A 72,089-nucleotide genomic window follows, 5' to 3' on the forward strand; every position below is an offset into this window, starting at 1 on the left:
TTCCTCAAGAAATCGCAGATGGAGTTCTTGAACAAATTCGGGAGGAATCCTTACAAGAGTTTCTGAAGAAACTCCAGAAGGAAATCCGGTAGAAATTTCAAGAGGAATTACTAAGGGAATCCCTAAGCAGTTCCTGGAGAAAGTACTGAATCAATTCCTAGAAAAGCTCCTTAAAACAATGATGTATTGCTGGAGAAACACTAAAAATAGTGCGTGGGAGAATCTTTGGAGGATGTTTAAAATAAGTTGTTTCAGAAAGAATCACAGAAGGAAGTCCCGAGTTAAGTCCTGCAGAAATTCTTGGAGGAATCCCTGGGGGATATCCTAGAAGAATACCCGTAGAGATTAACGGAAGAATCTCTAGAAATACTCCTGGAGGAATCTCTATAAGAATTCCTGTAGGAATTTCTGGAGAAATATCTATACGCATCTCAATTCCCAGAGGATCCCTGGAATAATTCTTAGAGGAATCTCTGAAGAAATTTCATCGAGAATTCCCAGTAAAAATTTCTGAAGAAATTGCAGATGGAATCCTTGGAGAAATCCTGAAGGAATACTAATAAGAGTTCGTGGAAGAACGTCTTGGGGAATCCCTGTAGCAGTTCCTGAAGAAACCCCAGGAGAAATCCTGGAGAATTCCTAAATAGCTCCTGGAGTAAGTATTGGATTATTTTTTGAAGAACTTCTGAAGGAATTCTAAAAAGTGTTCCTGGGGGAACCCTTGGAGGATTTTTTCAAATAATTCCTGGAGTTGTTTCTGAAATAAACACAGAAGATATTCCCGGTCGAATTCTTGGAGGAATGCTTGAAGGAAAATCTGGAGGAATCCCGGTAGCAATCCCATGATGAATTCCTTAGGAAATCCCAGGAAAGCTTTCTTAACAAATTCCTGGAAGAATTTCTGTAGAAAAAAAAAATGAAGGCATCGATGTCTGCAATATTTTTTGGACGAATTATTGTTGGAATTTTTGGATGGAGAATGTTTTGTACCATGATTTAAGGAACTCCTGGAAATTTCTGGAGGAATTATCGAAAAAAGCACTGGAACAATTCCCGGAGGAATGCCTGGTGAAACCCATACAGGATTTCTTGGAAAACTCTCTGGAGCAACCCATGCTAGAATCACTGAAGGAAGCTAGGGAAAATTCCTGAAGGAATTCATCGATGTATCCTTGCAGAAGTATTTGTAAAAAACTGATGGAATCGTGGGGGAATTCTTAAAGCATTTCTTGGAACAAACCCTAAAAAAACTATCTGAAGATGTCTGCAAGATGTCCATGGAAGAATTCACGAAAGAGAAACTCCTTGATATGTTCCTTGAGGAATTTCTGAAAGAATCCTTGGAAAAGCTCCTGAATAACTGCCTAAAGGAATTTCTGGAGATGTCCTTGAAAGAATTTGTAAAGAAATCCCAGGTATTATTATCTTAGCATGGCGTTTGTTTGAAATGAATACAAGTGAAAATTCGTGTAGCAATAGCATATAACTGTACTCTATAGCAGCATATAATTCTACAAAGTCCTTGTTTTTCCTTACCGAAAACTTGCCATGCTGTTTTTGTGTTCCATGAATAAACATCACAAAATTTAACCATTCATCCAAGCTTGTTATTTGGTTAAATTCTATGATAAGATTGAAGTAGATCTCTTGGAGAAATACTTGGCGAAATTTCCTGTGATTCTCAAAAAAAAAGGTTGGATAATTGTGGATAAAAACCTCAACTATTAGAATAGTCTAGAGAATAGTTTTTTTTTTCATATAATTTCTGGAACACTTGAATTATAATTCAAGTGTTCCAGAAATTATATGAAAAAAACTAAAAATAAAAAATTATTGACAATCTTTGAGTCGGCTTGAATTTTAAAAAAATCTGTCGGCCAGGGAGGGGGGCACGGCCCCCCGCCCCCCTCTGGCTACGCCCTTGCCCACTAGTGCGCTTGTTAACGAATCCAGCATAGACGAGAACTGGTCACCTGGGAGGAGCTTGATCCAGCATTCATGATTTTTAATGTACATAACCTACCAAGTGACTGGTTATATGGTGAATGTATACCGCAAGACGAGTTGGTGTACCAGCTGCTTCTATAAATTCGCTATTACTTGGAATTGACACCTCTCCGGAACTTGTAAATCATCGGTTAAGCGATTGCACCAAATGGTGCCAACTTACGGAGCAATAAGTAGGATCGTGAAAATAAAAAAAAAAAGCACAGCTTAATTCTTCGGAAGGGGATGCAACAGAACTGCATTTGTTGAACGAGAACGATTCAATTTCCAGAACGCTCACTAAAATTTATAGATTTCACAGTCTAGCGCGTTTGCATAACAGCAGCAGCCAGCCTGCAACCGGCATGGCACAGTAACCATTCAGAATAGTAGCGGTAGGTGTTCTCACACAGAATGTCGTCGTCATCGCCTCGTCGGTCGTCGTTTGGGGTAATAGGTACCTCGGTACCTCTGCTCTGCAAGTGTTGAATTGCGGTTGAGTGCAAGTGAAACATGATCGCAGTGAAAAGAGCCAAAGAGGCGAAAAAAGAATGAGAGCTTTTCTGAAACAGAAAGCACAGTGGTAAAGGGATTCACCACGATGACGACGATGCTACTGCTGCAGAGTGGGAGGGCATTTTATCGATACGATTTATTTCCCAAACGGAAAGGCGTGGAAGTATAATAGAGCCAAACGAATGAATAAAAGAGGATCACTTTTTCTGAAAGCTCTTCTCGTTTCTGATAGAGATATGAGAACCGAGCGGAAAATAAATTATCACCTACCGGAAACACTAACGGCCGCTGCAAGAGCCCCGTTCAGTACAGTGTGGTAGAAGATTTAGCAGGGGGTTAATGTAATGGTGGCAGAGTTGCTTTTCGTTAGGATTTTTTTTCCTTCAGCAATATGCAAATAAGTCAGTAAATTGGAGAAAAATTTTCTGACTCAATTAAGTTCTCCTCGCAAATACAGTTATTCTACTTAGCTATAACACAAAAGCTAAAGTTAGTGTGGAGTTATCAAATTGGCTTCGTCGACGGCCGCTTGACAACGAACCATATCTGCACTGCGGCAAATCCTCCAAAAATGTCGCGAATCCTAGGTCCCATCCCAACGCACCACCTATTAATCGACTTCAAGGCGACGTACGACAGTATCGACCGCAGAGCCATAATTGGAAATATCATGGATAAGAACTGTTTCTCCGGGAACTCGTTATACACACCTCCAGTACATGGGGTCAAATATTTGACAAGGAATGAACTAAAGACAAAACATCTGTTTGACACTGATGCAGTGTTGCCACATTCAAATCTGTATTTTGCCTTCCAAAAATCTTTATAATCTGTATCACCATGTTTTGCCAAAAATCTGTATGAAATCTGTAAGATTTCGCGGAAAATCTGTTTGAAATTCTGTAAATTTCAGAAAAATCTGTATAATCTGTATGATTTCCAAAAATCTGTAATTATTGGTATACAGAATTCTGTATGAAAAGCTGCGAGAAAATCTGCATGGTTACAGAAAAATCTGTATATGTGGCATCCCTGCACTGATGAGAATTCGATCGAGTCAATCAAGATGTTTTAGCATTGCTTTCTTTTTGATCAAATATTTGATCCGGTGTACTGGCATCTTGGTTTTGCTTTCAATAGGCTAGCTAATAGACTATATCGCAGAGAAACTGAACCGATTCTCAAAACACTTCCCAAGTAACACACTTGTCACCGAAGAGTCACGGCGGCGCAGGTTTTTGTTGCGCAGAAGTCACTGTGATTTACTTCTAACAAATAAACACTTACTTGCTAGAAGTAAGTCACAGTGACTTCTGCGCAACAAAAACCTGCGCCGCCGTGACTCTTCGGTGACAAGTGTGTTACTTGGGTTTGAATAATGTTCTCCGATTCATCAAGTTATCGTCTTCTTAAGCAGCAGATAAGGATGGTATCGCAGCTGAACTCATCAAGATGGGCCCAGAAAATTGGCCACCTGTCTGCATCGGCTGATAGTCAGGATCTGGGAAACCGAACAGCTACCGGAGAAATGAAAGGAAGGGGTAATCTGTCCCCATTCACAAGAAAGGGACCATTTGGAATGTGAGAACTTCAGGGCGATTACTATTTTGAATGCTGCCTATAAAGTGCTATCCCAGATCATCTTCCGTCGACTGTCACCTAAAACGAATGAGTTCGTGGGAAGTTATCAAGCCGGCTTCTTCGACGGCCGGTCGACAACGGACCAGATCTTTACCGTACGGCAAATCCTCCAGAAATTCCGTGAATACCAGGTCCCAATGCATCACCTGTTAATCGACTTCAAAGCGGCATACGACAGTATCGACCGCGCAGAGCTATGAAAAATCATGGACGAAAACGGCTTTCCTGGGAAGCTGACTAGACTGATCAAAGTAACGATGGATGGTGTGCAAAACTGCGTAAAGATTTCGGGTGAACTATCCAGTTCATTCGAATCTCACCGGGGACTGCGACAATGTGATGGACTCTCATGTCTACTTTTCAACATCGCTCTGAAAGGTGTGACGCGACGAGCCGGGCTCAACAGCCGGGGAACGATTTTCACAAAATCCGGCCAATTTGTGTGCTTTGCGGACGACATGGACATTATTGCCAGAACATTTGAAACGGTGGCAGAGCTGTACACCGCCTGAAACAACGCGAAGCAGCAAAGGTCGGACTGCCTCAAAAACTAACTACAAGCTGGTAGGCGGAACCGAAAACGACCGGATCCGTCTGGGCAGTAGTGTTCAGTACCTCAACTCCTCAAGTGGATGGGAAAGGGAGAAATTAAACTGAAAAACTATTCCTCTGGATCCTTTTATTTCTCTATACTCTATACTCTCTATACTCTATACTCTAGCGATGGGCTTACCAGGAAACCGATGGCCCCTTCCTGGTTGTCTGCTGAATATGGCTTTAGCTTGTCGTTCTTCCAGCATACGAGCTACCTACCCAGCCCACCGCAGCCTGCCGTATTTTATTCGCTTCACTATATGCATCGCTTTATATATTTGGTACACGTCGGAGCTCAAGGGACGCCGACAGATGCTGTCTTCCAGTTTACCACTGAGTGTTGTTCGCAACACTTTACGTTCGAAGACTCCAAAGACTCTCCGATCAATTTCTCTCAACGTCCACTGTTCATTTCATTTTTAGACTTTTTTTTATATGGATAAGAAATTGAAATACATACATATATTATAAATTTTTAATGTTGTTTTATTCACTACTCGTTGACAATACATAAACATCTAAAACATTTGTGGACAGAAACGGCACAACTTCTCGCTTGCCAAAAAAGCATTGCTCAGGCAGCACTGCCATAATCGCCACACGCTGCTCTTCGTAAGTATTCTTGAGAATCATATTTTAAGAGAAGCACCGCCATAGTCACACGATAAGAGCAAGATGGTTTTGAACGATAATAAAATGCTAATTTTATGACTTACTGCTTCTCACCACTAGTATACATACTGGACAACGCAACGCTGCTGAGAAAATGGGTCCTTATGCATTGGCATCGACAGCAGTGATTTAGAGGTACGAGTGCCTGGATACTAACCGAGGATTTGAGGAATAAATCAATTTAGTCAGTTTTGGAGAATGAATTCGCATGTAGAATGCACATTAATATGCATTTTCAAAACAAAGAAATTATTTCCAAGCAGCATATACTGGGATTTATTAACCCTAAAAGGGATACCTTCATGGCCTCAGTTTCGTCACCTCGCTGAGTGTGTTCCATCAAACACGAGCTCTGAAAGGCGCCTGGGGTCCAATGGACCCCAGGTATCCCTTTTAGGGTTAAATTATTAACCAACAGAGCCATTACAGGAAACGATAACAATTACGTTTAGGTAACCTAATTTATAGTTATTATTATCATTAGCTACATTCTAATCCATTTTTTCAGACATTTTCTACTATATTTTATCGTACTCGTTGGCCATCCATGACAATTGAAGGTGTTTGAAATTAACTGAAAACAAATATTACTAAGTCAATGATGTTCTATCTAAAAATGCGGCAATTAAAATGCTTTTCGAACGAAACTTCTATCGCATCAACCTAATGATTACAGAAAGCACAGCCAATTCAAAATCCAGAGCGAAATTACGTTTTCCACGCGGTGCACATTGCATGGATCATCAACGTCGAGTTCAGAGCTTCAATAAGGTAAATTGGATTGGCTTCAACTTTTTCGCCACTCGGAAAACAGTTGGCAAAATTCGAATTTTCATAGCTTTCTGCTCCATATGCTGGGGTTCGTGGTTTTTTGCCCTGCAGCTGCAGTAGCAGCAGCAGTAATAGCAGCTTGGCAACTGTTGATCTTTCCTGTACCCGCTCCATCAAGTTGAGGGCATTTCAGGAATTGAAGAGAGAGAAAATTTTTAATAATGCTTTAATTTTCGTAATGGATTTTCAGGTCAGTCAGGAGCCAGACGGCCAGACTTTGAGTGAAGAAACATGGTGATGCCGGCTTCTGCATTTTGATGATTTAATAATTAGGTGAGGTGATTGATTATAAATTGACAAACTCCCTTTTTAATATTCATTTTTCAATGTTTGATATATAAAAGTTGAGCCTCACGTACGTAATGTGATCCAATGGAAGAATGATTCCACACTTTGATTGGTTTTGGGTTTGGTGTTACTTACCGATCAGGCTAAGGCCGGGGTGGCCTCTGCTGTACATAGTAGCCGTCTCCATTCGGTCCATGGCTGTTTGCCTCCAGTTCCGCACTCTGCGTAGGGTCCGCAGATCGTCCTCCACTTGGTCGACCCACCTAGCTCGCTGCGCTCCACGTCTTCTTGTACCGGTCGGATGACTCTCGAGAACCATTTTAGTCAGGTTGCTATCCGACATCCTGATGACGTGACCCGCCCACCGTAGCCTCCCGATTTTCGCGGTATGGACGATGGTTGGTTCTCTCAGCAGTTGATGCAGCTCGTGGTTTATTCGCCTTATCCAAGTCCCGTCTTGCATCTGCACTCCGCCGTAGATGGTACGCAACACCTTCCGTTCGAAAACTCCAAGGGTGCGTAGGGTCCATGTTTCATGTCCATAGAGGGCGACCGGTCTAATCAGCGTTTTGTAGATAGTCAACTTCGTGTTACGGCGAACTTTATCCGATCGTAGAGTTCTGCGGAGACCAAAGTAAGCACGATTTCCTGCTACAATGCGCCTCTGAATATGTCTGCTGGTGTCGTTGGCAGCGGTCACCAGTGAGCCCAAGTACACGAATTCTTTAACCGCCATGATTTCATCACCGTCGATATAAATTGGGGGTGGCGGTCGCGGTGATTCCTCCCTGGAGCCCTTTGCCGTCATGTACTTTGTCTTCGACACATTAATGACTAATCTGACTCGCCTGGCTTCACTTTTTAGTCGGATGTACGTTTCCGCCATCGCCTCAAATTTACGAGCAGTAATATCAATATCATCAGCGAAACCAAGCAGCTGAACGCACTTCGTGAAAATCGTTCCACTCGTGTTTATTCCCGCTATCCTAATTACACCCTCTAAAGCAATGTTGTACATCATGCACGAAAGACCATCACCTTGCCGTAAGATTCGAAGGGACTCGAGAGTGTCCCTGATACTCGAACTACGCACTTCCCTCGATCCATCGTCGTCTTGATCAATCATATCAGTTTATCCGGGAATTTGTATTCGTGCATAATCTGCCATAGCTGTTCTCGATCGATTGTATCATACGTCGATTTGAAATCGATGAACACGTGATGTGTGGGCACGTTGTATTCGCGGCATTTCTGCAACACTTGGCGAATGGCGAACATCTGGTCCGTTGTAGCGCGTTAACCCATAAATCCAGCCTGATATTGCCCCACGAACTCTCTTGCAATCGGTGATAGACGGCGGCATAAAATTGGAGAGAGTATCTTGTAGGCAGCGCTCAGTAGTGTAATCGCGCGGTTGTTCCCGCAATCCAAGAACACAAAGCCTCTGCGCGAGCGGATCAGCTTCTCGTAGAACTTTCGTGTGTCCTTAGCGTGGTACAGCTCTTCAATCGCTTCGCGATCTCGTTCTTCCTGCTGGCACTTCTTCGTCTGGAAGACTGAGTTCTGCCTGTTTCACGGCTGTCTGTAACGTGCCTCATTCGCTCTCGTACGGTATTGCAGCATTCTAGAACATGCTGCATTTTTCTCGTTTTTCAACTGTTCACATTCGCCGTCGTACCAGTCGTTTCTGTGGTTCGGAGTCGCGAAGCCTGGTGCTGTAGTCGAGGTACATCCTATGGCGGATCGGATATCCATCCATCCATCTTCAAGTGTAGCTGCGCCAAGCTGCTCTTCCGTTGGTAGGGTCATTGCTAACTGCTGCGCGTAGTCTTGAGCGACTTCTACGTTACGCAGCTGCTCGATGTTGAGCCGCGGCGTTCGACTTCGACGCGTGGTGATAACTGTCGAAAGTTTTAAGCGCATGTATACAGCGACTAAGTAGTGATCCGAATCTATATTCGCATTGCGGTATGTGTGGACATTGGTTATATCCGAGAAGAATTTACCGTCGATTAGAACGTGGTCGATTTGATTTTCTGTTTGATGGTCGGGTGATCTCCAGGTGGCTTTGCGGATATCTTTGCGGGGGAAGAAGGTGCTTCGGACTACCATACCACGGGAAGCTGCTAAGTTTACGCATCGCTGGCCGTTAACATACGATACGGCGTGCAGGCTGTTTCGCCAGATTACCGGTTTGTACATTTCCTTCCTTCCTACCTGCGCGTTCATGTCGCCGACAACGATTTTCACGTCACGCGGCGAGCAACCATCGTATGTTTGCTCTAACTGCGCGTAGAACGCTTCTTTCTCGTCATCAGGTCTCCCTTCGTGTGGGCAGTGGACGTTGATGATGCTGTAGTTGAAGAAACGGCCCTTAACTCTCAACATGCACATCCTTGCGTTGATCGGCTGCCACTCGGTCATACGTTGTCGCATCTTGCCCAATACTATAAATCCTGTACCCAGTTCATTGGTGGTGCACAGCTTTGGTAGAAGGTAGCCGCTCGACGCCCGCTTTTGCATACTGCAACGCCCCGATTTCGAAGTTGCGGGGATGTAGTTCGTCGTAGATTATCCTATCACATCTTAAAAAAAAAAAAAGACAGTACACCGTCTTCAGCCAGAGGCTGCACAGACTGAACATTACATACACGAGACAACGGACAACACACATAACACCCAGTGGCCCAGTGGCGAATTTTCCGTTTGACGAAAAGTTTTCCCCGACTGGAGCGGGAATCGAACCCGCACTCCGAGGCTTACGTAACGCCTAGACGACTGACGCCGCTAACCGCACGGCCACGAAGCCCACATCTTGCGAAACCTAGTCCTTATTTCGTCGCGTGGGTATTTGGCGATTGTATCGAGTCGTATTTTCTCCTATGTTATTCGCAATGGGGATTTTTACGGGTGGCTTATTGGGCCTACGCCAACACTCCTGTTTTGCCGGAGGGCCATCGTGTCAGATCTGTTTATCGTCCCATCCAACACTGGGACGACCACGCTGATGAGGCTACCACCTTGGATCTAGCTGGGCGTGGTGCAGCGTTTCTTACGCAGCCGCTGGATGCCAGATGAGACGCTGTTTGAGCAACACCTCCTTGGTGAACAGACGCTCAATCTAGCTGAAATCAGAAGGACAACAGTGCTCAGGCTGCACTACCAGCTAAGCACACAACTCTTAGCTGGCGGTCTATTATCATCGCTTGACCCGTGGAAGCGTGAGGTAGGAACTTGTGAGGACCAGAGCTATGTTGGACGCTCTCCTTATCGACTCACCGGTTGCGGCTTGGGGTTTGTACACTTCTATTATGCTTCTAGAGCTCAGCTTGCGACGTGTCAAATTTAATGATTTTGAAAAAAAAAATAGTCCAAAAATGACTTTTGAGGCTTTCCGGCCACGTCAGACATGTCTTATCATTTTTACATCGATTCAATCTAGTTCAAAACACGGCATGACAAATTTCATTCAATTATTCAAGGCATTCCTTCTGAGATATTTTTAGTGCCCATGTAGGAGAAGCTGTAAACGTAAGGGTGTTCATGTTCAGTAAGGTCATGCAGCGGGTTCGATTCCCGATCGACCCAGGAGCTTTTCGTGATACAAATTTTCTTGGCTTTCTTGGACATAGAATATCTTTGTGTCTGCTACGCGATATAAAACAGCAAAATGGCCAGTGCAAGAAGCTTTCAGTTACAAGTATGGAAGTGCTCATGAAACACTAAGTTGACAAGTATGCTTTGTTCCCGTCAGAACGTTGCGCCAGAAAGAAGAAGATCCGTAAGAAAGTTATTCTGGGATTCCTGTAGGACATTTTTCTATGGACATTTTGTAGAACAGGTGTACCTTCTGTGAATCCTGCAGGTATCCTTTCTGGGATTTCCAGAGAAATTTCTTCCATGATACCAGATTTTCTTTGATGTTGTAGCAATTTTATCTGGGATTTCTTCATAGGTTTCTTCAGTGTTTTTTTTAGAATCTCTACCGAAGTTTTCCCGGAAATCTATTTCTAATTCAACCAGGAATTATTTCAAGGATCCTATCAGCCATATCTTCTTGAGCCTGGATTCCAAATTTGGAAATTCCTTCTGGAGTTTCTGAGAGAGGAAATACATAAAGATTATCTCAAAGGAACCCCTGGAGGAATACACGAAGGATGTTCTGGATAAATTTTTGAAAGTACTTCTGGAAGAATTTCCGAACTTCTGGTGTAATTTGCGATGGAACTCATGAAATAATGTCTAAAAAGAATTTCTGGAGAGCTTTTTAATTTAACTCATATAGGAATTTTAAAGAATTGTATATATTCCTTGAATAAAACTCAAGAAAATTACATGAGCAATTTCCTACTTAGCTCCTGGAGATACTCCCGAAGGAACTTCTGTTAGAACTCTCCTAAGAACTTTTGAGGGAGTTCTTGTAGCATTTTCTAACTAATTTTATTTAGGACCTACTTCATACATTTCTGAAGAAGCTCGTGGAGAAATTTCTGGAAAAAAAAAACTCTTGGAGGAATTCTCAAAGCAACTAGAGCTTCGCGGAGAATTCCCAAATGGGCTTCTGCAGGAGCTGTAGAAAGAACTTTTATAAGAACTTTAGAAGAAGTACATGAAAGATTTACTTGGTGATGAATAATTAACTCAGGGATCAATTTCGGAACCCCTCGATAAACAACCGTTTAAACTTAGAGAACATTTCCAGTATATCTCTTGCATACATTTTCGAATTTACTCCTGTAGGGATTTTAAAAGAATAGCAATCTTAAATGCACTTTTGCGGGAATCGTGGAATAGTTGCTGGAGCAATTTCCTAATCAATTCGAGTATAATTTCCCGAAGGAGCTCCTCGAGCACAACCTTTGAAGAAACAGAACTGTCCTGAAGATTTTTTTTGGGTAAATCTGTTTCAGAAATTACCAAAGAAACTCGTCGTAAAACGTCTCTGGAGGAACTTTTGAAAAAAAAAAATCCAGTAGAAACTTTTAAAGGATTTCAAAAAAAAGTTCCAGAGAAATTTTGAAAAAAAAAATCCAAAAGTAAACCAAATGGTATTCTTGGAGGAATCAAAGAAAAAAATGCTTATTTCCATGAACCCTGGTAGAGCCGCCAAAGCAACTATTGGAGAAATTTCCTTAGGAACTGCTTGTGGAATCCTAGCAATAGCACCTGAAAGATTCTTCGAAGGAATTGATGGAGAAATTACCAAAGCACATCCTGGAGGAAATTTAAAGGGAATAGGTAATTTTGATGGAGCTCCTGGAATCCTATAAGAATTTCCTGAAGGCATCCAAGAAATTAAATCAAGAGGAATAAATCCCTGTGAGAGTTTCCAGAGCCAGAGGAACTGCCAAAACATTACCTGAAGTATTATTTTGCAGTTACTTGAGAAATTTGTGAAGAAAATTTTGGAGAAATTTCATAAGGAACAGCTGGAGGAAAACCCAATGGAATTCTGGGAGTAAGAACAAGATGAATTCCGCAAGTCGTAGGAAGTCATGGAAAAGTTTCCAAAAGAACTAATCGAGGAATTCCTAAATGAACTTGATCAAACTGTGGGAGGGGTTATCGAATAAAATTCAGGAAGAATTGTTGTAGGCACTTCTTGAAGAATTCCAATTAAACCAAATTAAGATTTACGAAGGAATTTCTGAAGGATTCGAGGAAGAATTCCTGCAAAACGCGGCCGAATTGTCCTTCTATAGGCAAGCTTTGTATATGAAATATTCACTATATTTATATATAGTGCTATTATTAAGAGACGAACCTGCCAATGGCTGAAAGTCTCTATAATAAAGATAAATCAATCAATCGAATAATCAATCAATCAATGTAGTTTCAGCTTAAAAGTTGATCACAGTTTATTAAGGCAAATGATAGTTGTTGCATCTGATTTTACACATGCTTTTCAATGAATATAGGTGTTTATTTATTTATTTATTTATTTCCACCGTCTTTGGCTATATGCCACACAGACTGTAAACTTAATATTAAAAACAGAGATAACAACAATAACTTGATCTACCACAAATAACAATATCTATAAGCAACACTGTATACTACTTAAACCATAACAGCTTTCTTACAAAATCGATTTCAATCGCACATACAAAAAAACAGTTATACAATGAACAAGAAAAAAAGATCAATCACACGAAAAAGTTAGCATTAATTCACATGAATGATTTGTTCCATAGGGCTCCATGTATTCCGTCGGTTTATGAACTCCCTAAACTTCACTCCCTTTGGCCAGGTAGATGCAGTCATCGCAATTGGTTTCAGGCTTCGTTCCAACACAACCTTGAATGAGGCGTAGTCGATCGTACTGACATTCTTCCATTTGGGCATGAGGCTCATGACGTCCAAGCATTTCGATAAAGGCACACCGAGCTGTCGAGATACCATCAAGCCGATGTCGTTTATTGTAGCGCATTTGTCTATATTGGTCAAATATAACGAGAATACATCGCTATCCGGAGAATCAGTGGATACTTCGAAACTCTCGCTTTGCGTTGTGTTGCTGCAGTGTATTCCATTAGTCCCATCGAAGAGCTTGAGTGGTGATATAGGTGTTGAACAACGATGTGTAGCAGTAAATTCAGGCTTTTCAACGAGTTTTGAAAGCGTGCATGCAATGTTTGCAACGGTGGTTTTCAGCTCGTTAATTTCATCTGTCATGGATTTTGGCTCATCGGCTGCTGCATTGGTGTTGGTTGCGGTATTGACAAAACTTTTTCCTCGCTTTTGGCAATATTCCTTCATGCATGGGTTGCACAACCAAATAATATTGCATGACAGTACACACACGTCTGATTCGGTTAAACCAACACATTCTGCGTGAAACGATTTTGCACATCTTCCTTCGCACACTGTGAAAAGTTCTGCACGAACGTCGATGGTAAGGGAGCACTTCTCGCAGAAAGAATCCATTATGGAAAGACGAAATATTATTTCTTGAAATAACAACCGTAGGCGCAAAGAATCCTTTGAACTCTTTCAACGTCGATTTGTGCCACAGGTAATTTGAAGTTTTTACAGTTATTTTCTGTATTTCGAGTTTTTAACTTACGATATTATGCAATTGAAGATACGTGATTAAAGACGGAAGACTTAACAAGCAAGCGCACACAAACCTTCATTATTCGATACACAATAGTGTAAATAATAGTGATAGCATAGTTACGATATGCTCTATAGATTGGATACTAGCGATTTGATGCAAGTTTCTATTGGTTGTTTTGCCACTTTTTGCCTAGACTACTCTTAGGAACATTCTTTCCTGGACCTCAACACTCTGTGGAGGCCTCAAAGACGACCTAAGAATCAGTAGTTGTATGGGGAGTGCCAGAGGGTAACGGACGAGAAGAATGTTGCCAGAATCCGAGTGCTGATGCCGGGGATCCGGTTGAACGAGGATCAATGTAGGGAAGCAAGGGTAGTCGAAATTCGGAACCACTGCAAAAATAAAACGGGGAGTATGGAACTGTCAAGAAATATCAACAAACAATATATATAGGGTGCGGGCACCGGTTTTGGCCAGTCTAAGAGAAATCATTTTTATAAAAATAACCAATAATCCTATGGAAACAACCAATGCGTCAAATGAAAGGTTTATATCTATACTTTATAAGAAAAATGCAGAAATCAAGCTAATACTTGATTTTTGTAATAAAAGTGGCCAAAATAGAAGCATTGCCGCAGTTTTGGCCATATTCTCAACTTTGGTTTCTATTTTGGCCAATCACGTGTAATTCTTATGGGAGTGGCCAAATTAGAAGCACCCTGGCCAAAATAGACATAAGGGAGCTGATTTATTAAGGAAAATTATTTTTTTCTTTTAGTTTTTAATCAAAATGTATGGTTTTCACAGCTTTAATCATCATATTACATTAGAATCTACTAATAAAAAATAAATTTATGCCGATTTAGATCGTAAGAGGCTGAATACCGCACTAGTCTAGTCTAGTCTAGTCTAGTCTACACATACACAGCCATTCATTGAAGGAATCCTGGAAAATGATAGAATTGACTACTTCTACCATTTTTCTTGTCATTATTAATGCTTGCAGTACATCGAAAATGTATTACAAGTATTAAAGCGGCCAGGCCTACTGTGCAGCGTTATTGATTATACAATAAAACCATTAAACGGGGACATCTCGTACCAACCGCTCAGTTTTGTATAGAAAGCTAACTACATGAAAAATCGGTGGGGGTGACGTTGCTAAGAAGGTTAATGTCACCCCTTGGTCCTTGGAGTCCTGGGATGAAACACAGGTATTTGGTCCGTGTCCTGGCCCTAATGCCTAGGCTTAAGCGCCTAAACTCGCTCTCTGAAACGAAAAACACTACTGATCTCTCCCAATTGCATGGGCAAGTCTAACAAACAAAATATTATAAGTTCTTCAATAAAAAAATCAGAAAGATCTCACCCGATTCAGCCGTTGATTATCCAACATTCTTGAAGCATTCTCAAAAATTCATCCTTCAATCCCAGCTCGAAACAAACCCAACGTGGTACTGTCATGCATTTGCTTTCACCTCCGTCGCGCATCATCACTGAACATCGCTAGAAATGCACTTTATTACTATTATTTGTTCTTCACAAAACTCCGTTTTCCGTTGTGATCTTCTTTGAACTAGTCTTTTTGCACCCATGTGCATACTTTTAACACATTTTTCATTATAACTCCACGGTAACTGTGATGTAATAGGACTCCCGATTGCGACGGCATTCTACATAGTTGCACTCCAAACTCATCTCTTTGACCACCGATATCCGAGGGTGGAAGAGAATGTTATCACTGGATAATGCCCATTTTCTTGTCAATTTCAAATATTATTTTATCATCACACGCGCACAGATCCCACCAAAACTACGGCAAACATACTCAAATCTATGCCGGAAGGCGCAGCACCAACAGCGGAATCAAATTTTCATCCGCCGATTCAAGCGCAAAAAAAACACGCGGACGTAACGCCTCTGTCAAACCACGCGACCGTTCGCAGCCACGGCTTGCTGCGATCCATCGTAAGAGGCTGAATACCGCACTATGGCCAAAACTCTGGGCTGGCCAAAACTGATGCTTCTACCCTACTAGTTAACGGTGATTAAACCCAAGTTGTGCCTCTTACTTGTGTTGTCCAAGACTTTTGATCGGAGCAGTTGATCGGAGAGCCTTTGGAGTATAGACTGTTTCAGAAATTATAAATACACTAACGATAACCTGCCATTTCAATTTGAGCACATTATCCAAAAAAGTTTCTTCTAGCTCTAATAGTAAACATACTAACGAAGCAAATAATACCAATTTTGTTGATGTTTCTGGTAAATGTTGAAAAATAGGGCTTTGTAAACAAGTTGATCAAAATTTGAAGTTGCACAAAGTGGTCAAAAAATGTAGCATAGTAGATAAGGAAAAAATCTCACAGATAAAATATTTAATTTCCAAACACTATAGAAATTGCTGTATCGATAATAAAAGATATTTCTCGATTGGTAAGAGTAATTTTTACTGGAATATTTGATCAAGAACCACCATTACGGGCCTTCTCAAAACAAAATTTTTTGTTTCAAATTTCTCAACAACACCAGTAGCAACAAACGTTAAGCAAACGAATGTCTTAATTACTGCTTACTGCATTCGTTTTTATGGTATGACAAGCTTTGCCATCTGAAGGATCGAATGAGCTGAAAAAATAAGTTTGTTTTGATTAAATGCGTTCAGGAAAGCTAAGAAACTGTGTGGTAGTTCTTATGTTCCGTAGAAAACCTTAAAAAATGAGAAACTTGATCTCCGAAAAAATGTTGTGGAAATGCCTTTATCGATTTTTCCCAAATTTTGATCAAGGCATTCCTTAGACAACTTGTTGAGAAAGCGAATGTGATAAAAATTTAGATAATTTTTGGTATTTAGTGATAAATAATGTTAAAATAATTAAAAAACACCTTTGTGCAAATGCAAATTTGAAAAATTATGTTATTTGTTAGAGAACTCGACTGTTCTTTAAAATATCATGACAATTGAAAGGAAATATAAAAATATGGAGTACAATATGCTATACTCTGAAAGAAGTAGGTAAAAATCATTATAACAGTTCATTTAATTTACTAAACAAAGTGTATTTATAATTTCTGAAACAGTCTATATTCAAATGTAAAGTGCAACGAACAATACTCGACGGTATACCGGAGGACGGTTGTTCGGGTCCGTATGAAGTTGATCATCAATATTAACCTTCACATACCCGCACCTCGTCATCTCATTTTCAAAATGCTGGCATTTCGTCAATTTTCAGCCGATTTTTTAGAAGTCGCCCTCAAGCGATCATAATTTGGTGCTAGTCTATTATACTCAAGTGGCCATGCAAAATCTGGAACCATTCCGGAGATATTCCGGATTGTACTGGGGTCAGTGGGGGTGCTAAAATGGCAAAAAGTGATTATTTCGTGGGTTATTGTATTCGAATCATCAATTTTCAGTGTAACTTTTGTTGCGAGCAATGAAACACAACTGCAATAACCTGATTTGTATAAGTTGACCGATCCGGACCACCGTGACAGGTTCCGCGGGGGCCTCATTGGGGACACATTTGGTTTTCAACCAAAACATGTCATGCGACGTATCAAACTCCATGATTTCGAGAGAATGAGACAGAAAAGGTACACTGAAGAATGTATCAACTGATATGGCCGCTCCGGAACACCTGGAACAGGTTCCGCGGGGGCCTCATTGGGGACACTTCTGTTTTTCAACCAAAACAAGTCGTGCGACGTATCAAACTCCATGATTTCGAGAGAATGAGACAGAAAAAGTACACTGAAGTATGTATCAACTGATATGACCGCTCCGGAACACCTGGAACAGGTTCCGCGGGGGCGTCATTGGAGACACTTCTGTTTTTCAACCAAAACATGTCATGCGACGTATCAAACTCCATGATTTCGAGAGAATGAGACAGAAAAGGTACACTGAAGTATGTATCAACTGATATGACCGCTCCGGAACACCTGGAACAGGTTCCGCGGGGGCGTCATTGGGGACACTTCTGTTTTTTCAACCATAACAAGTCATGCGACGTATCAAACTTCATGATTTCGGGAGAATAAGACAGAAAAGGTAGACTGTAGTACGTATCAACTGATATGGCCGCTCCGGAACACCTGGAACAGATTCCGCTGGGGCGTCATTGGGGACACTTCTATTTTTTTCAACCAAAACAAGTCGTCCGACTTGTATCAAACTTCCTGATTTCGAGAGAATGAGAGAGAAAAAGTAGACTGAAGTATGTATCAACTGATATGGCCAATCTGGAACACCTGGAACAGGTTCCGCGGGGGCCTCATTGGGGACACTTCTGGTTTTCAACCAAAACATACCATGCGTCGTATCAAACTTCATGATTTCGAATGAATAAAACACTTTGACGGAGTGGAAGGTACAAAATGATGAGAAGACCTCTGGTCTTCCTAGGTTATGCTTCAAGAAATCCTGTACGCATGTGGAATGTCCACGTTACGCGTAATACGAACGATGATCGTCAGCAAGAGATGAACCACGCTTTCCCCTATAGCGAAACAAATATGCATAAAGTTGTAAGAAACGTACAGTTATACCACGATTATGGTCACCCTCAATAATGGGTCATTTCCATTTCAATAGCGTAGTGAACTAACTAACTAATAATTGTGATAGAGGGGACATAATTGTGCAATGACATTACGGTAGAAAGAATATATTTTAGGAACATTGAAGAATAATCTCGTGCAGATTGTGTTGGCAACGAATTGGGATTGAACAACAAGTATATTGTAGTATTTCATGTGTCATTTATCTGCTGTATATTATTTTTTATTTTAATTTTAAACTTGCATGCTGCTACCAAGGTAGGAAGAAATAACAGGAGGATATAAAATTTTGCAATTAAAATTGAATACAGTCATGGAGCTATTTGTAATCCTATACACCCATATTTATTCTATTTCGGAACAATGCGATTACATTGCTATAAAGGTAGTAAAGTCTTCGAAACTGTTGTTTGCACAAATTGCAAATCAAAAGCCTAAAGATGGCTACTTCGATTGTTATCTGTTGTGTGTTGTTATTTAGATATAGAAGAAGTAAAAAACATATTATAAGTATAAAAAGTATTTTTGAAAATAAACATCTCACCTTTTATTTTTTCAAACATATGCCGATTTTTCAGAAAATATACAGCTTGTGTACGTTTTGTGGATTGCTTAATCTAAATTTAAAAGGAATCTTTGGGAAGTTTTCTAGAGCGCCCTTTCAAGTCGATACCGAGTCGAGTCCTCGAGTCTACTTAGTTTTATCTTATGTCTGGCTTATTCATTCGAAATCATGAAGTTTGATATGTATCACGGCAGGTTTTGATTGTAAACCAGAAGTGTCATCAATGACGCCACCGCGGAACCTGTGCTAGATATGCCGAGGTGGCCATATTAGTTGACACAGACTTAAGTCTATCATTTTTGGCTCATTCATTCTAAATCATGAAGTTTGGTACGGCGCACGACATGTTTTAATTAAAAACAAGAAGTGTCTCCAATGTGGCCCCCGCAGAACCTGTGCAAGATGTTCCGGGTGGTCATATTAGGTGATACAGGCTTAAATCTATCATTTCTGGCTTATTCATTTGAAAACATGAGGTTTGATACGTCGCACGACATGGTTTGGTTGAAAACCAGAAGTGTCCCTAATGAGGCCCCCACGGAACCTGCTCCAGTTGTTCCGGAGCAGCCATATCAGTTGATACATACTTCAGTCTACCTTTTCTGTCTCATTCTCTCGCAATCATGAAGTTTGATACGTCGTACGACTTGTTTTGGCTGAAAAACATAAGTGTCCCCAATGAGGCCCCCGCGGAACCTGTTCCAGGTGTTCCGGAGCGGCCATATCAGTTGATACATACTTCAGTCTACCTTTTCTGCCTCATTCTCTCGAAATCAGGAAGTTTGATACGTCGCACGACTTGTTTTGGTTGAAAAACAGAAGTGTCCCCAATGAGGCCCCCGCGGAACCTATTCCAGGTGTTCCGGAGTGGCCATATCAGTTGATACATACTTCAGTCTAGCTTTTCTGTCTCATTCTCTCGCAATCATGAAGTTTGATACGTCGTACGACTTGTTTTGACTGAAAAACATAAGTGTCTCCAATGAGGCCCCCGCGGAACCTGTTTCAGGTGTTCCGGAGCGGCCATATGAGTTGATACATACTTCAGTCTACTTTTTCTGTCTCATTCTCTCGCAATCATGAAGTTTGATACGTCGTACGACTTGTTTTGGCTGAAAAACATAAGTGTCTCCAATGAGGCCCCCGCGGAACCTGTTCCAGGTGTTCCGGAGCGGCCATATGAGTTGATACATACTTCAGTCTACTTTTTCTGTCTCATTCTCTCGCAATCATGAAGTTTGATACGTCGTACGACTTGTTTTGGCTGAAAAACATAAGTGTCCCCAATGAGGCCCCCGCGGAACCTGTTCCAGGTGTTCCGGAGCGGCCATATGAGTTGATACATACTTCAGTCTACTTTTTCTGTCTCATTCTCTCGAAATCAGGAAGTTTGATACGTCGTACGACTTGTTTTGGCTGAAAAACATAAGTGTCTCCAATGAGGCCCCCGCGGAACCTGTTCCAGGTGTTCCGGAGCGGCCATATGAGTTGATACATACTTCAGTCTACTTTTTCTGTCTCATTCTCTCGCAATCATGAAGTTTGATACGTCGTACGACTTGTTTTAGCTGAAAAACATAAGTGTCTCCAATGAGGCCCCCGCGGAACCTGTTTCAGGTGTTCCGGAGCGGCCATATGAGTTGATACATACTTCAGTCTACCTTTTCTGCCTCATTCTCTCGAAATCAGGAAGTTTGATACGTCGCACGACTTGTTTTGGCTGAAAAACATAAGTGTCTCCAATGAGGCCCCCGCGGAACCTGTTCCAGGTGTTCCGGAGCGGCCATATGAGTTGATACATACTTCAGTCTACTTTTTCTGTCTCATTCTCTCGAAATCAGGAAGGATTATCAGTATGTTGTTTATTAGTTTTAATTATCACCTATATGGCTCTTCGCATTATGCGTTAAACAGTGTTCTCTGTTTTTCTTCACCTCTGGTGTTCTTCAACCGATACCGAATTGGTTTTTATCGCTGCTCTTTTTTGCCTTTCTCGTACAACAAAGTTGTACCGAAAGGCTATCATTTCACTAGAAAAATCAATTTTTGATAGAAAGCTCAGATTATCAAGTCTTATATATCAATCGACACAGCTCGACGAACTGAGCAAATGTCCGTCCGTATGTGTGTGTGTATGTGTGTGTGTATGTGTGTGTGTATGTGTGTGCTAATAATAGATCAAAGAAATGAGCTTAAGTTTTTCCTAGTAAATGTCAATTGATTGTGCCGCAACAAGTTTCATTTGATAGGGAATAGGTTGTAGTTGAACGCTATTGAATTTGGTTTGGTTATTTCAAGCCATTTCAGAGATATTTGAAAAACTTTGCGAACTTCCACAAATAAATATTTTTAATTCCCACGTTCCCATTTTCCAAGCCTAGACACGAACGCTTCTTGGACACCCTAAAATAATTTACCTGCGTTGTGAATTTAACTCTTATTTTTTTAGATTGACAAAGTTGTAACAAAAACCATTTTCTGCTATAGCCCAACAGTAGATGTAGTAAATTTAAGTTGCATATTCAACGGAGTGGTTTTGAAGTTATATTTCAAGCTCGAAAAGTAGTGAATTGTACACCTTTTGATGTAGCATTTTTTAAGCGTGTGCGTTGTAGCACGTAAGGGGCGACCATAAATTACGTCACATTTTGAGGGATATCTGCAAAATGTGATAATTCCGACACATGTTTTAGAGAAACAATGCAAAAAGTTTGACTGCAAGAAAAAAGGGGGTTGAAAATAGACAATTTTTAGTAACGTAATTTGAGCACGTCCCAAACATATTAGTATATTTCGTGGGTCGTGTGCTGCATACATCTCGGCGATTAACTTACCGCTTACCGAGTTCTATTTAGTACACGTTACACACGAATAAACAAATTACCAAAAAAAATATGCCAAAAACTCAAAAACAAACAACCAAGACTTAGGGAACGTTCAAAAATTACGTCCAACATTTGGGGGAGGGGGGGGGTCTACAAAAGTGTGACACTACGTGTATTAGGTACAGGGTCGCCAAGTCAATTTTTGATAAATCTGGATGATTTAGGAAGTTTTGTCTGGAAAAGTCTGGATTGTGTGTGAAAACCCTACAAATTCCGGGCAAAACCTTACAAATTCCGAATAAAACCTTACAAATCCCGAAAAGAAATGTCTGGATCTTCCAGATTTTTGCAAAATTAGACCTCAAAAATCTGGATAAATCCAGATAAATCTGGAAGGTTGGCAACGCTGATTAGGTATAGGGAAAATGCGTGACAGAGGGGGAGGGGGGGTCTAGAAATCCCAAAAATTGATGGACGTAATATTTGAATCTTCCCTTAGTAAAGTATGAAAACCCTACACGCTAAGAAAATGTTACTCTAAAATGAGTAAGATTCACACAAAACAGTTTCAGTTACTGAGCTAAACTGGAACAGCTCAAAAAATGAGTAAATTGCATTTCCAGCGATAGCGCTGGCCCAAGTGTAAAAATCCAACCAATTTAGGCCGTATAATATTCTTCAGGGCCCATATAGCCGAGGCGGTAAACGCACGGGTATTCAGCATGACCATGCTGAGGGTGACGGGTTCGATTCCCGGTCGGTCCAGGATCTTTTCGTAAAGGAAATTTCCTTGACTTCCTTGGGCATAGAGTATCTTCGTGCCTGCCACACGATATACACATGCAAAATGGTCATTGGCAGAGGAAGCTCTCAGTTAATAACTGTGGAAGTGCTCATAGAACACTAAGCTGAGAAGCAGGCTTTGTCCCAATGAGGACGTTACGCCAAGAAGAGAGAGAGAAATATTCTTCACATCAGCAAGAATATTATACGACTTTAACTGTCGAGATTTTCGCACTTGGGCCAGCGCTATCGCTGGAAAAAAATTTACTCATTTTTGAGTTGTCCCACTTTAGCTCCAAAATGAGTGAATTTTCTGACCGTGTACTTGCTTTTGCGTTTTTTGGCATTTCTGCCTTTCTCGTACAACAAAGTTGTACCGAAAGGTTATCATATCATTCCAAAAATCATTTTTTGATAGAAAGCTCAGATTATCACGTCTCATATATCAATCGACACAGCTCGACGAACTGAGCAAATGTCCGTCCGTATGTGTGTGTGTATGTGTGTGTGTATGTGTGTGCTAATAATAGATCAAAGAAATGAGCTTAAGTTTTCCCTAGTAAATGTCAATCGACTGAGCCGCAACATGTTTTGTTTGATAGGGAATAGGTTGTAGTTGAACTCTATTGAATTTGGTTTGGATATTTCAAGCCATTTCAGAGATATTTTAAAAAGTTTGCGAGCTACCACAAAATTAACACTTCTCATTCCCACGTTCCCATTTTCCAAGTCTGGACACGAACGCTTATCGGGGACCCTAAAAAAATTCACCTGAGCTGAGAATTTAACTCGCATTGGTTTAGATTGACAAAGTTGTAGCGAAAACTATTTTCTATTAGCCCAACAGTACATGTAGTAAATTTAAGTTGCATATTCAACGGAGTGGTTTTGATCTATTTTAAGCTCGAAAAGTAGTGAATAATAATTCATTATTATTATTGTACACCTCTTGATGTTGCATTTTTTAAGCGTGTGCGTTGTATCAGGTAAGGGAGCGATCATAAATCACGTCAAATTTTGAGGTATATCTGCATAATGTGATAATCCCGATACATGTTATGGAGATACAATTCTTTATTACACCAACGATCCTAACCTCAAAATGACTGACAATTCTCAGGTCATTTTGACAGATGTAACATGAGCATGAAAAGGATGGCAACAAGATCGATAAAGTAAAATATATGATCCATCTTTTTCGTTCATGTGTGTGGTCTGTCAAAATGACCTGAGAATTGTCAAACATTTTCATGGCTAGCTTTGTTGGTGTAATGAAGAATGCAAAAAGTTTGATTGCAAGGGAAAAAGGGGTTGAAAAATGACATTTTTTATGTAACGTAATTTGAGAACATCCCAAACACATTAGTACATTTTATGGGTAGTGTGCTGCATACATCTCGGCGATTAACTTACCGATTACCTGGTTCTAATTAGTACACCAAGAAAAAATTCTACTCAGTGGCTGAGATAATCTTACTCAGAAATCGAAAAATCGATTATTTTTCTTACTCGTTTTAGCTAAAAGTGGGACAACCCGTTGCCAATGAGTTGTCCCACCATTAATGGAAACTGAGCAAGAAAACAAAGGATTTTTCGATTTCTGAGTGAGACCAACTCAGAAACCGAGTAATTTTTTTTGCAGGTGTACACGTTACGTATAGTACACATATTAATGTAACATTTTTAAGCGTGTGCTTCGCTCAGGCAAGGGAGCAATCGTGAATCACGACACGCTTTAAGAGGTACTCACAAAGTGTAATAATCCATGCACACATTTTGAAGATGAAAATGTTAAAATGTTGACGTAGAGGGAGAAAAGTTATTTAGAATGGAAAATTTTAAGTGACGTAATCTATGAACGTCTCGAAGATATTAATATAGTGTGTTGCATACATCTTGGCGATTAACTAACCTACCACTTAACGAATAAATGTACATTTGTCAGGTTCTAATTATCACCTACCGAGGAAAATTTCTACTCAGTCACTGGGTTGATCTTACTCAAAACTAGGGGTGGGTAATGTCTGAGACATAACCGCAAGCTTGACGTAGGACAACTTTTAGCGTGTAATAAACTTTTTTGAAGCTTCTACCCTATCTGGTGAATGCGCAGCTATCTAGCAACAGCAAGGGTGTCTGGACGTCATTTCCGTTACGGTCGAGGATCTTGACTTCCGTGTTTGTGCGTACGAACATTGCAGATTTGAAAGAAAATTCTCAGTTGTTAATAGTTGTTTAAGTGATGATTAAACGCTGAGCTGAGAGACAGGCTCCGTTTCAGTTTGGATTTCTGCCAAGAAGAACAAAAAGAAGTAGAAAAAGAAGTAGAGAAGAAATAGAAGAAGTGTCAAGAACAGAAATGAAAATATTTGGATCTGGAATTCTCCAATAACTCTTGTGGACTATTTTTGGTGGTCCTGAAAAGGACCGTTTGGTGTTTGGTGGTTCTGATGTTCCTGGGAAGGTTCTTGTGCTACCGATGATTGTTAGCGACCAGGTGTTGTTTGTGGTGAGCATTTGCTGTGTATCGTATCGAATAACGTTGCATTCCGGGCTCCGGTTTCTTGAGCGTAGCGATGTATTTCCTGTAGATTAGATGTTTGATGGTTCGGGCACTTCTACTGCGAGCACAGATAAAATTGGACGGTGATAAGAAAAATAAGAGCAATAGCGTCTACACTCTGCGCTAATATTTTTAATAAAGGTTAAATCAATACACGAACCACCTAGTGTGGTTGCTTCGTTATGAGGATTAGCTAATGTTAAATTTAAATGCTTCTTCATGAAGTTAAGGAAATCAAAATTTTCTTGTTTGGAAACGTCAATATTAAAGTCTCCAGTGACAACCATTGGTGTGTCCAGTCTAACATATCTGAACAATTTCCGCGTCATGAACAACTTCGTATTTCTTATGGTTGTTCCTGGTGAAATGTAAACCGACATCAGAAGTACTTCGGTTCCCATAACATTAACCTTTGCTGCACATATGTCTCCATAGTTGATCACTTCGGCAAACGTCTCGTCTCGATCCTCACCGAGTTGCTTGATGGGATGCGGAACAGCCACGGTTGATGCCGTTTCTTTCTGATAGATCGCGACTCCAGCCGCTCTCATACCCATTCGCTTGCACTGGGTGATGCGCTTATATCCATCAATCTCTATTAGAGAGGTAGCATCCATCCAGGTTTCATTCAGAGCGAGAAATTCTACGCTTGAAAGGATTCGATCAGTCGCTATGTCCTGCGCGTGAGCGTTCAAACTCTGTACATTGAGGCTCATCAATGTGCATGCAGAGCCGCTGTTTTCAACTACTTCACTCAGTTCATCTCCTAGTGTACGCAGTCGGTGATTACTCAAACGCAACAACTCGTTCCTTAAATCCACCATCTTTGGTGAGTTGCTACCCTTAGCATGATGAAATTTAAACGAGTTTGCGGTGTTCGTCAAGTAAAGGCCTTGAAGCGTCGTAACACGTGACAAGCCAACGTACACCAATTGCTGATCTTGACTCTTGTCATAATCATACACGACCTCGGAGAAAGTGCCACCTTGCGACTTATGAACTGTTAACGCACAGGCACTAACCACCGGAAACTGTATGCGTTTGCATTTAATGATGCTGCTTAGCTTTATGTTACCTGAACGCTTTGCAATAGGAGTCCAATCGGGTTGCAGAATTCCTGGTCTTGAATAGACAGTTGGTCGCGATTTGATCCTCAACGCAGCACCTATCGTCTCGTTGTCGTACTTGAACCATAGTTTCACAACTGAGCCGTCTTCATCCTTTTCAATATATTTCAGCTCACCTATCGCACCATTCACTACGCCATCTTCTACATCGACGTTGGTTGTAATCATGTATGGCATACCAACGGAAAGGCGTAGCAAATACGGTAACCCACCGGTTTCCACGACGCTCATCTTGTAGAGCTTGATGCGAGAGCTTGCCAGTTGACCAGCGTCCTTGTATCCCGCGAAAACGTCATCCGCTATACAGTCCAGAGCATCCTGATTATGCAGTACTTCGTTGTTGTATGCTTCAACATCCGCATTCCGATGATAAAGCCTTATTGCTCCTGGTGCGTTTTGTTTACACCACTCTACAGTACGGAACCGACTTTCAATCAGTTTGGTCTCCTCAGCAGTCATTTGCTGGCCATTACCAATCTTAGTGAGTATACTGGAGAACTCTACATCTGTCTGCCGCATCACCTTAACAAGCGGTAAGAAATCCAATGCTTGCCAAAGAACAGCACCGTGAAAGGAATTACCTGTAGGCTTGTAAACAGGCCTTGCATTGACGGGTGGCAATTGTCGCAAGTCTCCACAGAATACGATGTTAATTCCGCCAAATGGATCATCATAATTGCCACTAATGTCCTGAAGACGCGCATGAATGGTGTTGAGAATATCCGCACCAATCATACTAACTTCATCGATTATGACCGCCTTAATGTTTGCAAAAGCATTGCGGTACAACTGCAGCATCTCAAAGCTGAGTTTCGAATTGGCTCGCCTTGACATAGTGATCCGAAACGCTGAATGAACGGTTGTTCCTCCTATAGCAACGGCTGCTTTTCCGGTGGAAGCACACGCCACATAGGCGTTCTTCTGCGCGTTGTGGGCTTGACTGTAGCGATTTATCGTCTCCATTAAAATGCGCAGAGTGAATGTTTTACCGCACCCAGCAGGTCCAGTAAAGAAAATCTGCATCGGCTTGCTGCTTTCATCGTAACTGTGCAAACTGTGGATCATTTGCAGGATGAGGTCGCGCTGCTCAGCATTGGTTGTCCGCACCATTGCACAGTAATCTTCTTTCGACATGACATTAGTACGTTGCCTGATGACAGCATTCAGTGCTCCTGTGGGCAAATGTTCAATATCGTCGTTGTTGGGCTCCATGATGATCGTTCGCACAAATTCATCATTCTTCTCTGTAGCGGCATTCTCCTGCTCACCAACCTCTTCGTTCTCACAAGTACGAAGGTATTCCTCTACAGTCTGTTCCAAGTTCAGCTCGCAGTCATATTCCCTTCGTTTTCTCAAGAGATCTGCCTCGTTCATATCATAAAGCTGAAGAAACTTGTTGCCATCCAGAATGTCGCAGACTTCGCTTCTGAATGGCCAAAACAAAAGTACCGATTCACGCTTGTACTCAGCCAACTCGTTCATGCTGTAGCCACGCCATCTCAATATTCGTGGAACATTCCGGATAGTGTAGGTGTTAGTACCTCTTCTTTGAGTGTACCGTGCTGCGAAATCAGCTAAACACACATCTTCTAAGCCATCGCGCTCTTCGTATTTCTGGATAATGTTCTTGGTCCACACATCAGTCGAATCCTCATCGATTTCCTCTTCATCCATCTGCCTGTACTGTTTCCTAGATCTTATCCTTTCATGAGGCCACATCGTTGGTAAGAATTGAACTTTCCTGCTGGCTTCAGACATAGGCAATCGCAGAAGTACCCATGCAGCTTCCTGGGCACACATCTCCACAGAGTTCAGCATTTTCAAACTAACCTTGTTCAGCAAAGCCGTGTAATCTTGGTCCGGATACTGCTCTTGCAGAGCGATAAGCTCTCGATGCAATCCACTTATACCGCGGTTGGACTTGTTGACATAGTCAACCAAGTAACACGCACATGAGTACACGTCGAGGATGAACTGCAAATCCATGTTAGAACGAAGCTTTTGAGCAATCCATGGGTTGAAAGGATTCGTCCATAGCTCATTCATCACTCGCTTCAGGAAGATCGTTGGTCGCTTAATCGAAGAACGCAGAACATCAAGGTAGTACTCGTATGTACATTTACAGTCGTCTAGAAACTCCTCTAACGTGTCAAATGCCTTGGTTTCCAAAATTTGTCTCATTTCCGAGGCACGCTTCCTCAATTGATCACGGCGACTATCATCAGCGGTGAGAGGAATCAGTGTTCGCTCTTCGTCCATTGGCCAGTACGGTATGTTAAACCTGCAACGCTTTTCATTACGTTTGTAGCAAGTACGCGTGTGGTCATGAATCTGCTTCTTGATCGTTTCTGGCAAATGCACAGCGCTGATGGAACTAACTTTCCTAATAAGTTCCATTGTAGCAGGCATATCTTCAGAAACAGTTTCGTTAGGATCGTTTGCGAGCCAAAGCATGATATGTGCATGTGGGCTGCCGCGATGCTGAAACTCGATGCGCTTGAAGGAGTCCACGACGTAATGCTTTCCCAACGGGCTGAACCTTGGTGAAGAAAGGATCGTCATGAGAACATCGACAAGCTTGTTGAAGTACAAGCAGCACGTGACGGCATCGTCATTGACCAGCGTTGCTCGCTGTAGAGCACTCAGCTCCTGCAGCGGGTCCGTTAAAGCAATGCCGTTATACTCACTGGAGAGTTTGTGTAGCTGCTTCAACAAAAGAGGCCATTGAGTTTCACTGGCGCTCAGAGTCAGGAACATTGTTGGCTTCCCCAACTGTCGTATCATGGCGAAAAGGTCCTGTTTCCTTTGATACCAATATTGCACTGAATTTGGTATCGACTTCATAAACGACAGGTTCCGTTCCATAAGACCTTCCACGAAAGCTCGGTCGTTGAGCTGTCCTCGCGTTATGTTCGCGGTTCCCATGCTTTTGAAGACATGCTGTAACCCTTCGGTAACTCGAAGACGCAGAATCTTCATAGCCATGTACAGCAAATGGTTGGGCTTGGCTCCTCGCCTATCACTCCGTCTCAGCTCACTAGTAGCCTTCATGAAAGGCGTGAAGTGAATCCCAGCCTTGAATTTTCTGGGGTGTCCAAGATAAATATCCGGAAAGGAAAGCTCCTCGGCATCATCATCGTAAACGATGGATACTGGTCTCCTGTTTTGTGCTGGGGCGATTTCCAAGCACTTATCCTCATTCCACATAAGTGTCTGTTGTTGGCCAGCAAACATCTCCACATCATTGGCTTCCTCGATAACATCCAGCTGGATTGCGTCTCCATCCCGCGATGAACCAGGTTGAGGCTCAGAAGCAATAGCGTTCAATCGTTCTTGGTTAAAACTTACCCCCTCCCGTCTATACAAAGGAGTGGTAACGAGATATTCCAACCAAGCTTTCACCACAGACTTTTTGACGAATACAGACAAGTAATTTGATTTATGAATAAGGTGCTTTTTAATGCACACGTTAAAAGCATAATCATCTTCAAGCTCGCGTGGAAGTGCCCTAACCATCTCATCTACATCTACTGGAACATTGATCACCTGACCAATGATCGTGTAACTGCCTAAAATTTCGGATAACATTTTATATAATCGAATAAAATGAGAAAATGTATATGTCAATCATACCTTGCGCTTGGCGCAGGCGACGAATCTGCATAAATGGCAGTCGTGGTGAAATAAGCCTTTCACTAATTGGGTCCAGCGGTGGAAGACCCAAAGGATAAGGTGGATATTTGAACCCATTCGATGTTGACAAATTGGGTACAGCACCACGTTGCAAACTGCTGCGACAAGTCTGGCATACTTTGAATTCATTGACCGATTCAAAATGATTTCCCTCTATCAACACTCTCCCTGCAGCTTCGGTGATCGACTTTAGATCATTGATGAACCACAGCCTATCACATACGCTGCACGGTATACCAAATTCATTTTCAGTGAACCGTTTGTGGAACTCTCGATCAGCTTTATCGAATTTTGGTTCTTCTTGAATTGGTATAGATATGTCAATTCCTGTAAACATTAATTGATTCATTATGCGCACCATTTAGTAATGATAATACCAATAGTTTACTCACCCTGACCAAAGTGATCAGGAATTAGAACAGACTCGTTCTGCTCAGAACGAAATGGAACAAGTTCTGTAAAATGAGATTGAAAATAATGATTGAATGTTTGCCAAATCATTAATGCTTTTGGTAAAATGTGTCTGGCTTGGTGTCTGGCATAAATTATTTGAAATATTCTTGAGAAGAAAAATACACAAAATATTGTATACGTCAAAAAATGCTTTCTGTTGACAAATATGATCTTAGTTTTATAGGGGTATTCCTAAAGTAGTGTATATTAAGTATCGTCAATCAATAAACATAGGTTTCGTTGTGGAATTAATGTGGTGACAGGTAAACTTGAAAATCTTCACAACAATAATATGCATACAACAGTCAATATGCACTTACCTTGGGATCGAAATTGTTCAACATGGGCTTCCCCATCTACATGAATAGATGGAGCGATTCCTAGGAAAAATGAGGAAAATCTTTAACTTACTATACACTTGCCATTGAATAATGTTTGGATTACAAAGATTATACAACGTTCACATTTAGAGCTCAACGTGTTAACGTCAACCGTCGAGTCCCCCATGAGTGCTACAGATTTTCAATTTACGAATTTGTCGCTAAACTCTACCACATTAAGCACAAAAGTAAAAAGTAGTGGAATTGGAGTGCTTTAATCATTAGCATAAACATCAATACGTGAAAGCTTTCCCACGATAAGCTATTCAAATCGATATATTTCATATCAAACCCTGTACATTGTACCGAATCGTAAAAAGTCAGCAAGTAAAAAAACTAGGGGTGGGTAATGTCTGAGACATAACCGCAAGCTTGACGTAGGACAACTTTTAGCGTGTAATAAACTTTTTTGAAGCTTCTACCCTATCTGGTGAATGCGCAGCTATCTAGCAACAGCAAGGGTGTCTGGACGTCATTTCCGTTACGGTCGAGGATCTTGACTTCCGTGTTTGTGCGTACGAACATTGCAGATTTGAAAGAAAATTCTCAGTTGTTAATAGTTGTTTAAGTGATGATTAAACGCTGAGCTGAGAGACAGGCTCCGTTTCAGTTTGGATTTCTGCCAAGAAGAACAAAAAGAAGTAGAAAAAGAAGTAGAGAAGAAATAGAAGAAGTGTCAAGAACAGAAATGAAAATATTTGGATCTGGAATTCTCCAATAACTCTTGTGGACTATTTTTGGTGGTCCTGAAAAGGACCGTTTGGTGTTTGGTGGTTCTGATGTTCCTGGGAAGGTTCTTGTGCTACCGATGATTGTTAGCGACCAGGTGTTGTTTGTGGTGAGCATTTGCTGTGTATCGTATCGAATAACGTTGCATTCCGGGCTCCGGTTTCTTGAGCGTAGCGATGTATTTCCTGTAGATTAGATGTTTGATGGTTCGGGCACTTCTACTGCGAGCACAGATAAAATTGGACGGTGATAAGAAAAATAAGAGCAATAGCGTCTACACTCTGCGCTAATATTTTTAATAAAGGTTAAATCAATACACGAACCACCTAGTGTGGTTGCTTCGTTATGAGGATTAGCTAATGTTAAATTTAAATGCTTCTTCATGAAGTTAAGGAAATCAAAATTTTCTTGTTTGGAAACGTCAATATTAAAGTCTCCAGTGACAACCATTGGTGTGTCCAGTCTAACATATCTGAACAATTTCCGCGTCATGAACAACTTCGTATTTCTTATGGTTGTTCCTGGTGAAATGTAAACCGACATCAGAAGTACTTCGGTTCCCATAACATTAACCTTTGCTGCACATATGTCTCCATAGTTGATCACTTCGGCAAACGTCTCGTCTCGATCCTCACCGAGTTGCTTGATGGGATGCGGAACAGCCACGGTTGATGCCGTTTCTTTCTGATAGATCGCGACTCCAGCCGCTCTCATACCCATTCGCTTGCACTGGGTGATGCGCTTATATCCATCAATCTCTATTAGAGAGGTAGCATCCATCCAGGTTTCATTCAGAGCGAGAAATTCTACGCTTGAAAGGATTCGATCAGTCGCTATGTCCTGCGCGTGAGCGTTCAAACTCTGTACATTGAGGCTCATCAATGTGCATGCAGAGCCGCTGTTTTCAACTACTTCACTCAGTTCATCTCCTAGTGTACGCAGTCGGTGATTACTCAAACGCAACAACTCGTTCCTTAAATCCACCATCTTTGGTGAGTTGCTACCCTTAGCATGATGAAATTTAAACGAGTTTGCGGTGTTCGTCAAGTAAAGGCCTTGAAGCGTCGTAACACGTGACAAGCCAACGTACACCAATTGCTGATCTTGACTCTTGTCATAATCATACACGACCTCGGAGAAAGTGCCACCTTGCGACTTATGAACTGTTAACGCACAGGCACTAACCACCGGAAACTGTATGCGTTTGCATTTAATGATGCTGCTTAGCTTTATGTTACCTGAACGCTTTGCAATAGGAGTCCAATCGGGTTGCAGAATTCCTGGTCTTGAATAGACAGTTGGTCGCGATTTGATCCTCAACGCAGCACCTATCGTCTCGTTGTCGTACTTGAACCATAGTTTCACAACTGAGCCGTCTTCATCCTTTTCAATATATTTCAGCTCACCTATCGCACCATTCACTACGCCATCTTCTACATCGACGTTGGTTGTAATCATGTATGGCATACCAACGGAAAGGCGTAGCAAATACGGTAACCCACCGGTTTCCACGACGCTCATCTTGTAGAGCTTGATGCGAGAGCTTGCCAGTTGACCAGCGTCCTTGTATCCCGCGAAAACGTCATCCGCTATACAGTCCAGAGCATCCTGATTATGCAGTACTTCGTTGTTGTATGCTTCAACATCCGCATTCCGATGATAAAGCCTTATTGCTCCTGGTGCGTTTTGTTTACACCACTCTACAGTACGGAACCGACTTTCAATCAGTTTGGTCTCCTCAGCAGTCATTTGCTGGCCATTACCAATCTTAGTGAGTATACTGGAGAACTCTACATCTGTCTGCCGCATCACCTTAACAAGCGGTAAGAAATCCAATGCTTGCCAAAGAACAGCACCGTGAAAGGAATTACCTGTAGGCTTGTAAACAGGCCTTGCATTGACGGGTGGCAATTGTCGCAAGTCTCCACAGAATACGATGTTAATTCCGCCAAATGGATCATCATAATTGCCACTAATGTCCTGAAGACGCGCATGAATGGTGTTGAGAATATCCGCACCAATCATACTAACTTCATCGATTATGACCGCCTTAATGTTTGCAAAAGCATTGCGGTACAACTGCAGCATCTCAAAGCTGAGTTTCGAATTGGCTCGCCTTGACATAGTGATCCGAAACGCTGAATGAACGGTTGTTCCTCCTATAGCAACGGCTGCTTTTCCGGTGGAAGCACACGCCACATAGGCGTTCTTCTGCGCGTTGTGGGCTTGACTGTAGCGATTTATCGTCTCCATTAAAATGCGCAGAGTGAATGTTTTACCGCACCCAGCAGGTCCAGTAAAGAAAATCTGCATCGGCTTGCTGCTTTCATCGTAACTGTGCAAACTGTGGATCATTTGCAGGATGAGGTCGCGCTGCTCAGCATTGGTTGTCCGCACCATTGCACAGTAATCTTCTTTCGACATGACATTAGTACGTTGCCTGATGACAGCATTCAGTGCTCCTGTGGGCAAATGTTCAATATCGTCGTTGTTGGGCTCCATGATGATCGTTCGCACAAATTCATCATTCTTCTCTGTAGCGGCATTCTCCTGCTCACCAACCTCTTCGTTCTCACAAGTACGAAGGTATTCCTCTACAGTCTGTTCCAAGTTCAGCTCGCAGTCATATTCCCTTCGTTTTCTCAAGAGATCTGCCTCGTTCATATCATAAAGCTGAAGAAACTTGTTGCCATCCAGAATGTCGCAGACTTCGCTTCTGAATGGCCAAAACAAAAGTACCGATTCACGCTTGTACTCAGCCAACTCGTTCATGCTGTAGCCACGCCATCTCAATATTCGTGGAACATTCCGGATAGTGTAGGTGTTAGTACCTCTTCTTTGAGTGTACCGTGCTGCGAAATCAGCTAAACACACATCTTCTAAGCCATCGCGCTCTTCGTATTTCTGGATAATGTTCTTGGTCCACACATCAGTCGAATCCTCATCGATTTCCTCTTCATCCATCTGCCTGTACTGTTTCCTAGATCTTATCCTTTCATGAGGCCACATCGTTGGTAAGAATTGAACTTTCCTGCTGGCTTCAGACATAGGCAATCGCAGAAGTACCCATGCAGCTTCCTGGGCACACATCTCCACAGAGTTCAGCATTTTCAAACTAACCTTCTTCAGCAAAGCCGTGTAATCTTGGTCCGGATACTGCTCTTGCAGAGCGATAAGCTCTCGATGCAATCCACTTATACCGCGGTTGGACTTGTTGACATAGTCAACCAAGTAACACGCACATGAGTACACGTCGAGGATGAACTGCAAATCCATGTTAGAACGAAGCTTTTGAGCAATCCATGGGTTGAAAGGATTCGTCCATAGCTCATTCATCACTCGCTTCAGGAAGATCGTTGGTCGCTTAATCGAAGAACGCAGAACATCAAGGTAGTACTCGTATGTACATTTACAGTCGTCTAGAAACTCCTCTAACGTGTCAAATGCCTTGGTTTCCAAAATTTGTCTCATTTCCGAGGCACGCTTCCTCAATTGATCACGGCGACTATCATCAGCGGTGAGAGGAATCAGTGTTCGCTCTTCGTCCATTGGCCAGTACGGTATGTTAAACCTGCAACGCTTTTCATTACGTTTGTAGCAAGTACGCGTGTGGTCATGAATCTGCTTCTTGATCGTTTCTGGCAAATGCACAGCGCTGATGGAACTAACTTTCCTAATAAGTTCCATTGTAGCAGGCATATCTTCAGAAACAGTTTCGTTAGGATCGTTTGCGAGCCAAAGCATGATATGTGCATGTGGGCTGCCGCGATGCTGAAACTCGATGCGCTTGAAGGAGTCCACGACGTAATGCTTTCCCAACGGGCTGAACCTTGGTGAAGAAAGGATCGTCATGAGAACATCGACAAGCTTGTTGAAGTACAAGCAGCACGTGACGGCATCGTCATTGACCAGCGTTGCTCGCTGTAGAGCACTCAGCTCCTGCAGCGGGTCCGTTAAAGCAATGCCGTTATACTCACTGGAGAGTTTGTGTAGCTGCTTCAACAAAAGAGGCCATTGAGTTTCACTGGCGCTCAGAGTCAGGAACATTGTTGGCTTCCCCAACTGTCGTATCATGGCGAAAAGGTCCTGTTTCCTTTGATACCAATATTGCACTGAATTTGGTATCGACTTCATAAACGACAGGTTCCGTTCCATAAGACCTTCCACGAAAGCTCGGTCGTTGAGCTGTCCTCGCGTTATGTTCGCGGTTCCCATGCTTTTGAAGACATGCTGTAACCCTTCGGTAACTCGAAGACGCAGAATCTTCATAGCCATGTACAGCAAATGGTTGGGCTTGGCTCCTCGCCTATCACTCCGTCTCAGCTCACTAGTAGCCTTCATGAAAGGCGTGACGTGAATCCCAGCCTTGAATTTTCTGGGGTGTCCAAGATAAATATCCGGAAAGGAAAGCTCCTCGGCATCATCATCGTAAACGATGGATACTGGTCTCCTGTTTTGTGCTGGGGCGATTTCCAAGCACTTATCCTCATTCCACATAAGTGTCTGTTGTTGGCCAGCAAACATCTCCACATCATTGGCTTCCTCGATAACATCCAGCTGGATTGCGTCTCCATCCCGCGATGAACCAGGTTGAGGCTCAGAAGCAATAGCGTTCAATCGTTCTTGGTTAAAACTTACCCCCTCCCGTCTATACAAAGGAGTGGTAACGAGATATTCCAACCAAGCTTTCACCACAGACTTTTTGACGAATACAGACAAGTAATTTGATTTATGAATAAGGTGCTTTTTAATGCACACGTTAAAAGCATAATCATCTTCAAGCTCGCGTGGAAGTGCCCTAACCATCTCATCTACATCTACTGGAACATTGATCACCTGACCAATGATCGTGTAACTGCCTAAAATTTCGGATAACATTTTATATAATCGAATAAAATGAGAAAATGTATATGTCAATCATACCTTGCGCTTGGCGCAGGCGACGAATCTGCATAAATGGCAGTCGTGGTGAAATAAGCCTTTCACTAATTGGGTCCAGCGGTGGAAGACCCAAAGGATAAGGTGGATATTTGAACCCATTCGATGTTGACAAATTGGGTACAGCACCACGTTGCAAACTGCTGCGACAAGTCTGGCATACTTTGAATTCATTGACCGATTCAAAATGATTTCCCTCTATCAACACTCTCCCTGCAGCTTCGGTGATCGACTTTAGATCATTGATGAACCACAGCCTATCACATACGCTGCACGGTATACCAAATTCATTTTCAGTGAACCGTTTGTGGAACTCTCGATCAGCTTTATCGAATTTTGGTTCTTCTTGAATTGGTATAGATATGTCAATTCCTGTAAACATTAATTGATTCATTATGCGCACCATTTAGTAATGATAATACCAATAGTTTACTCACCCTGACCAAAGTGATCAGGAATTAGAACAGACTCGTTCTGCTCAGAACGAAATGGAACAAGTTCTGTAAAATGAGATTGAAAATAATGATTGAATGTTTGCCAAATCATTAATGCTTTTGGTAAAATGTGTCTGGCTTGGTGTCTGGCATAAATTATTTGAAATATTCTTGAGAAGAAAAATACACAAAATATTGTATACGTCAAAAAATGCTTTCTGTTGACAAATATGATCTTAGTTTTATAGGGGTATTCCTAAAGTAGTGTATATTAAGTATCGTCAATCAATAAACATAGGTTTCGTTGTGGAATTAATGTGGTGACAGGTAAACTTGAAAATCTTCACAACAATAATATGCATACAACAGTCAATATGCACTTACCTTGGGATCGAAATTGTTCAACATGGGCTTCCCCATCTACATGAATAGATGGAGCGATTCCTAGGAAAAATGAGGAAAATCTTTAACTTACTATACACTTGCCATTGAATAATGTTTGGATTACAAAGATTATACAACGTTCACATTTAGAGCTCAACGTGTTAACGTCAACCGTCGAGTCCCCCATGAGTGCTACAGATTTTCAATTTACGAATTTGTCGCTAAACTCTACCACATTAAGCACAAAAGTAAAAAGTAGTGGAATTGGAGTGCTTTAATCATTAGCATAAACATCAATACGTGAAAGCTTTCCCACGATAAGCTATTCAAATCGATATATTTCATATCAAACCCTGTACATTGTACCGAATCGTAAAAAGTCAGCAAGTAAAAAAAAAGCACGTAACCGAAGAAACAAGCCGAGTTTCAATGGAAAAATAAAACCAACTAAGTATTATGAATTGAAGAATGGTATTATTTAACAACACTTGCTCACTTAAAAAGATTAGATACATGCACTTTTAATGCTTTCAGTCAGCTATCTGCTATTTTTGAAAATACGACACTAGATGACAAACTAGCTTGCAGCAGTAATGCACAGCAGAAAACTTTTCCTGACAGCTGCACCGGGATCATACTATGCTAACGACTTAATGCTTGCGTGATACAAGTTGCATGACCGCGAATGCACTTTGAAAATGATAATTTTACTCACCGCTATATGAAACCGCACCATTTGGCAAGGTACCGTTGACTGGGACTGCTACAAATCTCACCGGATCATTGCTCCTGCCCGGAAGAGGTTCCAGCACAAAATTGAGCACCGGCTCAAGATTGGCAGCCGCAGTCGTACCGGCATTGACACCGGGCCGGACACCAACGCCGATAGTTTCCCGCGCATTTTTCCTCCGCTGCCTGTACTGCCTCATGCGTTCCGCATTCGTCACAGCAGGCCTCGGCGAGACTCCTTCGATTTCCTGCTCTTCACGCTTCCGCTTGCGGAAGTTCGCAAGATATTTTGCTTCCAAACGGCGCGGCATCCTTTCAGCAACGAACGGAATGTACTCACTATCACCTGTCACACAACAACCGGCACAACGAAACACTTCCTCGGAAGAACCACCTTCGGCGACTGAAGAGTCAAAATGGACAAAAGTCCATGCGAGATTCCGACTTTTATATCCTCAACATACATAACCACGATACGTTGGCAAATTTGGAATGGGCGGAGCTATGCATGGAGTAAAGTTGTAATGTAAACCATTTCGCTGAGCGTATTCATAAGTTATTCTAGTCAAAGTCGCAAGCTACCATGATTTCTAAATCGATGAAGGAAAATTATCCGATTCGCAACTCTTGAGGAATTAGATTCGGTGGTCCTGAAAAGGACCGTTTAATGGACGATTTTAGGAAGGAAACGACATGAATTCACCATGCCGTGTTGGTTCTCCCCGCCGTCGGAAACTGATTGCTGCCGTAGATTTACTTCTTGCCTGGTGAGATTCCTGGCCGAGCAGAGATTTGTCGCTGTGTTAGTGTGTGCTACTGCCGGGCTGGAGGCGCCACGAACCTCCTTGTCTGATCCAACGAAAATGACGAAAGAATGTTAGAATTACAACCATGTTTTACACAAAACGGTCTAGATATGATAATGTATCGATGAATTCCTTATACCATTAGCGGCCAGCTTGATCACTGTGTCAGAGCCATTTCACCACGCATATTTTCAGCTTTCGATTGCACCACGTTTTTGCCGATCTATGGAATGAAACCTTTGAGGAATCAGGATGATTTAAGAAAGGAAATTACATGAATTCACAATTTTGCACAATGCATGTTGGTTTTCTCCGCGTCAAATGCTGGGCCACCGAAGACTGATCCACTGTTTGCTGCCGTGAATAAAATTAATAGCCGACCTCACTCTTGCTGAGAAACGACGATGTCTTTTACTTTTTGGGTGCAACACTATTCTCGATCGAATCCAATTCTCTTTTGGAAAGATTTTCGGTGGTCCTGAAAAGGACCGTTTATATTATGGACGATTTTGATGAATTCACCACGCCACGCAATGCGTGTTGGTTTTCTCCATGCTGAATGCTGGAAGCCGTCGTAAACTGGCCCGCCGCTTGCTGCCTTGGATGAAATGTCCAGCCGAGCCGAGCCGTCGCTGGGTTGGTCTGTGCTGCTGTCGTACTGGAGGCGCCACCAACCTCTTTGACTGATCCAACGAAAATGACGAAAGAAAACCGAGGACAAAGCTTTTATACCCCTAGATTAGCAGGCGAAGCTCCTCCCATTTGGGTGGCTTTACAGTTTATTTCGTTTGCATGCCCCGCCCGCTTGTACCCAGACGCTTCAAACCATTAAGCAACCGAGAAATGAGTAAATTTCCATTGAAAGGATTAAATTATCGAAATATTAAATGGTTTGGATCATTTAAATTCGAAAAATGTTAGAATTAAACCATGCTTCACACAAAACGGTCCGGATAGGATAATGCGTTGATGAACTCTGTATACCATTAGCAGCCAGCTTCATCACTGGAGCCATTTTGCCATTTCACCAAGCATATTTTCACTTTTCGATTGCACCACGTTTTTGCCGATCTATGGAATGAAACCTTTGAGGAATCAGGATGATTTAAGAAAGAAAATTGAATGAATTAGCAATTTCACACAAAGCATGTTGGTTTTCTCCGCGCTAAATGCTGGGCTACCGAAAACTGATCCACTGTTTGCTGCCGTGAATAAAATTAATAGCCGACCTCACTCTTGCTGAGAAACGACGATGTCTTTTACTTTTTGGGTGCAACACTATTCTCGATCGAATCCAATTCTCTTTTGGAAAGATTTTCGGTGGTCCTGAAAAGGACCGTTTATATTATGGACGATTTTGATGAATTCACCACGCCACGCAATGCGTGTTGGTTTTCTCCATGCTGAATGCTGGAAGCAGTCGTAAACTGGCCCGCCGCTTGCTGCCTTGGATGAAATTTCCAGCCGAGCCGAGCCGTCGCTGGGTTGGTCTGTGCTGCTGTCGTACTGGAGGCGCTATCAACCTCTTTGACTGATCCAACGAAAATGACGAAAGAAAACCGGGGACAAAGCATTTATACCCCTAGATTAGCAGGTCAAGCTCCTCCCATTTGGCTGGCTTTCCAGTTTATTTCGTTTGCATGCCCCGCCCGCTTGCACCCAGACGCTTCAAACCATTAAGCAACCGAGAAATGAGCCAATTTTCGTTGAGCAATGTTTCTAATTTGGAAAATTCGATGTAGAATTCCAGGTGGAATCATTAGTGGCCGGCTTTATCATTGTTGCTGAGCCATCAAGCATTCAATATTTCACTTTTTTGTTGCACAACGCTTTTCGAGATCGATGGGCTTAAACCTTCAAGGAATCTGGACGATTTAAGAAAGAAAATTACATGAATTCACCATTTCACGCATGCGTGTTGGGTTTCTCCGCGGTGAATGCTGGATACCATCGAAAATTGCCTCGTAGCTTGCTTCCGTGGATAAGATTGAGTGACCGTCTCCGCTGTTGCCAAGCAACGAGTATTCACTCTTTTACTGTTTGGTTTCACAACACTTTTCTCGACTGATGGATGAAAATAATCCGATTTCTAACTCTTGATGAATCATTTTCGGTGGCCCTGATAAGGACCGTTTGTTCATGAATTCACCATGTCACGCGATGTGTGTTGGTTTTCTCTGCGCTAAATACTGGACCGCCGAAAACTGACTCACTGCTTGCTGCCGTGGATAAAATTAATGGTGGGCTTCACTTCTTCTGAGAAGCCGAGCTGTCTTTCACTTTGGATTGCACCAAGCTTTTCTCGATCGATGGCGGTCCAACTGTTCAGGGAAGACTTTATGTGGTCCTGAAAAGGACCGTTTATATTATGGACGATTTTGATGAATTCACCATGCCACGTAATACGTGTTGGTTTTCTCCATGCTGAATGCTGGAAGCCGTCGTATAGTGGCCCACCGCTTGCTGCCTTGGTCGAAATTTCCAGCCGAGCCGAGCCGTCGCTGGGTTGGTGTGTGCTGCTGTCGTAGTGGAGGCGCCACTAACCTCCTTGACTGATCCAACGAAAATGACGAAAGAAAACCGAGGACAAAGCTTTTATATCCCTAGATTAGCAGGCGAAGCTCCTCCCATTTGGGTGGCTTTCCAGTTTATTTCATTTGCATGCCCCGCCCGCATGTACCCCAACGCATCAAACGAATAACCAACCCAGAAATGAGTAAATTGTCAATGAACGGATAAAGTAACCAAAATATTGAATTGTGTAGATCATTGTAATTCGAAAAATGTTAGAATTAAACAATGTTTCACACAAAATGGCCTTAATAGGAAAAACGTTGCAAAATTCCAGGTGGAATCATTAGTGACTGGCTTCATCAATGTTGCTGATTAATGGCATTCAATTTTTTTCACTTTTTGGTTGCACTGCAGTTTTCTCGATCGATGAAGAAACATTTTTCGATTCGTAACTCTTGTGGAATTAGTTTCGGTGGTCCTGAAAAGGACCGGGACGAATGTTGGGCAATTGATTCAAATTATTTCTCCACGCAATGCAATGCGAGTGGGTTTTCTCCGCCACCGAAACATTGCCGCTTGCTGCCGTGAACGGATTTGCAATGCCACTCGCCTTTGGCACTGACAGTCCAAAGCCGAGGCACTTGCCAGCTCTTTCTCCGATGCTGGTCGAAATGGAACTGACGAACAGCTATCGCATGATCGCATTCCTTCCTGCACCAAAGTTGCCCATCACGATGCGCACCAATCAGAGAGCGTTGGTGGACTGAACGAGAAATTTTGTCCGCTACCCATATTTATAGATTTCAGCGTTTGCAATGTCAAACTTTAAAACAATTTTTCAACTATTTATCAATGATTTTCAGGTTTACCGAATGTTCCAAATGGAACGCGGGAGTTTCATCTTTCGTATAACGGGATTCTTTTATCATTTCGTTAAGTAGGGACGATACTGTGAGCGTTTGAAATCTTTCACTCAAACGTAACGCTCTCGGTATCATAAATTTTGAAATGACACCAGGTATAGAAAACAGAGACGTAGTCCTACGTCAAAAAAGCACGTAACCGAAGAAACAAGCCGAGTTTCAATGGAAAAATAAAACCAACTAAGTATTATGAATTGAAGAATGGTATTATTTAACAACACTTGCTCACTTAAAAAGATTAGATACATGCACTTTTAATGCTTTCAGTCAGCTATCTGCTATTTTTGAAAATACGACACTAGATGACAAACTAGCTTGCAGCAGTAATGCACAGCAGAAAACTTTTCCTGACAGCTGCACCGGGATCATACTATGCTAACGACTTAATGCTTGCGTGATACAAGTTGCATGACCGCGAATGCACTTTGAAAATGATAATTTTACTCACCGCTATATGAAACCGCACCATTTGGCAAGGTACCGTTGACTGGGACTGCTACAAATCTCACCGGATCATTGCTCCTGCCCGGAAGAGGTTCCAGCACAAAATTGAGCACCGGCTCAAGATTGGCAGCCGCAGTCGTACCGGCATTGACACCGGGCCGGACACCAACGCCGATAGTTTCCCGCGCATTTTTCCTCCGCTGCCTGTACTGCCTCATGCGTTCCGCATTCGTCACAGCAGGCCTCGGCGAGACTCCTTCGATTTCCTGCTCTTCACGCTTCCGCTTGCGGAAGTTCGCAAGATATTTTGCTTCCAAACGGCGCGGCATCCTTTCAGCAACGAACGGAATGTACTCACTATCACCTGTCACACAACAACCGGCACAACGAAACACTTCCTCGGAAGAACCACCTTCGGCGACTGAAGAGTCAAAATGGACAAAAGTCCATGCGAGATTCCGACTTTTATATCCTCAACATACATAACCACGATACGTTGGCAAATTTGGAATGGGCGGAGCTATGCATGGAGTAAAGTTGTAATGTAAACCATTTCGCTGAGCGTATTCATAAGTTATTCTAGTCAAAGTCGCAAGCTACCATGATTTCTAAATCGATGAAGGAAAATTATCCGATTCGCAACTCTTGAGGAATTAGATTCGGTGGTCCTGAAAAGGACCGTTTAATGGACGATTTTAGGAAGGAAACGACATGAATTCACCATGCCGTGTTGGTTCTCCCCGCCGTCGGAAACTGATTGCTGCCGTAGATTTACTTCTTGCCTGGTGAGATTCCTGGCCGAGCAGAGATTTGTCGCTGTGTTAGTGTGTGCTACTGCCGGGCTGGAGGCGCCACGAACCTCCTTGTCTGATCCAACGAAAATGACGAAAGAATGTTAGAATTACAACCATGTTTTACACAAAACGGTCTAGATATGATAATGTATCGATGAATTCCTTATACCATTAGCGGCCAGCTTGATCACTGTGTCAGAGCCATTTCACCACGCATATTTTCAGCTTTCGATTGCACCACGTTTTTGCCGATCTATGGAATGAAACCTTTGAGGAATCAGGATGATTTAAGAAAGGAAATTACATGAATTCACAATTTTGCACAATGCATGTTGGTTTTCTCCGCGTCAAATGCTGGGCCACCGAAGACTGATCCACTGTTTGCTGCCGTGAATAAAATTAATAGCCGACCTCACTCTTGCTGAGAAACGACGATGTCTTTTACTTTTTGGGTGCAACACTATTCTCGATCGAATCCAATTCTCTTTTGGAAAGATTTTCGGTGGTCCTGAAAAGGACCGTTTATATTATGGACGATTTTGATGAATTCACCACGCCACGCAATGCGTGTTGGTTTTCTCCATGCTGAATGCTGGAAGCCGTCGTAAACTGGCCCGCCGCTTGCTGCCTTGGATGAAATGTCCAGCCGAGCCGAGCCGTCGCTGGGTTGGTCTGTGCTGCTGTCGTACTGGAGGCGCCACCAACCTCTTTGACTGATCCAACGAAAATGACGAAAGAAAACCGAGGACAAAGCTTTTATACCCCTAGATTAGCAGGCGAAGCTCCTCCCATTTGGGTGGCTTTACAGTTTATTTCGTTTGCATGCCCCGCCCGCTTGTACCCAGACGCTTCAAACCATTAAGCAACCGAGAAATGAGTAAATTTCCATTGAAAGGATTAAATTATCGAAATATTAAATGGTTTGGATCATTTAAATTCGAAAAATGTTAGAATTAAACCATGCTTCACACAAAACGGTCCGGATAGGATAATGCGTTGATGAACTCTGTATACCATTAGCAGCCAGCTTCATCACTGGAGCCATTTTGCCATTTCACCAAGCATATTTTCACTTTTCGATTGCACCACGTTTTTGCCGATCTATGGAATGAAACCTTTGAGGAATCAGGATGATTTAAGAAAGAAAATTGAATGAATTAGCAATTTCACACAAAGCATGTTGGTTTTCTCCGCGCTAAATGCTGGGCTACCGAAAACTGATCCACTGTTTGCTGCCGTGAATAAAATTAATAGCCGACCTCACTCTTGCTGAGAAACGACGATGTCTTTTACTTTTTGGGTGCAACACTATTCTCGATCGAATCCAATTCTCTTTTGGAAAGATTTTCGGTGGTCGTGAAAAGGACCGTTTATATTATGGACGATTTTGATGAATTCACCACGCCACGCAATGCGTGTTGGTTTTCTCCATGCTGAATGCTGGAAGCAGTCGTAAACTGGCCCGCCGCTTGCTGCCTTGGATGAAATTTCCAGCCGAGCCGAGCCGTCGCTGGGTTGGTCTGTGCTGCTGTCGTACTGGAGGCGCTATCAACCTCTTTGACTGATCCAACGAAAATGACGAAAGAAAACCGGGGCCAAGCATTTATACCCCTAGATTAGCAGGTCAAGCTCCTCCCATTTGGCTGGCTTTCCAGTTTATTTCGTTTGCATGCCCCGCCCGCTTGCACCCAGACGCTTCAAACCATTAAGCAACCGAGAAATGAGCCAATTTTCGTTGAGCAATGTTTCTAATTTGGAAAATTCGATGTAGAATTCCAGGTGGAATCATTAGTGGCCGGCTTTATCATTGTTGCTGAGCCATCAAGCATTCAATATTTCACTTTTTTGTTGCACAACGCTTTTCGAGATCGATGGGCTTAAACCTTCAAGGAATCTGGACGATTTAAGAAAGAAAATTACATGAATTCACCATTTCACGCATGCGTGTTGGGTTTCTCCGCGGTGAATGCTGGATACCATCGAAAATTGCCTCGTAGCTTGCTTCCGTGGATAAGATTGAGTGACCGTCTCCGCTGTTGCCAAGCAACGAGTATTCACTCTTTTACTGTTTGGTTTCACAACACTTTTCTCGACTGATGGATGAAAATAATCCGATTTCTAACTCTTGATGAATCATTTTCGGTGGCCCTGATAAGGACCGTTTGTTCATGAATTCACCATGTCACGCGATGTGTGTTGGTTTTCTCTGCGCTAAATACTGGACCGCCGAAAACTGACTCACTGCTTGCTGCCGTGGATAAAATTAATGGTGGGCTTCACTTCTTCTGAGAAGCCGAGCTGTCTTTCACTTTGGATTGCACCAAGCTTTTCTCGATCGATGGCGGTCCAACTGTTCAGGGAAGACTTTATGTGGTCCTGAAAAGGACCGTTTATATTATGGACGATTTTGATGAATTCACCATGCCACGTAATACGTGTTGGTTTTCTCCATGCTGAATGCTGGAAGCCGTCGTATAGTGGCCCACCGCTTGCTGCCTTGGTCGAAATTTCCAGCCGAGCCGAGCCGTCGCTGGGTTGGTGTGTGCTGCTGTCGTAGTGGAGGCGCCACTAACCTCCTTGACTGATCCAACGAAAATGACGAAAGAAAACCGAGGACAAAGCTTTTATATCCCTAGATTAGCAGGCGAAGCTCCTCCCATTTGGGTGGCTTTCCAGTTTATTTCATTTGCATGCCCCGCCCGCATGTACCCCAACGCATCAAACGAATAACCAACCCAGAAATGAGTAAATTGTCAATGAACGGATAAAGTAACCAAAATATTGAATTGTGTAGATCATTGTAATTCGAAAAATGTTAGAATTAAACAATGTTTCACACAAAATGGCCTTAATAGGAAAAACGTTGCAAAATTCCAGGTGGAATCATTAGTGACTGGCTTCATCAATGTTGCTGATTAATGGCATTCAATTTTTTTCACTTTTTGGTTGCACTGCAGTTTTCTCGATCGATGAAGAAACATTTTTCGATTCGTAACTCTTGTGGAATTAGTTTCGGTGGTCCTGAAAAGGACCGGGACGAATGTTGGGCAATTGATTCAAATTATTTCTCCACGCAATGCAATGCGAGTGGGTTTTCTCCGCCACCGAAACATTGCCGCTTGCTGCCGTGAACGGATTTGCAATGCCACTCGCCTTTGGCACTGACAGTCCAAAGCCGAGGCACTTGCCAGCTCTTTCTCCGATGCTGGTCGAAATGGAACTGACGAACAGCTATCGCATGATCGCATTCCTTCCTGCACCAAAGTTGCCCATCACGATGCGCACCAATCAGAGAGCGTTGGTGGACTGAACGAGAAATTTTGTCCGCTACCCATATTTATAGATTTCAGCGTTTGCAATGTCAAACTTTAAAACAATTTTTCAACTATTTATCAATGATTTTCAGGTTTACCGAATGTTCCAAATGGAACGCGGGAGTTTCATCTTTCGTATAACGGGATTCTTTTATCATTTCGTTAAGTAGGGACGATACTGTGAGCGTTTGAAATCTTTCACTCAAACGTAACGCTCTCGGTATCATAAATTTTGAAATGACACCAGGTATAGAAAACAGAGACGTAGTCCTACGTCAAAAAGTTAGAAATAGTTTTTGTTTTCCTACACTGAATAACGGCTGGTGGTTGAAATTACTATGAGCCATTTTACGAAGTGACAACAATGTTGATGTTGATATCGATTTTCGCGGGTTTGGACGCTATCTCCTGCTAAAATTTCATTCATAATAACGGCTCGTAAAATGGACTATTCTGCAGACTGAGTTTCGCTTCAATTCAACAGATAAATACTGTCAATTTTATAATTGACCCAATTTACAACTAACCCTTTACACTGAAATTAATTTTGTTGTGAAAACTAACTGAAAGAGTGAAAGACGGCTTGCGGTAATGACCAGCATAAAAATGATTTTAAATTTACCATGGCAAAAAAGGTGATCATCGTCCAACAAACGCTTGTTGTCTGCGTTTTGTTCCCACTCATATCAACTCGTTCTATAGCCGAGTGGTAGCATGCGAGCCAGTTGATCTCAAGCTTGTTGGTTTGAACCCAGTTGCCATCAGATTTTTTGATTAGCGGGGTAACAGGCTTGACCGACCTCATGAAATGTTCATGGATCATTTCCAGTATGCTTCATTTTAAGTAATCTACACAATGAATTTTCATGAGGTATTCTTATGGCTTCCATAACATTTAGTTATAGCAAAAGTTCATAAGGTGTTTTGATGAATTTCGTTAGTTTATTCGCTGGGTGTACTAAATCGATATCCCTGATTTCGAATATGCTGTCCAAAGGATCCAAAGTCATACAAATTATGTGTTTTTTTGTCACTGTAGTGTTAAAACCGTCTAAACTAATAACGCCTTAAGGTAGGCAAACTTTTAGGAATTGAAAACCTTCTTTTAATAAATCGTATATTTCATCAACCCGGTTACAGTCGCGTCGTGTACTGAGTACACGCACCATGAAAAAAGCACATTTGTGGTACACAGCGTGAGCGTGGTGTCGCTGAGGGTGGCTGAAGACGCGACTGTTCGAGGGTTAAGAAGGATCACTTTCGTAGTGTGCCGCGCTTGTTGATGAGAGTGAAAATTTTCGCTCCCGTCATTTATTTTTAGTTTCATTTTTCATCAAATTTTCCTTTTTTCTCAATATTGAATGTTTTTGATTCCTGTATAAAAAGGACCAAAAATTTTGTTTTGGGACTGAATCACCTTCCTCAGCGTCATGCTCAAAGTACTATTCTTATATAAGATGATGGCAACGATTTTCGAGCTTTCGGATATGGATGGGATATATCGTTATAACGCTTCGATTGTGAACTTTGACAGATCGTTCTGCACCGAACAAAAGTTTTTGAAAATATGTATGTTATTATTGGAAATACTGTTACATGGGAAAATATTAAGAAAATTTGCTGAAAAACTATGAAAGATACCCCATTTTACTGTATATTTTTGGTTTACCCTTGAAGAATCTAATTGCTATAACTTACAAGTTCAAGCTTCTATGTTGCAGGAGCTAGAGAACGTATTATACGAGAAAGGCACTATCACCGCTAGGTGGATTAATCTGGGTTTTTTCTTACGTTAAGATTGTAAGAGTTTGATCATGCCTAGTTTGGGTAGTAACTATGGTTATGACAGCTCAGATCAATCGTCAGTATAAAAGAAGAGCTATTTTTGAACACGTACTTTTGGATTCCATTTTGGAAGCCGTACGGATACTCTCTATCATGTTTTAGAACCAGTAAAAAAACGTAACTACCAAACAAGAATTGCAAAACTGAATTTAATACCGTTTTATCATGTATGTGATTTGAACATAAAGATTGTTATATTCAGCATATTAGATTGAAAAATTTCATTCCGAAACAATCAGTGTTCTGTTTTCACCATTATGAAATATTAGCCTCTACTCTCGCTTGTTTTTGTTGTTGCTTTGTTTGGAGTACGAAAATCGGCTATAAATTGAAAACTCCATGGGCGATTATTTTTCTCAAATGAGAAGATAATTCAACACTAGGACTCTAGAAATTTTGAAAATTACCGAAGACACTGATCTCAAGCAACTAAATCGAGAGAAAACACTGATGTTTGTGCTACTGTTGATGTTTATAAAACCATTAAACAAAAGATGTTTACAAATTAGAACCAACAGTAGATGGCGTGCAGGTGGGCGTGTTTGGGTGGGCGTAGTGGGTAGGACCTTACTCCCCTGGGATTTTCCGTATTCGCTTTAATGATTTCCAATTGGATTTACCTAATGCTCAAAAACCGACATCAATTCTCGGAATTACGTCAAGCAGCGGTTCGGAAATTGAGTGTTTGTGGATGCCCTATGCGGGAGTCTTGTAGCCACTTTTAAGGAATCTCGTAGCGGAAGCGCAATTGAGATTTATTTATTTATTTATTTATTTCTTTAATTCAACTGACAATAAGTCTTATTGAATATCTTAAAACTAATTTAACAATCTATCCAAATGAACCTCAAACAAACAGCAACAAACATTTTCACAATCAAATCAACACAACAACCATTAAAGCAACATTTATCACTAATTACAGCCTGAACTATTACAACATCAGTTACAAAAAACGTTATTACATATTTTTTTTCTATCAAGGTCGCCAAGTATCATTGTGTGTACTAACAAACTCTCTGAACTTTATATTAACAGGCCATGTGGAAGGATCAAGCGCTCGGGTTTTCAATTTCTTGCTAATAATTAAATACTTTAAATGACACAAAATCCAACATCCTTCGATTGTTCCATTTTTTCGTTAGTTTTACTACATCCAAGCATTCGGGTTCAGGAGTGCCTAGTGAGTTGGATATCATTCGACGAACGTCTCTCTCAGTCACACTTGGATCAATGTTCGAAAGGAATAAAGCAAAATAGTCGTCGATTGTCGTGCCCTCATCTCTCGGTCGGTCACAGCTTTCACAGTTGCTTACACTTGCATCACATCCATGCGTCCCTTCAAAGAGCGCGTGTGATGAGATCGGGGTCGAGGATAGTACATTCGGTGCGCTCGGAAGAGTCGTAGGAACGATGTTTGAAAGAGTTTCCAGAATTCCAGCAACTGAAATCTTTAGCTCCTTTACTTCTCGTTCGATCGTTTTCGTACTCTCGGTGTTGTCCACTGCGCGAGGTTGGAATCGCAATTAAATGCGCGAGCAACTGCGCGAGCAGTGTAAAGCATTGTGCCTACCACCGGGGGTAAACGAGCGTGCCGCTGCATCGCGCGAGCAAAAAAGTTTATTTGCAGCGCAAAATCGTTTTCCACAATTATGTGCCGCTGCTTCGCGCGAGCAAACCGTCAACCAAAATGCGCCTAAAATTTCTGACTCACTCATGGACTGTGAAACAAGCTGTTGAACAATATTCGCTGTAGATACATACAAGAAAATTTTAATGAAATTTTACTCCAAGTCAGAGTTCGAAAAAAAATGTTCGGGGAGCAAAAAAGTAATATCGTCAAACTTTCCAGGATGCTCCTACAGACATATGGGAACGTGACTGCATCTTTGGTTTTGGGTCCTAGGCCGGCAATGTTGCCAAAATCACGTTATTCGCCGTATATGGAAATTCCACTGAAATTTTACTCCAAGTCAGAGTTTGAAAAAAAATGTTCGGGGAGCAAAAAAGTAATATCGTCAAACTTTCCAGGATGCTCCTACAGACATATGGGAACGTGACTGCATCTTTGGTTTTGGGCCCTAGGCCGGCAATGTTGCCAAAATCACGATATTCGCCGTATATGGAAATTCCACTGAAATTTTACTCCAAGTCAGAGTTTGAAAAAAAATGTTCGGGGAGCAAAAAATACAATACAAAGAATATAATTTAGGATTCTCTTTTGAACCAGAACACCAGATCTGTTACACAGAAATTCAGAACATCAACCAGAAGTCGAATTTCAACTTAAAAGTTTTCTTATTCAAAAGAGAATAAAATAAATACTTTGCATTAGATAGACTTGTGGTTTAAACATATGGAGCTATGTTTAATTTAATATCTGTAAAAAACGCCCTGGATAAAATCTTTTGTTTTCTACCGAAGAGAAACACGCAAAATGATGACATGAAGTATTTGTTGTTAGGAACCGTCCATTAAAGACGTAGCATTTTAGAGGAAGTTTATGATATTGCTAGGAGCCTTCTATTAGGTATAGGAGAATATACTTAGGGCCCATATAGTCGAGGCGGTAAACGCACGGGTATTCAGCATGACCATGCTTAGGGTGACGGGTTCGATTCCCGGTCGGTCCAGGATCTTTTCGTAAAGGAAATTTCCTTGACTTCCTTGGGCATAGAGTATCTTCGTGCCTGCCACACGATATACGCATGCAAAATGGTCATTGGCAGAGGAAGCTCTCAGTTAATAATTGTGGAAGTGCTCATAGAACACTAAGCTGAGAAGCAGGCTTTGTCCCAATGAGGACGTTACGCCAAGAAGAGAGAGAGAGAGAATATACTTTAAGAGGGGAGGAGCTGTCAAAAATGTTCTACTAATTCTACCGTGATTTCGAATGCAGCGATATGGTCAAACTCAAACATTACAGAATCCTTGAAAAAGGTCCAATAAGGACCGAAACGTCGGGTTAAGAAAACATATAGTTCTTTTTGATTGACCAAATTAGACTGAATTGCCAATTAAAGATATCATCCAACGTACAGTCGATCACCCAAAGAAAGTCAAACTCAAAGCAATAAACAAGTACGACCACGATTCTCATCAGTCAACGAGATTGAAACTTTTACTACAAATCATTTAGTTGCAATAGGTAAATATCATTTAAAATAAAAAATCAATAATTTTGCTTTCGGGATGAAATTGATCTGTAAATGAAATACCTTTGCATGTGCCAAAAATATGTTTTCCACCTGAATTAACAAGCCCAGAATGCGAAATGCTGCGCAAAAGTTTAACGAGTTTTCTCAATTTTTAATTATTCAAGTTTTAAATTTAATAAATTTCATGAAAACACCTTAAAGTATGCACTTTTCATACTGAAAAAGTGATTACTTCCGAAAAGTGCAATTTTATGTATAAATTTGAATATTTATAAAATTTTTGATTATGAAATCGTGTTTAGCAAATACTTGGCAGCTAAAAGCATCCATTCGAATATTCATTACATGTGCGATACAGCCACGGTAACAAAAGTTTGAAAGGGTATTTGAGGTTCGCCAAACACGCAATTACGGAAAATATTGAATTTAATACAGAAATATGTGACTAATTGACTGTAAAACATGTAACTCATCATTCAATAATCCTTTAGCCGGATGATGGTCATTTTCTACAAATTGTTTTAAGTTTAAAGCAATATTTTTAACAAATAAACATCACCCTCACGCCGATCAATTTCACCCCACTGATCAGTTTCACCCGAAATCACGGTACCTCAGAAATGCTTTTCTTCAAAAGTGCGCATCTTGCGATATATGGCAAAATTTTCAATAATTACAAAAATGTCATGTTTTGCAAATTGAAATAATTTTTCTTATTTGCACTTTTTTTTACTTTTAAAGCGTATTGACATTTTTCAATGTTATGAAAGTTCACATGATTATCTAAAAGTCACCCATACATAACTTTTTTGTAGGTAATGTCATTTTTAAGTTATATTGAGTAAAAAACGGTCAAATACTTTAGACCTTTTCAAATATTAGTCTAGGTAAATAAAAAAAACAACGTATGCAATCTTGCTTTAAAATACGTCTTTAAAGCTAAGAAATTCCATCGGATTCTGAGACAGTTTTGCCAAACCCCTACGGCGAGTTTGCGTGAATTCGTCATACACTCTAAAAAACACACAATCGAAAATGTTCAAAGTGCCATAACTTTTTTGTACATTTTTTTACCATTATGAAATTTCTACAGATGGTAGCTAACAGAATGAACTTTATACTCACAAAATATCACGAAGGTAAAAAAATAACTTTTTGAGATATTTAATTTTTAGTAACAAAATTCAGTTTTTTAGAAGAAAAACTAAATAAATTTTTCAATGTGTATTTTTCTGAGAGCCACCATTTATTAATCTACAACTTTGCCGAAGACAGTTTTCCGATCAAACAAGCAGTTTCAGAGATATGATTTTTCATTTGCATGTGTTCCATTTTTTCATAGGCCCTATTTGAAAGTTAGTCGAGACTCAATAAAAAGTTTTAATATGAAAAAATTGTTATTTATATTGATTAGAACAGCTGTGCAAAATTTTATGCAAATCAAAAATGCAAAATTAAAAAAAATGGATTTTGTTCGTGCTGCTTCGTGTAAAGCCTCAGTTTTCGAACAGTTTATGGTATCATAAAACCCAATGCTTTAAAACAAGTATGACCATGGACTCCAACATCTCAGGGCGACTGGAAGCGATTGGCCCAGGACCAAGACCAGTGCAGGCAATTGCTTCAATCGGCGTAAACTCACCGCTACGAGTTGTAGGCTTTCAAGTATCTATTTGTTTAAATATGCGCATGTTGTTGTCAAAGCATCATAAATGTTTCAGTATCTACATTGCATCCATAATAAGTGCTAAACATAATTGATAATATTCACTATACAAGTTGTTGATTTTCAGGCATCTGAAATCAAATAAATAGATGTCGTAAATATAAATAATGTTAATGTCAATAAATTATCTCAATAAATTATGTTCAATCACGTTTTATGGGGAGATTTTAGTTTTCTCGTTTAGTTTAGTTCTTTTGAGTGTAACTCACATGTTTTAGAACAAAAACATTTTTTTTAATGATTGGAGCATATGCTATATATGGTGTAGGATATGTTAAGCTGAAAAAGTGGATTTCGACCTATGTGGATGCGAATATGGGCAGATAATCTATATATATAAAAATGAGTTCGAAGTCCCTTCGAGGCAACAAAACTTACGAACGGATGAACCAATCAGCATGACTCTTGCACGAACCGATTCGTATTCATGGTGGCTGTGTTTATATGTAGAAATAGTTATGAAAAACAGTTAATAAACATAAAAAAATGTAAAATTACTTATTTTTTTATGAGCGGGGAAGAAATTCAACACAATTGCAAAAAAAAACAATCTAGAGTGCGGTGCTTAAATGAGCTCAAAAGCTGTCAAACCACCACAAGATTGGCAAGACTAAGTTTGCCGAGACAGCTAGTAGAGTATAAATATGGTCTTGCATCTCTTAGCGAAGTGTGTTTTCACAAATTAGGATTCATTTTGTAAATTGGAGCAGCAATCCTTGTACGCAGATAAAACGCCTAAAAGTATGCAACGCCCTTGTAATTTCATGCTGTTGAAGCTGTCGTGTTTAAAAAATTTTTATTTAAATTTCTCAATTAATGAGAGCACACCATGCACGGCATAACAAAAAGGCCTTTAATAATATTCTAAGCCCATTGTAGAACTTTGCGGATCTCTATATTCTTTCGTAGACCACTACAGACCTTCACACTAAATTCCAAGGAGTTTGGAGACCTAAGAAGTATTCATGACATGCTCAACATGTTTTTCATATATTTAAGGCACAAACCCTACGAATAGGGGCAAGACATTATAAAATTGACGCGAAAATATGTTTGGCCACCTGTTTGTATGGAGCCACCCCATAGTGGCGCGGTCAGGATTGGCGCGCATCCTGAAAGGAGCTCTTTCATAAATGAGCAAACTAAAATTGATGATGCTGTATCAGAATAACGTTCAAAAATTCTTTCAACTTTTCTATTTCATATGTAAATAATAAAATAAAGTTCACTATATCACAGAAAAACCCGCATTAAACGCCTGAAAGTAGGCAAACATCCATTTACCTACCACCGGGGGTAAACAAGCGTGCCGCTGCATCGCGCGAGCAATCTTTTCATTTGCAGCGCAAAATCGTGTTCTGAAATTGTGTGCCGCTACATCGCGCGAGCAAACAATCAAAAAACATGCGCTAAAAGTTTTTGTGTAAATTATTATGAACTGTGAACGATATGTAGGTATTCTCTGGAAACCAAATTAAACTGAATTTATGTTTGCCGATTTTTTGACGTTGAATAACGTCATTCGGCAACATATAGGGGTGTAACTTCAGAAAAACCAAAAATCGGCCGCGTCACGAAAAGTGGTCAGCTTTTGAACGCTAATAACTCAGTCATTTATGAACGAATTTTAAAAATTTTAGCACCGATCAGACGCAAATATTTCCAGCAATTATGTCAATTAATAACAACTGTTGATTTTCAACAGCGAACTATTGAAAATTTAGGAAAAGTGAACCCATGTTTTATCCAGCCAATCACGTTCGAGCGCCAGTTTGTGGTTTCCCTCCGAGCACCGAGCAGTATAAAAGCTATTTCTTCTTCCCCTCTTCCTTCATTCGTTCCCGACCCCTCGAAGGGAACGCATCGAAGGAGAGCTAGTCAGTTTGCTCCGTTTGCGTTTTCCTTCAGTATTCGTTAGCCAGCCGTGTGCGATGGTTGTCGGCGGTTCGCGCCGTCGTGCGTGGCGCCGTCGGAGCCGCTAAAGGCTGGCTCGCTCGGGCCTTTTCATCGCAACGCCACCAACACCACCGTTGCAAGTTCCCGGCTCCTACAAACGGACCTTTTCAGGGCCACCGAAATCGTTCCACGGAAGAGTTAACACGAATATTTTAGATTTATATTGTCGGACAGAATTAGCCTCATGTAAACGGCGGTAAATGTAGACGACGGAACAGTCAGCTTTATTACGTCAATGTCAATGTCGGCGTGGAAGTGTGTTTAGATTATGCTAATTTATTACCAATCGAATCCGACCACATCGCGGCCTATCTTGATGCATGCCTGAATCGCTCGAGAAATTCGTTTTCTTTTGATCGCAGTACGCAGTTGCGAGAAATGACAGTTCAAGTGGCACTGTTAGGAAGTTTCTGGCAGGAATCGGTCAAGAAATTTCTTAAGCGATGGGAGGTATGCACTTCAAACGGCTCGGAATCGCTCAAGTAATTTTCGTGCAGTGCAGAAATTTAACACAGCAAGCCCCATTTGATTTGACGTTTCGTTTCAGCTCCGTACCAGGATCCGGAATAAAGCGACGCTTTATTATTTCTTGCCTGAATTTTCCATGCATCGAGATAGGCCAAGAAATTTCTCTCGATCGCCGTACTACCACCCATAATCACGAAACTGGGCTTTAGCAGCCAAACGATACTCAGCAAAACTATCCGACAGAATGTTGTCACGAACTCCTCTATCGAACAATGTGTGGGCTAACTACCCAACCCACAAGAACGAACGAACAAAACATGTCTCGAAACAACTCTCCAGCGGGGCGAATGGGATGTGGTCGTCCTGAAAAGGACGGTTTTGTTTTGGTCGACACGCGAGGACGCGAGCGGAATGCTGCCAGCCTATGCCGTCGTCTTCTTCTCGGTCTTCTTGGGCAGCAGAACGGCCTGAATGTTCGGCAGGACACCGCCCTGGGCGATGGTCACGCCGGACAGCAGTTTGTTCAGCTCTTCGTCGTTGCGGATGGCCAACTGCAGATGACGAGGGATGATTCTGGTTTTCTTGTTGTCACGGGCAGCGTTTCCCGCCAACTCGAGCACCTCCGCAGCCAGGTACTCCATGACGGCTGCCATGTAGACTGGGGCCCCGGCACCGACCCGCTCGGAATAGTTGCCCTTCCGGAGCAGACGGTGGATGCGACCGACCGGGAACTGCAATCCGGCACGACTGGAGCGGGACTTTGCCTTCACTTTCGCTTTGCCTCCTTTGCCGCGGCCAGACATTGTGTGCGTGCGTGTATCGTCCGTCGGGTACTAGTTCTGCCTCTATACTGATGACAGGGCCACGGTGGCAAGCGCTTTTGTACTGGCGTAGCGCTGCGCTGCACCAATACTGGGACGGCACGAACGAGACGGACTGGTACGACGTGCGAGCCAAAGGGGCGGAGCTTCGCTTGCTACTCGATCGGCACAAAAGCGGAGCCCCTGCCGGCTCCGCCTGAAATTCGCCTGATCGAGAGCCGTTTTCGTACAATGGAATGGTGTCAGCAGCATGTACCGCAGGCAATACGGCTATTCCATCGAAACGCCGACGTGGAGCGATACAATACCGTAGCATTGATGGATCGCGACGCAGCTGAAAGTACGGCGGATGATGTGTACTCCGGGTACAAAGACAACTCCCAGCTGGTTGGAGCGCGCACGAAAGTGCACAAGATGGGCGTTGTGGAGGCTGGCGGTCTGCCGTATTTACTACGACTGGTGGTGGGTACCCCGTACATGATCACCACAAACATCGACGTTGAAGATGGTTTGGTGAACGGTGCTATCGGTGAGCTTATGTTCGTCGAGCACAGCGAAGATGATCCGCAGCAGCAAATCGTCAAGCTGTGGTTCAACTTCGAGAACAGCTCTATCGGCAAGGCGTTGCGGGTGAAGGCCCGCCCGCTGGTGTACTCGAAACCAGGAGTTTTGAATCCGAAGTGGACCCCAATCGCCAAGCGCTCCGCGAACATCAACCTCAACGGTGGCGTCAAGTGCAGGAGAATACAGTTTCCGGTGGTGAGCGCATGTGCCCTTACGGTGCACAAGTCTCAGGGCGGCACCTTTTCGGAGGTAGTGTTCAGCTACGAGAGAGGCCAAGAACAGCAGCTGGTGTACGTTGGATTTTCCAGGGTGACTTCACTCGAGGGATTATTCCTCACCAACCCTACCAACAGCTTCCGGTTTCACCACGGCAAAGGCGCAATCACGCCAAGAATCTGCGATCTCCGCACAGAGCTGGAGAGGTTGAACAACCACCGCCTGCGCACCATCGGCGAAGACGTCATGGAGGTGATATCATCGAACCGATCTGCTTGCACGATGATGAGCTTAAATGTGCAAAGTTTAAATGCACACTCATCGGACATTGCAACAGATCGTGTTCTCTGTGCCGTCGACTTGATCGCTCTCAGTGAGACTTGGGTGGACAACAGCTCGCGCGCAACCGTGGCTGGGTTCCACTGTATCGCCCAAGAGAAGCGCACCGGAGCAAGAGCTGGAGGAGTTGCCATCTTGCAGAGCACACAATCATCGACCATGGCTGTTGCTCACGAGATTAACAAGCTTGATGCCAGCTACGATCCGATGATGGCGGTGACGGACGAGTACGGTGACATCTGCGCCATTGAATTGCCGGTTATGGGCACCCGTACGCTCCTGTTTTCGTTGTATCTGTCACCGGGTAGGAAACTAATCTATTTCAAAATTTATATAGTTCTCAATTAATATTTTCATTGTTTATCAGGTACTACGTTGAAGGAGAAGAAGCTCTTCCTGGCCCGCAATCTGATCCACTATTTTAGTGTTGATACGCCCGTCGTTGTAACCGGCGACTTCAATATCGATGTATCGAAACCGGATAATTTCGAGTTCATCGACTTCATGCGGATCTATCTGCGCCTTGAACTAGCTTCGGATCGATCGCTTGCGACCACTCTCGGCGGTTCATGTCTCGACCTGACCTTCATGCGGAACATTCGGGTAGCATGTACGAGGTACTGTGCGTACTTCTCCTACCACAGGCCAATCCTGTCAGTGCTGGAGCTGCCTTGCGGTAAGTTTAATGATATTCAGTGAAGCATTTCTTACCTTGTCTATTTCACATACAGGGGATGGCCAAAATGTTTGGGATAGGCAACTTTTTTTTCTCTCACAAAAAAGTTCAACATGCTATAACTTTTCATAGAGTGCATCAAAAAATCTCAAATTTTGACTGTTTGTCAACCTATTATATGTGCATCATTGATACAAATTTGGGCTCGATTGAATAATTTTTCGCGAAGTTAGAACCATTCGGGTAAAACACTATTTTTTAGACAACTCATTTTTGAGTTGTCATATCTCGGAAACCAGTAAACCGAATTAAATGAAATTTTGAACGTACACTAACAATATGCGTATGCTTCACAAACCATTAAAACATAAATACTTTTTGAACGTTGAAAAAAGTTATCATGGATTGAAACTTTTTGGATTTTTCTCGAAAAAATGTATTTTTTTTACGTCAATGTCAATAAATTTTAGTGTTGATATCCAAAGATTTTCCACTTCTGTTCTCTAGTTATCTCTAATCAGATATATTAGAGCCTATTTAGATTAAAGGTAGGACACATTTAGCAATTTTTGTATGGTATTGTAAATTTGACTTATTTTCCTCTATATGGGTAAAAATTTCAAACCGTTATAACTTAATTCGCCGTAAGAAATTATTATATTTTATAACGTTGTATTAAGTATCAATATATTGTTGATAAACGTTAAAAAATTCATTCAATTCGGTTCACTGGTTTCCGAGATATGACAGCTCAAAAATGAGTTGTCTAAAAAATAGTGTTTTACCCGAACGGTTCTAACTTCGCGAAAAATTATTCAATCGAGCCCAAATTTGTACCAATGATGCATATATAACAGGGTGATAAACAGTCAAAATTTGAGAATTTTTGATGCACTCTACGAAAAGTTACAGCATGTTGAATTTTTTTGTGGGAGAAAAAAAATTGCCTATCCCAAACATTTTGGCCACCCCCTGTATCTCGTTTCAGAAGCACCGATATGTTCCTCCCATGAAGAAAGCTCGTAGATTCCATCCCGCTTATCAACCCCCGACATTGCATCAACCACACCGTACAACATCGCAATCCCGTCGCATATCAACCTCTCGAAATTGCATATCAACCCCCTCCGTTGCATATCAACCCCCTCGACATTGTCTCGACCACGCCGTACACATCGCTATCCTGTCGCACATCAACCCCGCCGACATTGCATCAACCACGCCGTACATTCTCGTTATCTCGCCGCGTATCAACCTCTCGAAATTGCATCAACCACGTCGTACACCATCGCTATCCGGATCGATCATCCGCCCGCGTACCACGAGTTGCGAGAGGCTTCCATCGCGATCATCGTACTCTGAGTACACCGCAAAACTGACTCAACCAATAAGTAAATAAAGCAAATAGAAGTCTCCAACAACAATTCAAATAATATATTTTATTTTCTATATAAATTCTTTGCAGTTCCCGGCTATGAACAAAACGACCAGAAAACCCTGCCGTCAACAGCTTGTCTGTTCGCCCGTCTTGACCTTCACGGTGCGATTACAAGAACGTCCTGGGACCAACGAGATTTCCCGGAAAACAACACTACCATCTTCTTTATTTTCAAAGGCCCTTTTCAGGGCCACCATTGGTTTATTCCACAAAGAGTCGGTTTCGAAGTAATCTTCCATTTTGAATATCACAATCCACACATATCAACCCTGGAGCCAATAGCCACAGCTGTAAAGGCGTGACCTTGCTTAGGGTGACGGGTTCGAATTCTGGTCGGTCCAGGAACTTTTAGTAATGAACATTACCTTGGCTTCTTTGGGCCTAGATTATCTCGTGCCTGCCACACGATAATATACACATGTAAAATGGTCATTGGTAGAGGAAGTTGTCAGATACTAACTGTGGGAGTACTCATAGAAGCTGAGAAGCAGACTTTGTCCCAGTGAGGATGTTACGTCAATAAGAAGAAGAAGAATCAACCCTTTTGAAGAGTTCATATTCCAGGCACCACTTAAACACACAGCGATTGGTCCAAATGCGTTACTTAGAACCACCTGCGTATCATTCTGAAGTTTGGGAATTTACGCTCGGAAATGTTGTATCTGCTCATGCATCCCTAACACAGACATCAAATTAGTATTGCACAAGCATATTATGACGATGTTTCTATCCCGTTTCGTCTATTCCACTGTGTCAGTTGTGTTGTGCTGTGACCATACTGTGTGCTTGTGAAAACTAGTGTAAAGATGAACCCGACGAACAATTTGGATGCAGACGATGAATTTTTCACTCGAGGTATGATCTGCATACATTTGAGTATATTCAATTCTTCCTTCACTTCTAATGTGTTTTAACATTCTATTGAATATTTGTTTGAAAAGGAGTACTAGATGCGGTTGAAGAGATTGAGACTATATTTAGTCGAGGTAGGATATTTATATTTCATAACTGTTTAGTACATTTGATCTGTGTTTATTACACGATTGTATACTATTTCACAAAACATCCCATTATTTTGTTAATAAAGAGGTGCTAGACATGGTTGATGCAGTCGAGACAATTGCCATTGGCGAATCTGCATGCAAATTAATCAACTTGAACGTTCAGAGCTTTTCTGCACACAAATCAGCCATTGAATCCGATGCTGTGCTTAATATGGCTGATGTACTGGCTCTCACTGAGACTTGTGAGGAGGAGGAAGCTACTACGGAAGTACATGATTTCATCTGTATCGCAAAATCCAAACGGCCAAATCTAAGTGCAGGTGGAGTAGCAATTCACCAGAAGAGAACTACAATCATGGCGATTCCGTATTCAGTGCGTAAACTTTGCGCTAGCTATGATCCAGAACTGGATCTTGCAGATGAGTACGGCGACATTTGCGCAGTTGAGATAAATATTCAAGGGAGTCCTGCGTTGCTGATTTGTATTTTCATTTCGAAAGGTATATAGCCAACATGATCATTCCGTTATTTTCCTCATATGTAATACATTTTGCTTCTTTAACTAGAAACCACAATCAAGCAGAAGAAGCTGTTTTTGGCACGAAACTTGATTCTTCTTTTCAATGACGAGGTGCCTATGGTCGTCACCGGTAACTTTGGGATCGACATATCCATGGAGGAAAACTTGGAATTCGTGGATTTCATGAAGAAGTATCTTCGGTTTGATCTGGCGTCAGACCCTGCTCAAGCAACAACTGAAAGGGGATCATGCGAGGATCTGACATTTACGCGAAATGTGAAGTGTGAGACTAAGAGATGCTATTCGTACTTCCTCCACCACCGACCGATGCTGACACTATTTGAGTGTTAAACAGGTAGTTTACCGGATAAACTCTGATTAGCCAGTAATAATGATTTCACATTCCTCCAAACAGCCACACCAACCGACTTCAACCAACTTTCAGAGCATGTTCCATCAACCTTCATCGGCATCAAGATCCATGACATGACGATAAATCATTCTGCATGAACATCAAAATGTATAAATCATCATCTTCAATCCAACAAACGGCCACATCCTTTTCAGGGCCACAGAAAATTCCACTCAAGAGTTGATTTTCGAGTTCGTATGGCATCCTTCACTACACTAACATCAAGGTCTATCAATAAACATCTACAATCAAACCAAAGGACCCCAAACTTCAGAGTCTATATCAACTTCAATACAGCATTCAATAGTCGAAACTAATGCATAAACGGACTTTTTTCAACGTCAGACTTGCGGTCGTATCTAGTATACAACCCCTCCAACTTTTTTTTCAAATTGTGGCTTGGAGTAAAATTTCAGTGAAAATTCTTTATTCCTTTATTTCGTCAATCCAACGTAGACTAGTACATAGACATAAACATATACATAAATTTTATTTTCTATTTCTAATTAATAGGGTACCGTCGATGGGGGTGACAATGGGTCTGGGGGGTGAGATTGGGTCAAAACGGAGAAATATAAAATTTGAAATAGCTTATCAACTATCGCTAATTTATATTGAAAACTTTATATTATTTCTAAGAGGAGATGTTTTTACACGTCATGATGCAGATTAAAATGTTTGGCAATAATCGTTTTTTGTTTAATTTGTGGCTAAACTTATATGATGAAGCTACTAGTAAATCGCTCTGAAAAAATTTCTCCTTCGGAATGTTTAACACAAGTACCTTACCATAAATTTTCTTATAAGTGGTTAGCTGTAGGTATTAGCTGGTTGATGCAATGAAAAAAACGGGCTGTCGTTGCTCTTTTTATTTTAAAAGTCAATACTTTCGACCCTATGTCTAAATATTAAGAATGGGGTTGAGATTGGGTCAAGCAAATTATCGAGTGCACATAAACTTATCTAAAAATTTAACTAGTTTTCCAGTCCCCATTTGACGTTAGAGTGGTGCCATGTTACCGTATCTTCATAAAAGCACTTTTTTTTCGAAAATAGTGTCATATAAGGATCATTCATAAAATGCATAGAAAATACTGAAGAAAGAAGAATAAGTCTATCGTTTTGCTAGGGCTCAAAAAAAAAATATTCAAAAATCTTTTTAAATGTTATTGCGGGAGAGGTTCTAATAATGTGAAATGTTGTGTAACATAATATTTGATCGACCCTCTATCTTGAGATGGAGTGATTTGCTTTGGCTATATAGAGGCCAAAGATCATGTACGTAAGCGTTTATAACGGAGGGTTTGGTTAAACATGTCTTATGCAGTATACTAAAAATATATTTTTTAATCAATCTTTCAATGCGCCCCTCCCTCATTGCAATCCCCCCTCCTCTCATGGAGGTTGAAACTTTAAATGAGGATGATTATGGTGGCTAAAAATGGCGATACAACATGCAAACGTTATTGTATCAAATTTCAACCATTTTTTCGGATGTATTAGCCCTTTTAGGCGGATTAACCATCTTTTAAAATTACCTAAGTCTTAATTCGTAATGATTACATCGTATTTCAAGTAGCTTTACTAGATATGATCAATAAAATTAACTTATATTTTTGAATAGGCGATTTTGAATACTTTGACCCATTCTCACCCCCTCTAAGGGGTGAGATTGGGTCAATTTTCAATCATTTGCAGTTTAGTAAGCAATTCATTTAATATGATACTTTCTTGCTAAACTATCATAACCACATAGAAGAGTATACATACCAAATAAAAAGTTATTCTGACTTCAATTGCATTTGTTATTTAACAAACAATCTTTGAGTATCCTTTTTTGACCCATTCTCACCCCCAACGACGGTACTCACTAAACAGATTAAAATGCTGCGTAAGCCATGATTTTCGGCTTATTTGAAATGTTTCATGATTTTGCGAATGAAATAATCAAAGATTGCCTTGGTGATCGCGACGTTTAATCAGTTTAATCAGTTTACGCTGTTAAGTGAATCCCCCTAATATATTTTGTTATAATTTAGTTAGAAAAAGTAATAAACAAAGGCATATCTCAATTTTTGGTATTTTATTATTTTTTTTTTATAGGGGTCTAAAAAGTAGTTCGTTCAAACTATGCGTGTCTATTTCTGTTTTTATTGAAATATTGTTTCAGCTTATGCCGAGCCATTGTAAAGTCAATCATTTCGCAATGTTCATTATAGATTGGCATTATTTGATAAGTTGGTCCAAATTTAGCGTAATCCGTCCGATTATAACAAGTTTTAAAAGGTGTTCGACTACGAAGACACCGTGAAAGCGCATAGAAATTGAATTTAGATAAAATTTCAGATGAGTTAATTCGTTGCGAAATTCATATGCGGCGAATAAGCTGATTTTGGAAACATTGCCGGCCTAGGGCCCAAAACCAAAGAAGCAGTCACGTTCCCATATGTCTGTAGGAGCATCCTGGAAAGTTTGACGAAATTACTTTTTTGCTCCCCGAACATTTTTTTTCGAATTGTGACTTGGAGTAAAATTTCAATTAAATTTCCATATGCGGCGAATATCATGATTCTGGCAACATTGCCGGCCTAGGGGCCAAAACCAAAAATGCAGTCACGTTCCCATATGTCTGTAGGAGTATCCTGGCAAGTTTGACGATATTACTTTTTTGCTCCCCGAACATTTTTTTTTCGAATTGTGACTTGGAGTAAAATTTCAATTAAATTTCTATATGCGACGAATATCGTGATTCTGGCAACATTGCCGGCCTAGGGGCCAAAACCAAAGATGCAGTCACGTTCCCATATGTCTGTAGGAGCATCCTGGAAAGTTTGACGATATTACTTTTTTGCTCCCCGAACATTTTTTTTTGATTTGTGACTTGGAGTAAAATTTCAATTAAATTTCCATATGCGGCGAATATCATGATTCTGGCAACATTGCCGGCCTAGGGCCCAAAACCAAAGATGCAGTCATGTTCCCATATGTCTGTAGGAGCATCCTGGAAAGTTTGACGATATTACTTTTTTTCTCCCCGAACATTTTTTTTTTCGAATTGTGACTTGGAGTAAAATTTCAATTAAATTTCCATATGCGGCGAATATCATGATTCTGGCAACATTGCAGGCCTAGGGGCCAAAACCAAAGATGCAGTCACGTTCCCATATGTCTGTAGGAGTATCCTGGAAAGTTTGACGATATTACTTTTTTGCTCCCTGAACATTTTTTTTTGATTTGTGACTTGGAGTAAAATTTCAATTAAATTTCCATATGCGGCGAATATCATTATTCTGGCAACATTGCCGGCCTAGGGGCCAAAACCAAAGATGCAGTCATGTTCCCATATGTCTGTAGGAGCATCCTGGAAAGTTTGACGATATTACTTTTTTGCTCCCGAACATTTTTTTTCGAATTTTGACTTGGAGTAAAATTTCAATTAAATTTCCATATGCGGCGAATATCGTGATTCTGGCAACATTGCCGGCCTAGGGTCCAAAACCAAAGATGCAGTCACGTTCCCATATGTCTGTAGGAGCATCCTGGAAAGTTTGACGATATTACTTTTTTGCTCCCCGAACATTTTTTTCGAACTCTGACTTGGAGTAAAATTTCAATTAAATTTCCATATGCGGCGAATATCGTGATTCTGGCAACATTGCCGGCCTAGGGCCCAAAACCAAAGATGCAGTCACGTTCTCATATGTCTGTAGGAGCATCCTGGAAAGTTTGACGATATTACATTTTTGCTCCCCGAACATTTTTTTTTTCGAATTGTGACTTGGAGTAAAATTTCAATTAAATTTCTATATGCGACGAATATCGTGATTCTGGCAACATTGCCGGCCTAGGGCCCAAAACCAAAGATGCAGTCACGTTCCCATATGTCTGTAGGAGCATCCTGGAAAGTTTGACGATATTACTTTTTGCTCCCCGAACATTTTTTTTTCGAATTATGAGTTGAAGTAAAATTTCAATTAAATTCCCATATGCGGCGAATATCATGATTCTGGCAACATTGCCGGCCTAGGGGCCAAAACCAAAGATGCAGTCACGTTCACATATGTCTGTAGGAGCATCCTGGAAAGTTAGACGATATTACTTCTTTGCTCCCCGAACATTTTTTTTTCGAATTGTGACTTGGAGTAAAATTTCAATTAAATTTAAATATGCGACGAATATCGTGATTCTGGCAACATTGCCGGCCTAGGGGTCAAAACCAAAGATGCAGTCACGTTCACATATGTCTGTAGGAGCATCCTGGAAAGTTAGACGATATTACTTCTTTGCTCCCCGAACATTTTTTTTTCGAATTGTGACTTGGAGTAAAATTTCAATTAAATTTCCATATGCGACGAATATCGTGATTCTGGCAACATTGCCGGCCTAGGGCCCAAAACCAAAGATGCAGTCATGTTCCCATATGTCTGTAGGAGTATCCTGGAAAGTTTGACGATATTACTTTTTTGCTCCCCGAACATTTTTTTTTTCGAATTGTGACTTGGAGTAAAATTTCAATTAAATTTCTATATGCGACGAATATCGTGATTCTGGCAACATGGCCTGCCTAGGGCCCAAAACCAAAGATGCAGTCACGTTCCCATATGTCTGTAGGAGCATCCTGGAAAGTTTGACGATATTACTTTTTTGCTCCCCGAACATTTTTTTTCGAATTATGAGTTGAAGTAAAATTTCAATTAAATTCCCATATGCGGCGAATATCATGATTCTGGCAACATTGCCGGCCTAGGGGCCAAAACCAAAGATGCAGTCACGTTCCCATATGTCTGTAGGAGTATCCTGGAAAGTTTGACGATATTACTTTTTTGCTCCCCGAACATTTTTTTTTCGAATTGTGACTTGGAGTAAAATTTCAATTTAATTTCCATATGCGGCGAATATCATGATTCTGGCAACCAAGGTTGTTAATCGATAAATTATCGCCGATAAGTTAACGCCAACTTTGGCTTCGTTGACAGTGATTCGATAATTCGTCGTTAACGATAAATAATGCGTTGATTTATCGTTATCGTTATCGTAACTTCGATAATTTATCGAAAATTATCGAGTTAACTGTTGAATGCTGAGTAAAAAAATAGTCTGAAATTTTCCTGCGGCGTGTGTAGGACCAAAATGTGAGATATTAATAATCATAACAATTAGCTATGTATTAACGATACACCCCGGAAAAATCTATATTTGCACCTTGTTAATCAGTCGACAACATCCCTGTAGGCATTCCCGATAGAATCTTGGAAGAAATTCCAGACTTCTATGGCAAAATCCCGTTGGAATGGCGAGGAATTCTCTAGTTTACCTAATAAATCACACGATGGAATCCCTGGCAAAATATTAAAGGACTTCTTGGAGGGATTTCCAAAGTAATACCTGGCGGAGCTCCCAATAAAATAGTGACAATAGAATTCCAGGAAAATTACTCGATAGAATATCTGGCACCGACAGAACTCCAAATGCAATGAAAAAGAATTCCCGATTGAATCCATTATTTCGAATTTCTCGATAGAATCTCTGTCGAAATACTCCTTATGTAGAATCCCTGGAGGTATTCCCCTTGGTATTCCCAATGATAATTCCCGAAGGTTCATTACCCGCGATGGAAAACACAACTGCAACTTTCGAATCATTGGAGTTCTGAATGTTGCTGTCAAAGATTTTCACCCAAGATTGCTATGATTGAAACTCCCGTAAGTTAACTGCAGTTAACTTACGTTGATTCATCGAGTGCCGATAAATCTTGCGATAATGTATCGTCATCGCAGTGAGCGATAAAGTTGAACGCAATTATCGTTATCGACGATAACGATTATTTATCGATTAACAACCTTGCTGGCAGCATTGCCGGCCTAGGGGCCAAAACCAAAGATGCAGTCACGTTCCCATATGTCTGTAGGACACGGGGGTGATCACTTCAATAATAATATTTAATATGAGTATGCATACGATTAAATATATTTAAATTTATAGCTTTGTTTCGATGCTATAAAAGTGTACTTGAACTGAAATTTTGGTCAAAGCAAACTTTGACTTAGTCTTGTTCTTGTCTTGTTCCAACTTGTTTATTTGACTGTCAAAGGAAAAAATACCATTGAAATAACCCAAGTTCTTTTTTTCCTTGTTCCAGTGAAAATTTCACACAACTCTGTAGGGTAAAGAGTTTAAGGATATAAATAATTAGAGCTTAAATTGGGGGTGATGCTCTTTGGAGGCCGGAATCGATTCTTTGCCATAGGAAACCAAGCTAGTTGTCATGCAGGTTTCAATCCTCTGAAGTAAATAATTGATTGGTATGAAACCATCAAAACATTGCCATGGTATGAAAGGGAGAAAAGAAAAATTGTATAATTTTAAACGATTTGTGAAGACGTCTGAGGGGGTATTTCGTACCGCGGTACATCGGTAACAATGAACGTCCAGTATTCTGCGACCAAGGCTGTTTAAACCATACATATATACCAGTTTGTGGACAATTAGAGTAGACAATTAGGCAGCCTCGCAGCATCCTCACCAATCACCCAATATACCCTACGGTATCAAGCCAGTTTTCTCGGTACAACGTCGAAACAGCACTAACGCTAATCAGAGCACCAAATTGCAATCCGATATGTCCCCGTTTTGCTGTACTTTTCAAGATATAAAATGACTAAAGCAATTCGCCTGAGTCAATAAAATACTCAAGTTTCCTCACACATCGATATTTCAGTTAGATTAATCCGTAAAAAATGAAATACTATTTTGTATCACTTACACGCAGAAAAATAAATTTTAAATTCTAGTTCAAATCAACCGATTTTTCAGTTTACTATAGCGACAAACTGATTTCTAGTTTAAACTGAACTGTTGCATTGTTTGATAATACAAATGTTTTCATTTGACGAAATTTTTCACAGTTTGTTAGAACAAACAGAGATTTGGTAGTTTCAACATAAAATAACAGATTGTTTTAAACGACTGCACTTTTGTGACTAACAAAGCCGGAATGTGATTGTGTTGGTGACGGCAGCTCCTGCGGCAGCTCGGAAATCTATTTTTAGACCGTCGGTGAGCGGATGGGGAGGAGAACGACTAAAAAAAAGACAAAAAAGGCGAAGCCGATCAACTTTTTGTGGATGCTGTCGTGAGTACCAGCGCGTTATCCATCACGACCAAAGCTGCACTTGGAAGTTGGCGTGATGGATTTGCTGCACCTTTTTCGTTGTGGCGATGTTGGGGTAAGCATTTTATAGGTGTGTGAGTGCTTTCGGACCATGTTTATGGTTTTTATTTTGTTGAAACAAATGAAATTTTTGACATTATATGAAATGATGGTAATCGGTTGTTTTTATCGATAAACTCTAAATGGAAACAATTAAATATAACTTTGGAATAAGTAAATTCTCAGTTTGAAAATCAACCATGCGTTTTATTGTTTTAAACAAGCGCCATTTTTCTGCGTGTACAACACAATAATATATATTTTATACATAACTTTTAATATTGTAGTTGAAAGTGAAATTTTTCGAAAATTCAAAATGTCAAAATGTGAATATAAAGGTTTTTCGATTTCATGCTAATATTCGGTCCACGATTCGGTCACAAAGGGCCACAAGACAAAGTTTTCTGGGACAACAGCGGTGGGAATTTTGCAGATTTCAAGGAACGAGCTGCCTATTGTCCAATTTTTTAAATCTATGTTACAGTTCCTGGCGATTGTAAGCAGCACTTGGGCAGCAACATCAAAATCTTTTCCCTAAAATGATAAAATATTAGTCCTGTTCAACGACGTAGGTTGAACTTGCTCGAAGTTGCTGCATCCTACTCTTACACGTTTGTTTACTTATGGGTAAGAGCAGGATGCAGCAACTTCGAGCAAGTTCAACCTGCGTCGTTGAACAGGACTATTATAAGAAAATCGAAGAAAAGCGTAGAAATAATAAATACTGAAAATAATTGTCGGCTTCGACAATGACAGATAAAAACAATTGAAAAAATGTTAAATTTCAGTGACTACTGTGATTACTTAATGATATTTCAGTTCAGTGGCAGAAATTTTATAGCATACATATTTATGAAATTTGATTAAATATATTTAAAATTTCTCAATATTATTAGAGTGATCACCCCCGTGCTGTAGGAGCATCCTGGAAAGTTTGACGATATTACTTTTTTGCTCCCCGAACTTTTTTTTTCGAATTGTGACTTGGAGTAAAATTTCAATTAAATTTCTATATGCGGCGAATATCGTGATTCTGGCAACATTGCCGGCCTAGGGCCCAAAACCAAAGATGCAGTCATGTTCCCATATGTCTGTAGGAGCATCCTGGAAAGTTTGACGATATTACTTTTTTGCTCCCCGAACATTTTTTTTCGAATTGTGACTTGGAGTAAAATTTCAATTAAATTTCCATATGCGGCGAATATCATGATTCTGGCAACATTGCCGGCCTAGGGCCCAAAACCAAAGATGCAGTCACGTTCACATATGTCTGTAGGAGCATCCTGGAAAGTTTGACGATATTACTTTTTTGCTCCCCGAACATTTTTTTTCGAATTGTGACTTGGAGTAAAATTTCAATTAAATTTCCATATGCAGCGAATATCGTGATTCTGGCAACATTGCCGGCCTAGGGGCCAAAACTAAAGATACAGTCACGTTCCCATATGTCTGTAGGAGCATCCTGGAAAGTTTGACGATATTACTTTTTTGCTCCCCGAACATTTTTTTTTTCGAATTGTGACTTGGAGTAAAATTTCAATTAAATTTCCATATGCGGCGAATATCGTGATTCTGGCAACATTGCCGGCCTAGGGGCCAAAACCAAAGATGCAGTCACGTTCTCATATGTCTGTAGGAGCATCCTGGAAAGTTTGACGATATTACTTTTTTGCTCCCTGAACATTTTTTTTCGAATTGTGAGTTGAAGTAAAATTTCAGTTAAGTTTCCATATACAGGAAATATAGTTCAAAGCTTGGCTCACACTTCATAAGGTATTTTAAAACTTCTAGCGCATGTTGGTTAACGGTTTGCTCGCGCGTTGTAGTGGCACAGAATTTCAGACCTCGTTATTGCGCTGCAAATAAATGTTTTGCTCGCGCGATGCAGCGGCACGTTCGTTTACCCCCGGTGGTAGGCACTCTGTCTTACACTGCTCGCGCAGTTGCTCGCGCATTTAATTTGGATGAGGTTGGATACAGTCTCTCTTTTGACGTAAACTACGTCTTACGGGAAGTACTGGGTGTAAAATGAAAATCTAAAATTTTGCGACCGTCACGAAAAATTGATAGGTTTTGAGCGCTAATAACTCAGCCGTTTCACGACCGATTTTCAAAATTTTTGCACCGATCGATCAGAACTTTATCTACGCGTTGAAATAATTATAGCTAACTATTGAATTTCAACAGCAAACTATTGAAAGTTTGGGAAAAGTGAACCCATGTTTTATCCAGCCAATCACGTGCGAGCACAGGTTTGCGATTTTTCGTCGAGCATCACCCAGTATAAAAGATTACTGCTTCTTCCCATCTTCCTCCATTCTGCATCGACTCTTCGAGGGGAACGCATCGGAGGAGAACAGCCCAGTACATCCGTTTGCATTTTCACTGCTCAGTATACTTCCACATGCCGAGCACGGTGGTTGCCGACGGTCGCGCGTCGTCGCGTCGTCGTCGTGCAGTATTCATTCCGAGCGCGGTGGTAGCTGTCGGCGGTTGAGCGAGCGTCTTCGCGTCGGAGTGCGCGGCAGCACGAGTTGCCCTGACGACCACATCAGAGTTGGGAGCACAGAGCAGTTTCTCCGTTTGCATGTTCGCACAGTATTCTGCGACATGCGGAGCGCGGTGGTCGCAGCGTTACCAGATCTACGGAATTTTCCGTAGATCTACGGAATTGCGCTTATTTTACGGAACTACGGATCCGTAGAATAAATCTACAGAAAACCAGGTTTTTATACGGAAAGCTACGGGAAATCTACGGATTTTCAACCTGAATCTACGGAATAAAAATTCTGAAATTCTCCCCCCGCTCATCAATTTTCATCTACGGAAGCACTTGTGGGAAAATCTGACATCACTGGGTGGTCGTCGACGGCTGTGCGTCGTCGTGCGCGGCGTGCGGTGGTAAAATTGGAGCGGCCAGCCGCATGAGGACTTTTCATCGTCGGATGGGAATAATGTAAATCAAAACAGCCCTTCTGACGGCTATAAAACTGTCCCACAAGAGAGAACGGATAATTTTACAGGTTACGGTGTCAAGTGAAATTATTATGAGATAGCTGTTATAAATTAAATGAACAAAATTTGTACGACTTGATTGAAAATTTGTTCATTTTCTTCAACTTAGACAAATGGTTGCTTTGATGAAGAAAATGAGCATAGTTAAACAGTGTTGCCAAATTTGATA

General features: G+C 41.3%; 3 protein-coding genes across 3 annotated transcripts; all 3 read right to left on the reverse strand.

The window, feature by feature from the left end:
- Positions 1 to 24,800: 24,800 nt before the first annotated feature.
- LOC134290684 (uncharacterized) lies at positions 24,801 to 30,519 on the reverse strand. Its single transcript, XM_062857862.1, has 5 exons — positions 30,484 to 30,519; positions 30,103 to 30,139; positions 29,651 to 30,037; positions 25,269 to 29,586; positions 24,801 to 24,948 (listed from the first exon to the last, which is right to left on the reverse strand). Exons 1-5 carry the CDS (start codon positions 30,517 to 30,519, stop codon positions 24,801 to 24,803), a joined length of 4,926 nt encoding a protein of 1,641 aa, XP_062713846.1.
- An 826-nt stretch (positions 30,520 to 31,345) lies between these two features.
- Positions 31,346 to 42,972, reverse strand: LOC134290685 (uncharacterized). The gene is made up of 7 exons (XM_062857863.1): positions 42,927 to 42,972; positions 42,449 to 42,865; positions 37,744 to 38,160; positions 36,648 to 36,710; positions 36,196 to 36,582; positions 31,814 to 36,131; positions 31,346 to 31,493 (listed from the first exon to the last, which is right to left on the reverse strand). The coding sequence occupies exons 1-7, from the start codon at positions 42,970 to 42,972 to the stop codon at positions 31,346 to 31,348; spliced, it is 5,796 nt and encodes a 1,931-aa protein (XP_062713847.1).
- Positions 42,973 to 56,051: 13,079 nt separating this feature from the next.
- On the reverse strand, positions 56,052 to 56,540 carry LOC115262868 (histone H2A-like). The gene has a single exon (XM_029865741.2). The coding sequence runs from the start codon at positions 56,506 to 56,508 to the stop codon at positions 56,128 to 56,130; it is 381 nt and encodes a 126-aa protein (XP_029721601.1). The 5' UTR covers positions 56,509 to 56,540; the 3' UTR covers positions 56,052 to 56,127.
- Between the last annotated feature and the right edge of the window lie 15,549 nt (positions 56,541 to 72,089).

The sequence above is a fragment of the Aedes albopictus genome, chromosome 3, assembly GCF_035046485.1.
Source record: "Aedes albopictus strain Foshan chromosome 3, AalbF5, whole genome shotgun sequence".
Lineage (NCBI taxonomy): Eukaryota > Metazoa > Arthropoda > Insecta > Diptera > Culicidae > Aedes > Aedes albopictus.

What these genes read in the sequence shown, in the direction of transcription:
- LOC134290684 (XM_062857862.1), bottom strand. Translation starts at nt 30,519, where the DNA reads ATGGGGAAGCCCATGTTGAACAATTTCGATCCCAAG. An exon ending in TGAACAATTTCGATCCCAAG is followed by an intron (nt 30,140 to 30,483) that starts GTAAGTGCATAT and finishes CGTTCTGAGCAG; the next exon opens with AACGAGTCTGTTCTAATTCC. An exon ending in TCCTGATCACTTTGGTCAGG is followed by an intron (nt 30,038 to 30,102) that starts GTGAGTAAACTA and finishes TAATGTTTACAG; the next exon opens with GAATTGACATATCTATACCA.
- LOC134290685 (XM_062857863.1), bottom strand. Translation starts at nt 42,972, where the DNA reads ATGCATAGCTCCGCCCATTCCAAATTTGCCAACGTATCGTGGTTAT. An exon ending in TGGTGCGGTTTCATATAGCG is followed by an intron (nt 36,711 to 37,743) that starts GTGAGTAAAATT and finishes CTCATTTTACAG; the next exon opens with AACTTGTTCCATTTCGTTCT. An exon ending in TCCTGATCACTTTGGTCAGG is followed by an intron (nt 36,583 to 36,647) that starts GTGAGTAAACTA and finishes TAATGTTTACAG; the next exon opens with GAATTGACATATCTATACCA.
- LOC115262868 (XM_029865741.2), bottom strand. Translation starts at nt 56,508, where the DNA reads ATGTCTGGCCGCGGCAAAGGAGGCAAAGCGAAAGTGAAGGCAAAGTCC.